This window comes from Phodopus roborovskii, unplaced genomic scaffold, assembly GCF_943737965.1.
Source record: "Phodopus roborovskii unplaced genomic scaffold, PHOROB, whole genome shotgun sequence".
NCBI classification, from domain to species: domain Eukaryota; kingdom Metazoa; phylum Chordata; class Mammalia; order Rodentia; family Cricetidae; genus Phodopus; species Phodopus roborovskii.
This window is the reverse complement of record NW_026125059.1, coordinates 5,831,461-5,882,890: the sequence shown is the minus strand read 5'-3', so window position 1 is coordinate 5,882,890 and position 51,430 is coordinate 5,831,461. Positions and strand designations below refer to the sequence as shown.

The following is a 51,430-nucleotide window of genomic DNA, read 5'->3' as shown; positions in this document are numbered from 1 at the left end:
GTTCTGACACACTCACATATCTGAGGGCCAGAATGGTGTCTGGAATGAACTTGGTGCTCACTGATGAATGAATGAATGGATGGATGGATGGATGAATGAATGAATGAATGAATGAACCAATGAATGAGCAAGCTTTCTAGAGAGCTATGGAATGGCTGGAATGGCACCTGACTTGGGATCTGGAGCCAAGGCTCAGTCAGCCTGCCAAGTGATGACAGACATGCCTCTGACCCCGCTCCCCTCCTTCAGCAGGGCTCAGCTGACAAGTCCTTATCGAAAGACTACCGGATGACAAAAGTTTCTAGATGAGGCCTCACTCAGCAACAGCAGCTCCCTCCACTCCTCCTGCCCAGCTCATGACTCACAGCTGTGCCCAGGGACACACTCACGCAACTGTGAGTGCGAGGATGCTCACCCCAGCGGTTCTACAGACAGATTCCACTGCCCAGCATGAAAACGGAGCCAAGGAACACAGCCTGGGCTGGCCTTCATCACCTCTGAACTCCTCCTCACTTTTACAGACACCATTTGTATACTCTACCCACGAAGAAACTGAGGCTCAAAGAAACTTAAGCAGCCTGCTCGGGGCTACACACAGAGAGAAAGCAGAGAGCCACTTGTGAACCCAGCCACCTAACTGAAGCCCCAGCCATTTCATAGCATCGGTGTCTGTGATAGCACCACCTACTGGGGATGTGTGAAATGACTGTGGGGGCTATAAATGGACTCCAGCAACACTTGTCTCCTCTCCAGCCAGGGACCACCAGACCAGAGCAAGTCACATGCAAGTCACCATCCAAGCTGGCCAGAGTGGCAAATGACTCAGCTCTGAGTATGGCGAGTGTGTATACTTCTCAGGTTGACTCCTCCTTTTGTGGAAAACTATGGGATCCTGGTCAGCCACGATCAATGAGGAGCCAGCTGGAGTCGCAGGGGGCCCGGGGCTGCATGAAGCTGATGAACACTCCACACAGCACACTCTAGTGTCACCACAGTCATCCTTGAGAATGACGACCTCCACAGTCACGCAATGGTCTCTGCGTTCTTGTTCATTCGCTGACTCACTGATGCGTATTTATTAATTTCCTACAGCAGCAACAGCGGGAATAACACCCAATGACCTTTCATTTTAGCTGGAGAGAAAGGAGGGACAGGAGCGAGTAACAAGACCCAACATGGCAGCGGCGCATGCCTTTAATCCCAGCACTCGGGAGGCAGAGGCAGACAGATTACTGTGAAGTCGAGGCCAGTCTGGTCTACAAAGCTACACAGAGAAACCCTGTCTCAAAAAATCAAGAGAGAGAGAGAAACAGAGAGACAGCGAGAGAGAGAGAGCGAGAGAGAGAGGACTAACTTCTCATCTTCTCATCTTTGCACCCAGTCTTGTGCTGGTCCCTTCCGTCTGTCAGTCAGCATTCTCCCACCCCCATCATCAGGGTGAGTGGAGATGCTCAGGAATGACTTCCTGCTGCCAAAAAAGCTCGACACAGACCCCTGCCAGCTCCCTCCCCAGGGACAGAGTCCACATAGTGCACTGTTGGGTCTCCACCTGCTACTCCTGGCCAAAGTAGCCAGACCCCTCCCCAGCCTACTCAGCCCCAGCATGCTCCTAGGGGGCCTTCATCTGTCTGCCCATTCACAAGCATCCAGAGCCCGAAGCTGTGGTGGACCCAGACACCAAAGACCCCTTCCTGCTGTGACTGCTGAAGGACAGGGGTTGGAAATGTAGAACTCTGTGGCCCTCAGTGTCTCTGGCACTGTGGCCTTGATTTTGTTTTGATGGGGTAAAATCCTTTGATTCCGAAATGCCATGTGGGAATTTTCTTGGGAGAGCTGGGCAGGGGAGGGGGGCAGAGAAACAAAAGCCTGATTTTCAGGGCTTCAAAAGCCTTGTTATAAGCAGAAAATTTAATTTCCAGACATTTGGTTCTTTTATTCACATCTTTGAAGAAGGCAGGAGATCAACAGAGGGCAGCCGTCCTGCGCCCCAGGCTCGGTGCATGATGGAGGCATCTGGGCCTCAGACACCCTCGTCTTGGAACGGAGCAGTAAACAAGCCTAACAGATAAAACTGGCCTGCGGCGGAGAAGCCGGCCTGCCTCCCAGGCAGAGTTTTTATAGATAAAACGACAGAACAAGACTCAGAAGACATGCTGTGAACAGAGCCCCGTGTGGAGGCTCAGGAGCGAGATGCCCACAGCAAGGGAAGGTGCAGGAATTCAGAGGCGTCTTCGCATCTGCCTTCTCGATGCCACCCGAAGCCTCTGGGGTTTCTGGTTTGGGTTCCTTGTTTGCTTGAGCAGGGTCATCAACTCATCACATTCCTCCTGTCTGGTCCTTCTTGATGAGTTTCGTGTTACACATTTCACCGTCGCCATGATGAGTCCATCATCAAAAGAGAACTTTGTCAGGCAAGGTTAGGAGGTGATGGTGTGCAGAAAGGTCAGCGGGCTTGAAGAACATCTTTAATCGTGGGGAACCGGGTATTGTGTTTTGGGCTTCAAATACGCTGGACAAGTATACCTCCACTAAGCCCTGCCCCGCAACGGGGGATTCTAGGCAGGTCCTCTGACAAAGCCCATGCCAGCCAGGGTGATGTCCCTAATGGGGAGGCCTTCCTGGCAGCTCTGATGACCAGATCCAGACCCTTCTATCCCTGAGGGTCCCCGGCCCTCAGCAGACACTTCCTGATGAGGAGACACACCTAAGGAGGACCTGCTTGCTTCTCCTCTCTCAGGGCTCCCGGATCACGCTGTGGCAGGTCCCACTGCCTCATGGACCCATGCTGGCTGGCATAAGCAGGGCTCTGCATCACTGAGGGGGGCGTGGCATCCTCCGGAAGTCCAGCCGCATCAGTTCATTTGCCTGTGTCTTGGGTCTTGAACTGGTTTCTCCCTCTGCTTCCCCTAAGCCCCCCACCATGCTTAGTTTCATTTCTAACTACAAGTCTGTGTGTGGGTAAGAGCACAAACATGCATGCAGGAGCCCGAGCAGGCCAGAAGAGGGCAGCAGATTCCCTGGAGTTGGAGTTACAGGCAGTTGGAAGCAGCCTGATGTGGGTGCTGGGAACCAAACTCCTGTCCTCCAAAAGGCAAGCATACGCGCTTAACCACTGAGACATCTCTTCAGCTCTCCATGTGCTTGAGTTTCTCTTCCCAGAGTCCATCCATCCTCGTAGGACAAGCTTTTGTCGAATACCACTGTGTGGCAGGCTCTTTCCAAGAGTCTGGGAGGGTATGGACTGGGAACAAATATCCTGACACGGAGAACTCTCATCCAGTGTCACAGAACCGAGGTTCAGAGGGACAAGGCCTCCAGCAGTCAGGAAAAGCAGTGGGGATAATCACACGAGTGGGCGTAAGTATGGTCTAGATCAAGGAAATGGCATGTTCGAAGGTCCTGGGGCAGAACAGATGTGTGTGTCTACATAGCACCACAGGGTGGCAGCGACTGGCACACCAAGATGGGGAATTAAGAGCCTGACTGGTGGAGAAGTTGCAGGCCCAGGAGCCCCAGATTCTGAGGCAGTCCCACCTCCTGACCACATTCCTTCGAACTCCCTCATGCTCAACTGCGGGCGGGACCTGTAACTCACTCCTGGCCAGTGGCCTAGTGACGTTTCTGTGGCTACACCATGCTGTAGCTTTCCTCTGCTCTGATGGAGTCAGCCACTTTCTGTGGCTGTGCTGGTGACCCAAATGACCAGGAGCTCAGGTAGCCTCTCACCCACAGTCAGCAAGTGACACTGAACCTGGGTACCCATCTCCCTTGGCTGAAGCCTTAGTAAGGACCTAGTCCTGGCCGTGCCCTGAGAACCCCACAGAAGGGCCATGGAGCCATACCAAAGCCCACCCCAGACCCTGCTGGGTCTGTGACAATTTCCTTACATAGCTGTAGATATGAGTGAGGACTCTAGAAGTGTGTGAAAGACCCAGGAGCTCAGGGTTACCCACGAACCACAAGGACACTGTGGAAATTGGACTGAGAAAATCGGAGGCAGTGAAAGCCATGGGAGCTTCAGGGTGAGGATGGCATTGTCATAGGCCCGGTGTCAGAGGCAGTCACGATTGGGGCTGGGAGCTGTATTTATGAGGGAAGATTTGCCACTGTGATTGGTTTAATGAACAAGCTGACTGGCCAATAGCTGAACAGGATAAAGTTAGGCGAGAGAGCCGAGCTGAGCATGATGGGATGAGGAAGGGAGGGTCAGAGGAGTCGCCAGTGAGATGGAGAACAAGTTGGACATGCACAATGGGGAGGAGGTAAAAGCCATGAGCCTTGGGGCAGCACATGGATTAATGGAAACCGGTTAAGTTGTAAGAGCTAGTTATTAACACGCCTGAGCTACTGGCTGAGCATTTACAATCAATATAAGCCTCTGTGTGCTGATTTGGAAGCAGCTCCCAGGATGGGAAAAACTCCTCCTACAGCGGAGCTCTGAGGTTCACTGATGGATCACATGGGGTGGGGTGGCAGGGAAGGGTTATGGTTTGCAGCTTGAGGGTACCACCATTTACTGAAGTAGGGGCTAAGGAGAGGGGAGGCCTAGGAGTCAGCGGGGACATCGTCCAGAGTCATGTTCAACAGTGCCAGGTGTGGTGGCTCACGTCTGCAATCCCAGCCCTTTCAGAGGCTGAGGCAAGCAGATGGCCTACAACTGTGCAGCCAAGGCAGCCAAGCACACAGACTGAGAGCCAATCTCAAAACAACAACAGAAAGTGTCCCATTCAGCAGGTTCAGGGGTTCCAGCCTGAAAGGTTGAGGTCTGTGTTTGTGGGGCCCCCAGGCAGCCACGTCTTCACCGTCAGACCCAGGTGCCCTCAGAGAGCCGTAGGGAAGGAGGCTGTGGTACCGGCACGGTCTCAGGAGTTCCTTGGCAGTTACCAGGAATCTATTGAAGCCACCTCCCCAGTGCACCCTCCTCAGAGCTTCCCTGGCCATACCCCAACTTGTCGCCTTAAGGTCACAAGAGGCCAGAGCTCTAGGCATTGAAGGGAAGGAACGGGGCTGGACCGCCTCTCTCTTGCTTGGAATGAATTGTCTCTCAGATGTGCTAGGGATCTCCCTTTGCCTTCCGTTGGTCTGATGGTCACGCAGCCATCTCTAGCTGCAAGGGTTCAGGGAAGGGAAGCTTCATGGGTAGCTCAGTTGCCCACAAGCCTGTAACAGGTGACATGAGCACAGAGGGAGAGAAACAGCCGCAGTCCTGGCACACAGAAAAGAAAGGAAAAACAACAAACAACAACAAACAAACAAACAAACGAAAGCCATGGCATTTTAGTTAAGGTTTCTATTGCTGTTATAAAACAGCCCCATAACTGGGGCTGGAGAGATGCCTCAGTGGGTAAGAGCACTGGCTGTTCTTCCTGAGGTCCTGAATTCAATTCCTAGAAAGCACATGATGCCTCACAACCATCTGTAATGAGATCTGGCACCCTCTTCTGGCCTTCAGGCATATATGCAGACAGAACACTGTACACCAAATGAATGAATGAATGAATAAAGTAAAAAAAAAAAAAGAAGAAGAAAATATTTAATAATAATAATAAAACACCATGACCAAAAGCAACTTGTGTTTGGGAAGGTTTATTTTCTTTACCTTACCTTACCTTACCTTTACCTTACCTTGTTCACCACTGAAGCAAGTTCTGGCAGGAACTCAAACAGGGCAGGAACCAGGAGGCAGGAGCTGATGCAGAGGCCATGGAGAGGAGCTGCTTACTGGCTTGCTCTTCCTGGCTTGCTCAGCCTGCTTTCTTATAGAACCCAGGACCACCAGGCCAGGGGTGGCCCCACTGACTGTGAACTGGACCCTACCATATCAATCACTAATCAAATTGATAGTACACAGATTTGCCTGTAGGCCAGTCCCACAAAGACATTTTCTCAATCAAGAATCCCTCTTCCCAAATGACTTTAGCTTGTGTTGACAAAAAAAAAAAAAAAAAAAAAAAAAAAAAAAAGTGGGGGGGGGCAGTACACACAGAGACCTAGATGGCCTTTTCCAGCTCCTTGTCTGGTTTCCCAGCTACTTACTAAGTCAAAGGGAGAAAATCGGGTGATAAAATCTATCCCACGGCCCAAGAGATAGCTCAGTGGGTGAAGTGCTGGGCACGCAAGCATGAGACCCTGACTTTGAATCCCCAGAGCCCATATGAAAGCATTGTAGTAGCATAGGGTCTATATCTCAGCACCCCTTCAGCAGTAAGAGTGCTCTAGCAATATCCCGGAGACAGGATAATCCCCAGAGGCTGTCCAACCAGCTGCCTGACACAGTAGTACATCAGTGTGTGTGTGAAATCCTGTGTCCAATGAGACGGAAGGCAACAAATGACATCTAAGGTTTTCTTCTGACCTGCATGAGTGTGTGATCACACTTATACACATGAACACACACACACACACACACACACACACACACGAAATTAGTAATAAAACAAAATAAATTCTATGCCCAAACACAGCACCTTACCATCCTGCCCATCATTTATGGTGCCTGGATGAGTAAAAGATGTCTCTTCTGGCATTCACAATCTTGAATATGGCGATATTTTGTTTATGATCTAATAAAGCTTGCCTGAAGATAATGCAAAACCAGCCACAGCCATAGAGGCCAAGTACACGACTTTAATCCCAGCAGCCACACCGGTTAGCTGTAGAAGCTATGTGCTGGTAGTGCACACCTTTAATCCCGGCACTAGAGAGGACTGCAAGGCAGGAGCTCAATGCAGTCTCAGTGAGCCTAGGAGCAGTGCAGTTGGGAGATAAAATCTGAGGACGGGATCGCCCCTTCAGTCTGAGCATTGGTAGAGGAGAGAACTGGCTGGCTGCTTTGCTTCTCTGGTCTTCAGCCTTAACCCCTGGGCTTTCTGTCTCTGGGCTTTCATTATTCATGCTAACTTGAGTGATGGTCTCTGGTTGACTGTTACTCCATCACTGTAGTCATGTTAACTTGAATAATGGTCTCTGGTTGACTGTTACTCCATCACTGTATTCGTGCTAACTTGAGTGATGGTCTCTGGTTGACTGTTACTCCATCACTGTAGTCATGTTAACTTGAATAATGGTCTCTGGTTGACTATTAGTCCATCACTATAGTCATGTTAACTTGAGTGATGGTCTCTGGTTGACTGTTAGTCCATCACTGTATTCGTGCTAACTTGAGTGATGGTCTCTGGTTGACTGTTACTCCATCACTGTAGTCATGTTAACTTGAGTGATGGTCTCTGGTTGACTGTTAGTCCATCACTGGGCTCAGCATTTGAATCATGGTTGCATTTGGCTGCAGAAGAGACATCCCCATGGCAACTGACCAAACAAAAACATGATAGGTTTGAGTTGGGGTTTGTGTTTGTTTGTTTGTTTGTTTGTTTTTCTCACGATGCAGGAATTCTACTGGTAGGAAGTCCAAAAAAATTAATGCAAGTTCTCAAACAATATTTCTAGTGCCCCCTCTTCACAAGTTGCCTGCTCTGCTGTTCCTGGCCTGTGGTTTTGTGGTACAGCTGCTCCAGTTCCAGGCACCGCATTGACCTTCCAGGAAGAATGAATGGAAGAAGGAAAGGCAAGAAGCACCTGCCAGCTGAGTCTGTCCTGAATTTTTAGGAAAATAATAGCTTTCCCTGATGTCATCATTTCTCTTCCTTGAATTTCCTCAGGAAGCCCAGGATCCACATAGCTGCAAGGGAGTCTAGTGAGAAGGAAAGAGAGGCGAATGGGAAGCCAGTTGCTGTATCCACACATTCCAGGGTTAGACCAGCACATCTTCCAGTATCCCCAGGAGATAGAGTGAGCATGTGTCATAGATCTGGGCCCTACGAGCTGTGGTCTGAGAGCCAGATAAGGTGTTCGTTTTACTTTGGATAAGACATTTTACTGAAATACAGTGTCACTTACACATTATCTATGGTGACCTGGTTTGCTGTGGCAGCAAGTGATGTGAAGGAGACCCCCATGGTCCACGCAAGGCCTGACCCTCTAGAGCGTGCTCACCCTTGCTGAGTCCCTGCTCCTTGGAATGCATTGGTGAAGCAGCAGCAGAGACGCACCATGCTGCCTGAGTAGCTTCGTCAGACCAACCTGCTTTACCCCATTCTCTATAGAGTATGCAGGCTCATCCTGAGGTCATGCATGGAAACTGAAGATGACAGCATGGGAATGCTATTTCATAGCTAGGGTGGATCTCCATTATAGCCTCACAGGCAGTGTGCCCTAAGGATGGAGCTTCTGAATCCTCCCAGGACAGAAGCCAGGCCTATTAGTGCATGCTACACAGGAGGCTGAGGCAGGACAATGACAAGGCTAGCCTGGGCAACTAAATAAGACTGTCTCAAATACAAACTAGAAAGAGGGTGGAGGCATTCTGGGAGCCACACTGACCCTCCTTCAAGTGTCCCTTTATCTCTGTAACTCCAATTCCAGGGGACCCAACACCTTTTTTTGGTCTCTTGAGGGCACTACACACAAGTAACACATACGCACACAAGAGCGTGCACACACACACACACACACACACACACACACACACACACTACTCGTACATATAAAAATAAAACAAAATAAATTTAAGACATAAAATAGAGGCATCCATCCTCCACAACACAGGGCAGTATAGCCCCAGGTTATGAAATGTCTGCTTGTTGGGCACTTTTAGCGTAGGGTTGGGGAGACAGGCAGAGTAGAGTTCTCCAGGCCATGTGTTCTGCCTGGCTCCCGAACAGCCAGCCTAGAGTCATGGGGACTGCATACACACCAGGGCTGATGGGCCCCAAGTGACACTGGGTAGTCAGCGTGAGGGCAATAAGCTAAGTACCCAGTTTCCAGGGAGCTCAGGAGATTCTGAGGCCGTGAGCATCCTAGCCAGGTCTCTGCCTGGGTTTGGCTTAGGCTATACATTTTCTACCGAGGATCAGACATTGAAGCCGGAGATGGGGAACCCACAGCTGGCTGCTTCCAAATCTGGGGCCCATCGGATCCACTTTCAACTACAGAGACCAAACTGCCTCCAGGGAGACAATAAGAACAGACAAGCTTTTGTTCTGACTAAACTGTTTTTTAATGGTTCCTTCCAGGCCAGCCCTGTGAAAGTCTCAACAAGGCAGCCATTGAACCTCCCTGGAAGTGCCCAGCCGGACAGAGCCAAGGCACTGGGGAGGGCTGGGCCTTTGCTCCGCCATGGTGGTCTGACCACAAGGGAGGCTGGCTCTTTTATTTGTTCTCCGAGATGAAAACAGGGGAATGAGGGTGTCAGGCAGGCAGGACTGACCGGCGATTCCCGTAATTAATGCCTTCAAAGTGTCAGGAGATCTCTCACAGGCACATGGCATGTCCACTAGCATCTCTGTGTGTACTGATCCATGACATGGGAGGTCTTCCAGGAGGGACACGGGTTTCCGGGGGGCTCAGTAGTGAGTCCACTAAAGGGGCAGGGTGCAGCACCCACCCAACATTCCAAAGACACCAAGGGAGTCACAGTTCAGAACCTTTGCTTTTCATCTGGAGGCCACTGCACCGCCTGGGTTCAAGCAGAGTCCAGAAGAGAGGAAGCAGATAGACAAATGCAAACAGTGGTTTAGTAACCTAGGGTTGATTTGTTCGCTACAGTCAAGGGCCCAGGCTGTGAAGCACTCCCACAGTGCAGTCCTGGGTACTCCTCGTCAAACGCCCTGAGATGAAAGCTTGGACCACCCCGTTCCTGTTTCCCAGTCCCGGAACTGGCCCTTTATGTCTTAAGCATCTCCAGGATTCAGGGGTGTCCTCAATGTGGGTCAGCTCAGCTGAACACTGCGTCTCAGTGGCCATGTGTGGGATGTACTCACAGGCAGCCAACCTGGCCAGTCCAGGGGGAACCTACAGCATTGCTGTGTAGTCTACACCGGTGCTGGGCACAAGTATGACTCGCTTGTGTTACAGATGAATAAGCTCCTACTCAAGTGCCCAAGATGAGTCCCAAGGCCACCCGAGTGAGGTGCGGAGGCCAGCTGCCTCCCAGCCATCCCCTGTCCTCTCTGATCTTCTCCCTGGACCACTTGGAACCTTTAGATGAAGTTGCCCATCGTGCTGGGGCACAGAGACCCCCCCCCCCTGCTTCGCTCTTCCTTCTCCTTTCTCTCCCTCAATTTTTAATTAAACAAAGATGAGATTCCTTTCCAGTGGCCACATGGAGTGCAGTCTCCTGGCAACCTGAATTAGTGTGTCCTGCCTGCCCCCGTGGCTACGCAGGGCAGGACTCGATTTAAGATGCTTGGGGTGACTCTGGAGCAAGTGAAGCTTCCACCAAATGCTTCTCATATTTTCCCTGTCGCTGGAAAGGGCTCCTGCTCGGGGTCACCCTTCTTTTCCTTCATGGTCAGCGCTGAGAGAGCAGCTCTCTTTATTCATTTGCTTGGTGTTGTGTTTTGTTTTTCGAGGGAGGGTTTCTCTGTGTAGCCCTGGATGTTCTGTACAGACCAGGCTGGTCTTGAACTCAGAAATCCTCCTGCTTCTGCCTCCTGAGTGCTGTGATTAAAGGCGTGCACCACCATGCCTGGCTTGCAACGCAGCTCTTAATAGCCAGAGTTTCAAAGGTTTGAAGTCTGTGTACGGACTCATTTTCCTGTTTATTTATTCCTTTCTTTACTTGTTTTATGTGTGTGTTTGCCAGCATGTATGTACACCACATGCATGCAGTGCCCATAGGGGCCAGAAGAGGGCGTCAGGTCCCCTGGAACTAGAGTTACAGTTCTGGGAATTGAACTGGAGTCCTCTGCAAGAAACAGCACTCTTAGACACCCTGCCCCCATTTTTCCTCATGTCGTCTTCCCTCCCCCTCCCCCTTTTTCTTACAGCGTTACATACCGTAGACAAGAAAAATGTTATTTTTTTTCCTTCTCATGAAAGAAAAAGGGCTGGGTGGTGGCGGCCCACACCTTTAATCCCAGCAGTCGGGAGGCAGAGGCAGGAGAATCGAGGTCAGCCTGGTCTACAGAGTGAGTTCCAGGACAGCCAGGGCTACACCGAGAAACCCTGTCTCAAACAAAACATAAACGAAATGGAGGTATGGGCTTGGAAGTCATGGTTGGTGGTCAGTTTCCAGCACTGGGGACTCTTTAGGTCCCCAAGAGCCTCTGGGCGATGGCAAAGAGTCCTAAGCCGAAAGTCCATAAAAAGACCCAGCCTTGACCATGGGAAGGCCCTGGACAGAGTCCACAGAAGCAGAATTCAGACCCCCTGGAAGGAGGCGGCACTGGAGGAAGCTGTGGCATGGGCGGGTCAAGGCTTCACAGCAATGCAGAACTCAGAGAGGGGCTTGCCTCCAAAGCCCACCCCACGTCCACCCCATGCACGAAAGGACTGGCCTGGCCTGGCCTGGTCTGCCAGGAGCAAGCTGCTAAGAAGTCAGACAGAAATGTCTGCCTGAGTTGCTGCTGGGGTGACTGGGGAGGTAAAGGGCAGGGAAATTTTGGTCGTGATTCCCTGAGAACTTTCTGTGGGCTTCCTGCCTCTCCCAGCTGGCAAGACACATTTGTAAACACTGAAGGCCAAGATTCAGACAGATTAGGGTTCATGTTGGACACACATCACTGGCTGGCCATGTGACTTTGAGTGAGGCCCTTTAACTCTTTCTTAACTGTCCTCCTGGCTTGGAAATCCCAGCTGGTGGTGGTGCAAACCTCGGGGTGGGGGACTGCAGTGGGAGTCCATGGAGGAGGGGGTGTTCAAATGTCATCTATGTTTTAAAATGGGGAAAAATTAAAGGTGTCAGGAAGACAGCACAGTCAGGGAAGTGTTTGCAAACAAGCCTGAGTCTGAGTCCCAGCACCTAGGAAGAAAAGGAAAAAGAAAAGAAAGGAAAGGAAAAGGCCAGGGCAGTGGCTCACACCTGTGATCTCAGAGCTGGGGGACCAGATGCAAGCATCCGTGCAGCGGTGGCGGTGGCTGGCGCAAGCCTTTAATGTCAGCACTTGGGAGGCCAGCCTGGTCTACATAGTAAGTTCCAGGACAGCCAGGGCTACACAGAGAAATCCTGTGTCGGAAAAGAAAGGAAGGAAGGAAAGAAGGGAGGAAAGAAGGAGGGAGGGAGGGAGGGAGGGGAAGAAGGAGGAAAGAAATAAGATGGAGAAGATCGAAAAAGACATCTGATAACAATTTCTGACCTCACACATGTGCACTTCACCTCACATAAACATATGAACGTGTACACACACACACACACACACACACACACACACAGAGGGGGAAGGGCAGGGGCAGGGGTGGAGCCAGGCCTGTTGGTACATGCCTGCTGAGGAGGCGGAGGCAAGATCACAGGTACAGATTCTATTTCCCAAGGACTGCGAAGTTTAAGGTGTTTGCACCTGCCACTCTGGCTGTGCTGGGAGCAGTCATGCATGTTTCCTTTAAGATGGCTGCGGTGGTACATGCTTGCAGTCCCAATGCTTGGGAGGCCGAGACGGGGGACTCCTTGAGATTAAGGCTAGCATGGACTGTACAGTGAGACCTTGTCTCAAAACTCAAAGCAAAGCACTTTCTTACATTAAAGGGTGAGGGTTTCTTGTAGACACAGATAAGTTTATAAGAAAAGGCAGCATGGAAATGCTTTGGTAGCATCCATGGCTTCAGACATCCAGGTGGCTCTCACATAGCTCCGTGCCGGTCCCCATATATAGGACGTGGGAGGGACAACTGTCTCTGCATGCTCAGTTCCTTGACCCCACATAGCAGTGACAGCTTCTTCAGCCCCTGTGCCAGGCCAGGCCACCCTCCTCCCTGTGGTCAGAGGGAACATGAATTTCCTTCCATTTGCTTGGGCTCTCAGAATAGAAGGGCCAGGCTTTCTGACACAAAGAGAGTATTCTCGTCCGTCCGTCCGTCCGTCCGTCTTTGTGGTTCCGCACTCTCCTCTGAGCTGAGCCCAGGCCCACCATTCTCCTGCCTCCTGTGCTGGGCTGGCTCCATTGGACCTCTCTCTCCTTCTCAGTTCGGGGTCTCACCCTGCCAGCAGCTTCCTGGGGGAGCTTTGTCCCCACAGTATCAACTGGTCACGCCCACAAGTCACATGTCTATCCTGGGGCAAGGGACAGCCTTCTTCCCTCCTCAGGTCCCCAGTGGGACCTCCCAGCTCTGACTGGGGAGCAGTGGGATGGAGGGGGTTGAGCCGACCCTGCTAGCGTAAAGTAATCAAAGGGAGAGACTGAAGTGGTGCCCGAAGGTGGAGGCTGCAGGCCACAAACAGAGGCAGATGAGCATGGCCAGACCACACGGAAGAAGTGGACAGGAATGCCCTGGTAGACTCCTCCACTCAGGGGCTTGGTGCGCCCACACCTGTGAAATTCTTGCCCTGCCTCCATCCAACCAGGGAGGACGGGAGAGTGTCACCTCCCACAGCATCCTTTCCATCTCAGAAGGCCAGCCCTGTCACCCAGCTGCCTTCACAAACCTCACCAGCTTCACCCTGAACACTGGTGACGATGACAAATCCCCAGTGACACCCAGGAATGGCCGGGTGGGGAAATCCCTGGCCGGCCAAGGACTTCTTAAAACCATTTGCACACGAATTGCATTCCATTTGGAATTTAGGCAGGAGCCTCATTCCCCAAGCTGTTTGTACCTCCTCCATAATCTTTAGTGGGGTGATGAGGCCCCTCGCTAATGGCTGGCTGTTGCCGCCATGGAGCATTTAGAAAGCTCCAGGTAGCAGAATGTCCTCTACCATCCCTGGGGCCGGGTGGCGGGCTCTGCTGATGGGGATACATTTAGAAGTTGAACTGGGGTTGCTCACAGAACTTGCCTGGCATGTGTGAGGCCGTGTGATGCCCAGCACCACAGCAAGACACAAAACAGATAAATAATCAGTAGTCCCCAAAGCCTGTATCGGCACAGGAGCCTCTAACAAGTGATGTGATCTCACGGTACCTCAGTTTCTGTCTGTGCCTCAGGTTCCACACCTGTAAAATGGGTTGTAGACAGACACAGGTTCACGAGTAGTTAGGGAAGCACTTCAGACATGCCTAGGACTTAGTTCCTAGTGTATCATTTGACCAGTGAGTCTGCCTTTCTAAATGGAAGTCCAAGTTTTAACGCGACAGTCAAGTATGTTCGCGCTGCAAGCATTCGTGACTGTAAAGGCTCAGGGGCCTCACCAAGGGAGTCTGCAGCTAGGACAGAAGAGCTCAGTTAGAGTGATGTCCGATGGTTGCCACGATGTCCGGGAAGTTGGGAGTTTCCCACAGACGGGAGGTGACTAAACAGTGTGTGTGTTCTGCTCAGTTTTCCTTTAAAAGCCAACATCAGGGGGGCTGGGCAGATGGATTCGCTGGTAAACGCTTGTTACACAGGTATGAAACGATGAGTTTTAAAAAGCAAAGCAAGCAAACATCAGGGCATGGAGGAGCATGCCTGTGGTGCCAGATGGAGGAGGCAGAGACAGGAGATCCCCGGGGTTCACTGGCAGCCAGGCCAGCCTAACTGGTGAGCCTCGGGTCCCAGACATAGCTTTTGTGTTTGGCATCTGAGGAAGGAACAGTGCCTGAGAACGACTCTGGCCTCCACAGGAACGTGCTACACACGCGTGTGTGCGCGTGTGCGCACACTCACACATGAGCATGTGCACACACATGTGCAAACACACACTAGCACACACAGGCATGTGCACACACACGTGCACACGCACACACGTGCGCGCACACACAGGCATGTGCACATGCACACAGGTATGTGCCCGCACGTGTACACACACACACACACACACACACACACGTGCACATACACACACAAGCACACATCATCATCAGGAAAGACAAGCAAATCAAACGAAGTATTTCCAAACTGCTCATGCTTTTGAGGAAGGGGCTTGCTCCTTCCATTCATGGCTCATCATTTATTTATTTATATTTCAGTATTTATATGACCTTCTCGATCAGGAAATAATATAGGCAGACTTTGCCTGTGGGAATCCAGCCAGGGCTGTGCATAGGGAGGGGGCAGGGTGAACTGTGGAATCCCTTCTGTGGGGCTCAGAGGTCGCATTCCACTGCAGTGACCTGGAAGGAGCTGTCCCATGCTTCTCAGAAGGAATCTTGGAGCATCCTGTGGCTTTCAGTGCGTGACCCGAGGGCTGAGGCAATGATTCCTGAGTCAGAGGTGTAGGGGGCTCAGATGCTGTGTCAGCCCCCCTGAACTACCACAGAGACGGCTGCATCGAGGTAGGAGATGAAACAATGGAGGGATAGAGGCTGGGGTGGTCCCCGACCTCTGGAGCAGCCAGTCCCCTCCAGAGCCTTCTTCCAGCTCAGGGTCCATGAGACGACTTTGGTCTCGCACACAGTAAGAGTTGACATAACCCGCAGCAGGTGGCAGGCACTGTGCGCCCACCCCCACCCCACCCCACCCTACCCCATCCCCACCCCACCCCACCCCACCCCCCAGCAAGACTGGGATGTTGGTGCTTGCTTCCTGCAGCTGAAGCAACCTGGCAGCCAATATGGCGGTGCGTTCTGGGGTTCTACAGGTGGAGGTGGGGGGATCAGAACCTCCAGGCCAGGGCTACATATTTAGGCCCTGTCTCAAGAGAAAAGGGGAGGGAGGAGGAAGGGAGAGACGGGCGGGCGGGCGGGCGGAGGGAGGGAGGGAGGGAGGGAGGGAGGGAGGGAGGGAGGGAGGAAAAGCACTGTGTGTGTGTGTGGGGGGGGGGTTGGGGTATGGCTCAGTGGCGGAGCCCTCGCCTAATCGCCAGCACCCCTAACAACAACATCCACAACAGATCTCCAGGACCTGTTTTTACACCATATTTACTAATTCAAAAAACTCCCTGACCTGAATAAACAAACCAAAAGGAATTTCCTGAAACTTGGGGCACAGAAACCAAAATTTTCTGGGGCTCGCGGTATCATGAATAAAACCCTGAGTAAGGCTGATTCCTAGCCGTGTTAAAATAAAATAAAGTCACAATCCTGAAGACATTTAAACAATGTAAGCTGAATAACACAAGTCAGAAATGGTAGAACTTACACATCTGAACATTTCTGGCGTGTCTTCCAATATTCACAAATTGTTTAAGTTGCACTTAAACTCCCAATGGATAAAAATAATCGCAAAGCCAACCAATGAATGAAGTGACAGCCATATAAGAACATCTGCGTTGCAGAAGCTGTCATAGGATCGTGGTGATCTGGTGATCTGGTGAGAAATGGCCCCGTGGCAGCTATGTTTGGACATTCGATTCCCAGCGGGTGACACTGGTCCCCTGTTGGAGGTTACGGAAGTTAGAAGGCAGAGCCATGCAGGAGGGAGTATGCCACTGGGGTGGGCTTTGGGGGTCTGTAGTTTCACCCCACTTCTCTCTCCCTCCCTCTCTCTCTCTCTCCCTCCCTCTCTCTCTCTCTCCCTCCCTCTCTCTCTCTCTCTCTCGGATGGAAATGTGATTGGCTGGCTTCCTGCTTCTGCTGTATGCTATATCTTCCCTCTCATTAATGAACTCTAGCCCATAAACCATAAGCCAAAATACCACCCCCCAACTTTTTAAAAGTTATTTTTGATAATGATGCTTTATCACAGCAACAGAAAAGGAGCTAACACGGAGATTCATTTTATTGTGCAACACACAACACACAACACATTTCCACTATGCAACTTCTAAACTCCCTGCTCAGCCATCTAGGTCCCAAGTGTCTTCAGGGACCCCGGGCAGCATCTAGCATCTCCCAGGACTTCAGATTTGAACTCTTATTCCAGAATGAATGGATGGAAGGATGGACGCCTGGGAATGAGAGCTTTGTATATACTTCTTTTTATTCGTGTTTTTTTTTTTTTTTTTTTTTTTTGGGGTTGGGTGGGTGGGTGGGTGGGTGATGGGGTTGTCCTTCCATGTATATGTTTCTCTTACTGGCTGATGAATAAAACACTGTTTGGTTAGTGGTAAGGAAGGAAGGATAGGCAGGGCTACCAGAGGAGGAGGATTCTGGGAAAGGTAGGCAGAGTGAGCCCACTGAACAGAGTCACGATGCTGCTGGAGGAGTAACTCCATGCTGGAAATTACTGGGTAAGCCACAGCCTCGTGCCAATACATAGATTGACAGAATGGGTTAATAACTAAGACAGAGCTAGCCAATAAGAAGCACTAGTCACTGACCAACAGTTTTGTAATTAATATAGCTTCTGTGTGATCATTTGGGGCTTAAGGGCTGCAGGACCTGCCAGGCCAGAAAGTTCATGCTTACGGCTGGGGCTTTTGTTTTTGTCTTGTTTGTATGTATGTTTGTTTGTTTGTTTGAAGCCACATCTTAGCATGTAGCTGAGGATGGCCTGAAACTCACCATGTATCTCAAACTTCCATTCAACTCTCTAGCCTCCTGCCTCAGTGGCCCTAAGGGCTGCAGCTACCAGTATGTACCACTGTGCCTGCCTTGTACATGCAATGTGTCCGTATGAGTGTGTGTGTGTGTGTGAGAGAGAGAGAGAGAGAGCACATGTGTATGTGCATGTGTGCGTGTGTATGAAAGTGTGCGTGAATGTGTGTGGAGGTCAGAGGACATCCTTGAGTGCTGTTTCTCAGCCCACGTACCTTGTTGTAGAGATCAAATCCCTCACTAGCTTGGAGTCTGTGGACTAGGGTAGACCGTCCGGCCACTGAATCCCGGGTTCATCTGTCTCCCTCTCAGCACATAGCACAATGCTTTTGAGTTTTGCTTGAGTCCTGAGGTTGGCACCAGGCTCGTGTTTGAAGGGCAAGCATTTCATCAGCCGAGCTGTCTGCCTTGCCCTGTCTGTGCACACACTCCCAAATGCTGAGAGTCTACCCTATACTTCTGAGGTAGAAACCTAGGAAGCGTGCTCTTTCGATGAGAAGGGAGAGAGGGCCTGCTTACCCTAGAGACAACGACAAAACACTTTTTTTTTTTTTTTTAAAAAAAAAAGTTGCTGGTTGGTGGTGGTGCACACCTTTAATCCCAGCATTCAGGAGGCAGGGGCAGAAGGATCACAGGTTCAAGGCCAGCCTGGTCTATAGAGCTAGTTCCAAGACAGCCAGGGCTACACAGAGAAACCTTGTCTCAGAAAAAACAAAAAATTTCAGGGTCATCTGACACCTTCGCAAACTTTGAAAACTGAAGAAGCCTTGGAAGACAAAGTGGTGACAGGTGATGGGAGAGGGACAGATCACACAGGTCAAAGGAGGCAGGTGCAGTAACATGTCAGACCATCAGTGATGGGTTGGGACAGGAGAGGTTGAGCCACACGGCTTTTTATATCTTGGAAACTGCATGATCAAAAGGAAAAACGCTGGTCTTGTCTGCGGAACAGGTCTCAAGGTGTGGTCATGGCCCGGCACATGCCGATGTCTGTTCATTAGCTTCGACTATAAACGGCATAGGAAATGGAAAACGAACCCCACATAGCAGCATGAGGCCTCGCCACCCTCAGAAGGGAGCAAGATCCATGGCGCCTCCCACAGAGGCTGTGGGGCTCAACCGTGGGAGGGGAGCCCGTGCCTGGAGCAGTGCGCCTGGGAAAGTCCCTAGACACCTACCAGGAGACCCTTCCGTGCCGGATCTGAGGCCTCTCATTTCTCAGAGGTGAGCTCTCCTCTTGGCAGAGACCACTAGCCTGCTTTTCATATCAGGTTTGCCTGGAGCTCCTGTCTTCATCTGCAGCCTGGTGACCTCTCCCCAGATACACTCCAGCTCAGGTGTCACCTCCCTCGAGAACTCCTTCCTCACTTCTGAGAGGAACTCTCTGGAGGAAACGCTCTTTCTGGGTTGCCCGGATACATCTCAATCCTGATGTTCCCTGTAACTGATCATCGCCTGGCCACCAAGAGAGACAGGGACCTCTGGGGGAGCAGAACTGTCCTCCGTGTCCCCAGAACCAAGCCCAGTGCTCTCCACAAATGCTCACTAAGTGGCCAAAGCGTGACAAGCACACTTGTGGGAAAACAGAATGTGTGCCCGGAAGACTCAGAGACCAGGGTCAAGGTGTATCTCTGGCCGAGAGACACAGGGACACAAGCTGGACAGCGTGGCAGACACTGTAGGGATCAGAGCAGTGGGGACCAGGATGTAGGGAAGGCTACTGTGAGGCTGTCTTCTAAAAAGCACCATCTGGATGTGTGGGCCAAACACAGCTACAGTTTGGTATAGGCCTGGGAGACGCCTATGTCAAAGATGGGTTTATTAGCTGTTTTTCTTGTTGATATAAATAAAAACAGGTTTGTTTTGGCTCATGGCTTGAGTGCACAGCCCATCATGGTGGAGAAATCATGGAAAAAGGAGCATGACACCCACAGTCAGGAAGCAGCTGGTCACATGACACCCACAGTCAGGACGCTGAGAGATGAACACTGGGACTCAGCCCACTGTCTCCTTTCTCTGTAGTCCAGGGTCCCTGCACTTGGGAAAATGGCCCAATCTCAGGATGGGTCTCCATTTCAGTTACCTAATCTAGATAATCCTTTCCAAGCATGCTCGGAGGCTCCTCTCCGACGACAGTCAAAATCCTAGCAAGCTGACAGTCGATCGAAGCCATCATGGCACAGTGGCCAGATGACAAGCTGTTTGTTGGAAAGCGGTTGGGGCAGGAGGGCTCTGAGCTCATAGATGAGCTTTGTGATTTGATGGCTCTATTAGTGGTGTAAGTGAGGAGGGGAGCCCCAGTTGGAGGAAGTAGGTCACATCCTATGAACCTCTTCCCCCGCCATGGCAACTGCATCAGGCAGACACCTGCTCTGGGGTTTCTTTCATCATCTTCAGGAGACTCTTTCTCAGCTGAGTGCCGGGCATAAGTGCCTGCCTGACGGCCGTCTTTTGGCCCCTGAGAAAGGAGAGGACGGCTGAACATCTGGAGACAGGCTTCCCTCTAGCTGCTACCTGGGACACAGTCACATGCACCAATATTTGCTTTTCCCGTTGACCTGTTTCAATGCGTTGTCCATCATGTATACTTTCTTGGGACACAGAGGCAAAACATTTAATAGTCATTGTCAGACTTAGTGCCAACCCCACTCTGGGAAACCTATCCTCAGGCCACTTCCTGTGTGGGTATCAAACAAGGCACTTCCCACACGTGGTGCGGCCTCTTGCACTGAGAAGCTGCAGGAGACCATCCTGTCACCCACAGAAAGGTTGCATGACACCTTGCTCATGCCTTCCTGCTTTGCTCTTGGCATTCTGAGGTGCTGTTGGCAAACATCCTGCCTGATGGCCCAGGCTCCCAGGGAAGGCCTTAGCAAGCCGTGGAGGCTACCTCAGCCCACTTCCCCACACATGTCCAACTCTTGGCCCTGGGTTCTTTCTGTTCATCTTCTCTTTCTCTGTATTTAAACTTGTCTCGTGTTTCCCTGAGAGGGAGAAGTATGGACTTGCCAGCTCAGGCTTGCTTGAGGTGTGGAACTTGGAGTTAGACCTCCCAGCACATGCACATGCTAAAAGTTTCAGCATCACAGCTGTGTGACCTGGGAAGATTCCTGACCCTCTCTGAAACCGAGCTTCCTTTTCATTGCATGGGGATACGGATTCCTACTAAATACCACACACACACCAACACCAACCTGGCCCACGGGAGCCGAGTCCTTATATTAAACAGAGCCTCCTGTCTCCAACACCTAGCCCAAGCCCATTGCCCACACCCTCACAGTGACTTGGACAACCCAACTTGGCACCAGCCCTGGCCATCTCCTCTGGGAAGTTATCTGCAAACTCTTAAATGACGATGTAGCCGTTCCAGGATGCCCACCCCAGTGTCTGTTCAGCCTGCCTCTTCTGGGAGGTTCAAAGGCAGGCCCAGTCATGACTCCCCTGTGTTCAGCAGGTTTCAACTTGCTAGAGTTGAAAGCTGGAGAAAGGAGTGACTTAGGGGGACGGGGAAGGGGGACTGTCACAAACAGCCTGGCCCTTGGCTTTGGGACTAAGTGGTATGTGGGACTGTACCGGTCAGTTCTGGATCCCTGGACTCTAGGCTTTTAAAATGAAACCAAGGGACTGGGAGCAGAGTATGCTTGCCTAGCATGCAGGAGGTCCTGGGTTCAATTCCCAGCACTGGGGTCAAGACAGTCTTAAAACAGAAATGAAGCCTCGTCCCATGCAGGGATGTCCAGTGAGGAAGGCTTCTTAAACCTGAACCCTCCCCCTCACCACCCCATTTTATCCAAGAAATTTTCCTAATGACCTCAGGTATATAAAAGGTAAACAAATCAGATGCTCGTGATAATAAATCATAAGTAAGTTTTTCTGGGGACTTCAGAGTCAGCTCAGCAGTTGAAAGCGTGTACTGCTCTTCCAGAAGACCCAAGTTCAGTCCCTAGCATCCTTGACGTGGTTCACAACCTCCTGCATCCACAGCTCCAGGGGCATCAATGCCTCTGGCCTCCTCGAAGACACACACATAATTGAAAAATAACAAATATAAGTCTTTTCTAAAAAGAAATTACTTGCTGGGTGGTGTTGGCACACGCATTTAATCCCAGATCTCTGTGAGTGCGAGGCCAGCCTGGTCTACAGAGCGAGTTCCAGGACAGGCTCCAAAGCTACATAGAGAAAACCTGCCTCAAAAACAAAACAAATTACTAGATTTTTAGAATTCTTGATATCATGAAATTTTACTATTCATTAAAGACTAAATAAAGTAATATGCATATTTATGACTATTTGTTTTTACCTAAAGAATTAAACTGTGGCCAAATATTTAATAGTGAAGGATGCAGAACATCTTCAAGGTTTCTCAGAAATGGCCAATATTTTTATTTATAGTCAAAATATATACACACATAGCATAAAACGACAGGGAACTCCTGCCTGGCTAGACTGAGGCCATGTCCCTTTTGGGGGTGGCTACTGCTAAGCCCGTATCCCCTTGGGAGTGCCTTTATTGCTCTGCGGCCTTACCTCACCGAGTCTGACCACATCCCCAGTAGCTGGATGCTCTCTCTCACTTGCCTTACTTTACAGTTATGGGTCCTGGGGAAACTGACCAAGAGTTAGGCACAAACTGGATCTGGCGGTGGAGAGGTTGAGCCCTCTTGGACCAGCTGCTCCCCAGTCCAGCTCCGCAAGGGAAGAAGAAGACAAAGCAAGGTGTCTGTACCAGCTGCCATAACCTGCTCTCACTTGACCACTGCTGGCGCTGGGCATGTCACACCATGCCTCCGTCATCAGCAGTTAGTGGACAGATGTGTACAGTTTCTGTGAACCATCTGACTGAGTTCCCACAACACAAGGGGTACTCTTGCTTCTAGACACTGGCCATGAAGCAGCAAAATGATTCACAGCTCTCTGCTCCCAATGCCCCCAGTGCAGTAGCTGAGATCCAACCTGATACAAGTCATGCCAGATGCGGATGGGGAGAAAAATAACAGGACAGGACAGGCTTTGTGGTGACACTCAGGAAACTGAGGAAGGAGAATGAGGAAGTTTGAGGCCAGCCTTGGCTGCACGGCAAGACCCTGACCATGAATAAGTGGTTAGCTAGGTAGACAGACAGACAGACAGACAGATGATAGATAGATAGATAGATAGATAGATAGATAGATAGATAGATAGATAGATAATAGAATGGATGGAATAGATAGAAAATTGAGAATTGGTGATATAGATGTGGAAGACAGATGATAAACAGAAATAGATGATCAATAGATAATTGATGAAATGATCATCAATATATGATTGATAGAAATAGATGACCAATCGATGATTGATAATAGGTAGACTGATGATGGACAAATGTCAGTTGATAGAAATAGATGATCAATAGATAGATAGATGTGGTGATATATTATTTATGATTTATTAAAGCTTGCCAGCCTCAAGATATAGCGATCAGGCAGTGGTGATACACACCTTTAATCCCAGTAGTTATAGAAGCTGAACAGTGGTGGCACACACCTTTAATCCCAAGCACTCAGGATTAAGAGGTAGACAGGTCTCTATTAGTTCAAGGCCACACTGAGTTACACAAAATTGAGCCAGTGCTAAAGAGAAACAGCTCACACAAAGATGATCTCAGCACTTGGGATCACACACCTTTAATCCCAGGACTCATGAGAGGTATTTAAGACAGGAACAGGGTCTCAGAGCTGTTATTCATTCTCCAGCCACTCTGAGGAGAGCATAGAAGTCTGGGATTTCAGTCTGAGACTTGGTGAAGAGCTCCTGTGTGGATCAGCCCTTTCAGCCCGAGCTAGAGGTAAGAGCTAGTGGCTTGGCCACTTTGCTTTTCTGATCTTCAGCTTGAAGCTTGGACCCCAATATCTGGGTCTCCTATTTATCATCATGTTACAGATGGATGGATGGATGGATATTTAGATATTTTAGATAGATAGATAGATAGATAGATAGATAGATAGATAGATAGATAGATCGATCAATAGATGATACACAGACAGATAAGAGATAGAACAATCAAAGGGAGGGGGGACAGGCCAGGAGCCGAAAGGGTGTGCTTTCTGGTTTCTCTGAACCGTGTTCTTTTCCTGAGTGGAGGGGCAATGAGAAAAGCCTCAAATGGAATGCATGTGTGACACTGTGGCACTCCGGTGTCACTACATTGCAGCAAAGGTGAAATGGATTTGGAACCAGCACCGGGAAGTCATAGCCACCCGGGGGCCCCAGGGTTGGGGGTGGATCCCTCTCCAGGCAGCACAGATGGTGAACAGGGACCAGCATCCAGCAGACAGACGCTGCTCACAGCAGCCCGGGTTGGCATAGCATTAAACCAGAGTCACTCATGCCGGCACTTCCCGTGAGCAGAGTGTGAGAACCTTCAGCCTGGGATGGAGCTTCCTCCGTCCAGGGTGCAGATGCTGGGGCCCTTGGGGCCCTTGGCCGGACACAGGGCAGGAGGCTCACCCTGACAGGCGCCACCCACACCAGTTGCACGTGATGCAGCGGGCTGTAGAGTCACAGATTGTGGACAAGGAGGGAGAGAGAAAACAAACACGGGTGCCAATCATCTCCCGCCCCGAGTTGCAGGATGCAGGAGCCCGTGGGAGACTACAGCTGCAGGCTGCTGGACCAGCCTGCTCCTCTTGACTGCTGCCTCCAGGGAGCCTGGTGGTGACTTCATTAGCATCCAGCTCTTTGCTCTGGAGGGAGTCCTCTGTGCAATGTCCAAATTGGAGCTAGCCAAGGACATCTACAAAGAGAGCTGGGAAGGAACTGAAAAGCAAAGTGAGCCAGCCGGCCAGTGGTTCATCTAAGCAGGTGATGTGACAAGGTCAAAGAAGACTACCAGGGAGTCCTCCTCCAGTCCCAGGGAGTGAGTCCTCCTCCAGTCCCAGGGAGTGAGTCCTCCTCCAGTCCCAGGGAGTGAGTCCTCCTCCAGTCCCAGGGAGTGAGTCCTCCTCCAGTCCCAGGGAGTGAGTCCTCCTCCAGTCTGGTACCTCACTGTCCCCTTCATGGGCTGATCAGATAAGAAGGTTCCCAGAAAGGGTATGGCTGACCCATGGTCTGTGGCCCTGAGGACTAAGGCCTCATGAGCTTCCGGTGAGCATGGCTTGGAAGGAGAGAGCACAGGACAGAAACAGGGAGTTGATGTGAACCTCTTCCAACAACAATGACCTGGCATCCCATCACAGACCCCTCTCCACTTACTGTGCCCTGAGACCCAAGATATCTCAGTTGCCAAAGCCAAGTTGCCAAAGCTGTCTTGTGGCCAGCAGCTTGTTTGGCCAGTTCCTAGAGCAAGGCTTCCCAATGGAAAAGAACATCCCAACTCTCTTAGTAAGACCTCTGACCCAGAGTCTGGCTCTTCCTGCTTCCCTGGCACCATAGCTGCCATAAGCACAATAATGTGGTCAGTAAGTACCCAAAGGCCACTTGGGGCTGGGGTGGGGCCGGGGTGGGGCTGGGCGGGGCTGGGGCGGGGCTGGGGCGGGGCTGGGGCGGGGCTGGGGCGGGATGTCGTTCCAACACAAAATTCTGTTCCCAGGCAAAATGTTGCCAATGGAGCTCGTGTGTGTGTGTGTGTGTGTGTGTGTGTGTGTGCGCGCGCGCGTGCGTGTGTGTGTGTGTGTGTGTGTTTGTACACGCATGTCTCCCTAGAGGATGGATAAGCACTGCAGCTCTGGAGACTGGCTTGGATTCAGGCCTCAACTCCCCCCTCCTTTCTTACTACAGACTCTTAACCTCCTGAGTTTCAGTTGCCTGGTGGGTGAAATGAAACCCTGACCTCAGATGTCCTTCCAGGGACTCACTGATGAGCTGACATGGGGCACGTGTCCTGTGAGGGACTCCAGCTGACCACAGTTTGGGAGCAGCCACCATGCTGCAGAGGATCTATGTCCCAGCAACGCCCTGGCTAGTATCTGTCAACCCCCACAGGTACAGTGGGAGAGAGTTATGCAGGGACTCTGCAACCGCCATTACTTGGAATTCTCACAGCAAACCTACAACCCAGGGTTCTCCTCAGTGCGTCAGTCAGACGCAGGTAGCAGCAGGATGGTCATAGGGGTCATAGGTCAGCCTGGCAGGGGTGAAGCAAGGGATGCGGTCGGTCATGGTATTTTCTTCCAGAAGAAATGTTGGTGTGGGCAGTCCAGCTGAGGCAGATGATGCAGTCCTCAGGTTTCTCCCACATTCTTGCTCCATTGTGCAGCCCAGCTATCCTCTGTCACAGAGAAACATTGTCCCTACCGTTGGGTTGCTACATAGAAAGCAGCTTTAGGCCTGCGGCAGCCTCCTTGACTCTTGTGAGATAAACCTGCTAATGGGGGATGTCCTTCTGTATGTGTGTTTCTCTTATTGATTGATGAATAAAATACTGTTTGGCCAGTAGCCAATAGAGGCAAGAAGATAGGTGGGACTTGGAGATGAGGAGAATTCTGGGAAAGGTAGGCAGAGGGGGGACGCCATGTAGAGACCGGGAAGATAGGATGTGTCAGGCATTCTCTGGTAAGATAAGGCCATGTAGAAATACATAGATTAGTAGAAATGGGTAATTAAGACAAAGCTATCCAATAAGAAGCCCTAGCCATCGGCCAACAGTTTATAAATTAATATATGTCTCTGTGTACTTATTTGGGGCTGAGGCTGCTGTGGACAAGTAACAGCCAGCAACAACCTGCCCTTGGTCATATGGACTCTTGATTGTCAACTTGAAGGGATATACAGTCACCTAGGAGACACAGACCTCTGGGAGTATCTGTGAGGACATTCCATCTACACATGGATGAAGCTGTGATTGAAACATGGTACGTACATGTATGAAAATGTCATAATGAAATCCATATAATATATACTACTGAAAACAGCTTAAAAGGTCAATCATGGCAACTCACATCTTTAACCCCAGCACTCCTCAGGCAGAGTTGAGGGCAGCCTGGTTTACTATTGAGTTCTAGCCCAACCGAGGCTGCATAGTGAGACACTGTCTCAAACAAAAAATAAAAACAAAAAATCATTAGAAGGAGGAGGAAAACAAGGGACGGGGAGTGGGGTGTGGGGGGGAAACAAAAAGACAGTATTGCGGATGACCTGTCTTCACCTGTCCCCCAGACAGTGCCCATTGCCACTCTTGCAGCCACCCTTCACTGGCATCAGACTCCAGCTGCGTGGGCTCAGCCGTGAGGACCAGTGGCTCTCCAGGGATCCTGCGAGCTTTCAGTACCAAACTATGACCGCTGAGACATCCAGCCTCGTAGACGACAGTTAGCAGGTCCTCACGGTTCCCATGGTGGATAACCGCCAGGGTCAGACTACCCAACCCCTATCATGTAGGCCAATCTCTCTCTCTCTCTCTCTCTCTCTCTCTCTCTCTCTCTCTCTCTCTCTCTCTCTGTGTGTGTGTGTGTGTGTGTGTGTGTGTGTGTGTGTGTGTGTGTCTGTGTCTGTGTCTGTGTCTGTCTCACACACACATACTGGTTCTCTCTCACATACATTGTTTCTCTCTCTCTCTCTCTCTCTCTCTCACACACACACACACACACCTCTAGAGAACACTGCCTAGCACAATTAATTCCATAGAAGGGAATGAGCCAAGGATCCATGTCTACAGTGCAAGCAGAGAGAAATGGCTCAGTGGTTAAGAGCACATACATATTATTCATGTAGAGGACCTAAGTTCGATTCCCAGAACCCACATCAGGCAGCTCACAACTGTCTGTAATTCCAGGTTCAGTGAGCCAACACCCCTCCTTTGGCATACACACACATGCATACATACATACATGTAAATAAATAATAAATATTTTAAAATAAAAATTTAAAAACATATGCTACTTAATGAACTTAATCATACCCTTTAAAAAGTATAAAAAGCAAAAAGTGAAAATAAAAGTCAATGTTTGCCAGGCAGGGTGGTACACAGCTTAATGAAAGAGAGAAGAAAAAGAGATCACCCCTCACCCACAAGTCATATTCCTCATTGTTTTCCTCTTGCTGTGCTTTGTTTTGTTGTTGCTATTGGTGGTGGTGGTGGTTAATTGGTTGAATTTTTTTTCCTTCAAGTTTGCTTTACATAAGTCTTTAGTATATCTAGGGTTGGTTTTTGAGTCTGATCCATGATAGTACTGTAATTTTTGTTTGTTTTGCTTTTTTTTTTTTTTAAACAAAGCCTTGCATATCCCAGGCTGACCCAGAACTCCTGGTCCTCCTGCCTCCACCTTAAGAGAGCTAGGATTACAGACCTGTGTGCAATATAAAACATAATTTTTAAATTATATATATTTGTGTATGCGTACAGGTACACAAATGACACAATGCTCGTGTGCAAGTCAGAGGGCAACTTTCCTCCCCAAGATTTATTTATGTATTAGGTATACAGTGTTCTGTCTGCACGTCTGCCTGCAGGCCAGAGGAGGGCGCTAGATCTCATTACAGATGGTTGTGAGCCACCATGTGGTTGCTAAGAACTGAACTCAGGACCCCTGGAAGAGCAGCCAGTGCTCTTAACCTCTGAGCTGTTCTGAGCTGTCTCTCCAGTCCCCAGAGGGCAACTTTTGGGAGTCAGTTCTCTTCTACAATGTGGGTCCCAGGGATCAAACTCAGGCCCTTAGGCTTGGCATCGAGTTCCCTCACCTACTACTGAGCCATCTTACCAGCCCCCAGCGGAATCATTTTGATCACAATAGTATCCCAAGACTGTGTTTTGTTGTTATCCTCAAGCTCACCAGGGGCAAGTTCCCTCTCTGTGATAGCATCATCGTCAGCCTCATGGTAAGTAGCATGTGTCAAAGGCCTCTTGACATGTAGAGAGCACTCTTCCCAACGTGTTCTATGCTGTCTAGGCTATCCCTCATACTTTGTCTTGCTAAAGACTTGTAGAACTAATTTGACAACTCCCATTTGGAATGCAATCTCCTCTAGCAGTGGTAACACACACCTATAATCCCATGACTCGGCAGGCAGTTTGAGCCAGCCTGAGCTACAAAGCAAGTTCTAGATTAGCCTGAACGTCATAGTAAGTCTTTGTTTCAAAACAAAACAAAAACAAGCCCACAAAACATGCAAAATCCAAAGCCATTTACTGTTATGTAATCAGACCTCTGTTGACTTGTACATGTTCTCGAATTGGTAATGCTCCCTTCACAATGCTCTTCGAGTCTCTCTCTGTGATGTTCTGGTCAGTATTTTCTTAGACATCTTATCAGACCACTCTGGAGGGGACCAACCTTGGAGGCCCAGCAACCCGACAGTCTACTTCCAGGAAAGGAAGGAACATCAACCATCTGGGTCATGGCAGAAGACCCCGTGTGTGTGTGCCATACAGCAGACTTGCTGCATCAAGAGCTGCAGGTCTGAGAGGCAGGAAAAACCATGGAACGCAGAAGAACGAAGAAGGGCCTCGTCCTGGAGGTTACCCCCAAGAATGAGCAACATGGGTCAAGCCAGTGCCAGGACAGGGCGTTCCAGGAAAGGGTTAAATGGACCAGATGTGGGCTCTGCTCACATCTTTTCTAGGTTCACTCCTGTGAATTTGATCATAAAAATCTGTCTTTGTTTGTTTGTTTTTTGGTAAGTGTTCATCATCCTTCGTGGTCCTAGATTTTATGAACTAGACAGTCAGTTTGGGTCCCTGGAATTTGGGGTCCCACACATTCACAGCCCATGGTTTCAGAGATTTAGAATGAGGTTCAGGAAGTACTCTGTGACAGTTAGTGTCATTGTGGGGTGTTCACCAGGGAAGACTGCTCCAACATGGGCTTTAGCCATGTTTAACCAATAGAAAGTCTTTATTAGCAAGCCAGCGAGTACCCCGGGTGTAAGGATCCCAGTGTAGCAAGCCCTTCTCAGGGTGAGCTTTTAAGCACACACACACACACACACACACACACACACACACACAAATGTTCTGGGTTGACACACTTCAGTTAGCAAGAACAGTTAGCCAGAAACAGAACTACCAAAGTCAGGGTTAGTACAGTCAGAGACTTTCCCAGAACTATGGACTTGATGGATTGGGCCTTTGTGTTAGTTTTGGTAGGTGGTGCTCTTCATATGCTCAGTTTTACAGCATGAATAGTGCTTCCACCATGGAGTCAGCTGTGCTAAGGTCTCAGGGACTACTAAGCTCTGGGGACCTGTCAACTTGACAAGATCTAGGATCATCTGGGAGACACACACACCTCTGGCCATGCCTATTGGGGATTATACCTCTGAGCATGTCTATGGGGAGTTATCTTTTTGAAACATCTGTTTATTCATCCACTTATTTATTTTATGTGCATGTGTGTTTTGACTGCATGTATGTATGTGCACCATTTTGGGTGCCTGGTGCCCACAGGGGCAGGAAGAGGACACTGGATCTTCCAGAACTGGAGTTACAAGTGGCTGTGAGCTGCCATGTGGGTGCTGGGAATCAAACCCAGTCCTCTGGAAGAGAAGCCAGTGCTCTTAACCACAGAGCATGGGCGGAGCCATCTCTCCAGCTCCAGTGGGTAATTGTTTTAATTGAGGCTTTAATTGAGGAAGATCCTTTTCAACTGGACTGGGCCACTCTCTGGGCAGGGGTTCCTGGGTTGGACAAAGTGAGTTAACCACACATTCATCCCTGACACCTGATTGCAGGTGTCACATGATGCAGGTGTCACGTGACCAGCTTCCTCCAGGGTTCCTCCAGTCATCTATAGAGTTTCTGTCACTGACTCCAACTACCCTTTCTCCCTTAAGTTGCCTCTGTGGGGTGTTTTGTTGTAGCAACCAAAAAAGAAACTAAGACACCTTCCCAACAGAGTCTGGTAAATGCTCAGGGGGCCACAGGATGAAAAGGAATCAGCCCAGGAAAAGCTGCGGCTAGCCTTTGCCAGCCACCCTGGCCGGCCGCAGCTTGCTTGGAGCAGAATGTGTTTTTCTGGTTCTGTCTCCCGGCATGGGGCCGGGAAGCCGCCTTTGATGTGCAGGTGTTGTAAGCAGCTGTGGCAGGCTCACAGCACTTGGCTACTCACCCCAGAACGAGGCAGGATGCCTGCAGGGCAGAGGCGGAAGCAGCTGAGGGCAGAATACTCCTCCCTCCCCCTCACCTTTGTCTGTCTAGGTGGGAACCCCTGCCAGGCATCTTGAGTCTTGAGTCTCTCTCCGAGGAACTGCAGGTTCAGATGGCTTTGTTCATCTGCGGGCTCCACCCACCTCAGGACCTTTCCCTGTCTGTCCCAGGGAGAGAGGCAGTCTGTCTCTGTCTCTGTCTCTGTCTGTGTGTGTGTGTGTGTGTGTGTGTGTGTGTGTATACTAAGTGATGAATGTTTATCTCCAATGAACCAAACCCAGGGATCAGGAGTGAGTGTAGCCCTGGAGAGACTAGCCTCCCTCCTTCCTCCAGGATTTTTATGCTGGCTGGCTCCTCTCTGAGGGTGATAGAGACAGGGCTCTCATCTGGAAGTAAAATAAAAAAAAAACAAAAAAAACAAAAAAAACCCACCACCCAGGCCAAAGGGCTAATTCTGCCAAGAAGAACCCTGTTTATAAAGTTCGGATCCACTCTGAGCCAGATCCCTGGAAGTTCCTATGGATCTGATATGAACCTGGCATCAGGATCTCCCTCTTGGTTTGAAACTCCACCTACCTACTGGTGGCCCAAACTTGCACATACACTTCAGCATCTATGAGCCTGAAAAAGAGGATGACTTTCCCTTCTGGGATTCTGACGCATTTTAAGTGTACCTTTCTCTTTCTCCAACTTAACTGCGGGTTCACCTGTCTACACTCAATCCCTGCTTCTCCCCGGACTGTGAGCTCCCTGAGGGTCGAGACCTTGCAATCCCATTCCTCAGTAAGTGGCACAGCTTAACACAGGAGGCCACAGGAAGCAAGCACTGTGATAACAATGACCAAAGGCCCTAACACAAGACTTGTGCACAGCGACACATGCACGTGGGCGGTTGTCACTGGACAAGAAGAGTCTATTGTTTCTGCTCAGAAACTAGTTTGAAACTAACAAAACCAGCTCGTGGAGCCAGTAGTCAGCCGGCTCTGGGGTCCGATCCCAGCATCCCGTCAAGGGGCCGTTCCCAAGGCCTCGGAAATCTGCCTTCTGTTCTAGAAAGCTCAGAGAGAACAGAGCAAGAAATGGCTAACCCAGTCTGCAAGGAGAGCAAGCCATATCCACTCTCTAAATCCTTAGGAAGGAAACCACTTTCAGATAAATACCTTATTTTGTATTTTAAATGAGTCGTTTTTCAAAAATTATTTCTATTTCTCTATGTGCATGTACCACAGAGGCCAGAAGCCATGAGGTCCCATGGAACTGGAGTTACAGGCAGTTTTGAGTCAGCTGGTGGGTTCTAAGAGCTGAAACTTGGCCTTGGTGCATCAAGGTTCTTAACTGCCTAGCTTTGTCTCCAGCCCCAGCAACAACTTTTTGAATAAAAGCAAGTCCCAAACATTATTCGGACGATAGTAAAACCTTTAATCCCAGCTCTCGGGAGGCAGAGGCAGGAAGCCAGGCTTCCATCAAAGCAGGCAAGACCCCTTTCACCCATACCATACCCCCATGTCCGGGGCCGTCCCCGTGAAAAGTCACAGCTATTATTTCCCCAAAATGACTCCCACAAAGGGGTTCGCAGATGCCATTGCCCCCTGAGTGATCCGGCCAAGGAAACCTCGGGCCCACGGGTGGTCGCCGCCAGCCAGATCTGCAGCGGGAGCTCCACACCCTCCCAGGCTCCGCAAAGGCCCGCGCGCCTGCGCACTCTGCCCCGGCGCTGCGTGGTGCGGCGCGCATGCGCGTGGCCAGCGCGCGGGAAGAGTCATCATCATCATCATGGCGTTCGCGCCCGCGGGGCCCGAGGCCTCGCTCTTCGACGCCGTGGAGCGGCACAGGGCTTCCCTGTTGGCCGCGGTGCGGAGAGGCGCGGGGCAGAGCCCCGCCGGGGCCAGCCGGCCGGCCTCTAGGTACAGAGGCGGCGGGCGGGGGGAGGCGAAGGCGGGCGGTGTGAGGAGAGCGCCCGCCACGCCCGGCCCTCAGCCCTCCTTACATTTAAAACAAAACAAAGAGGACAAACCCAACCCGCCGACCACTTCCGGGACACACCAGCTGTGTTCTAGAATGTTCCAGGAGCATCCCCCACCCCCACCCCAGTGCATGGGTTTCTCAGTGTCCTTTCTAGTCAGGGAGTCTGACATTATATTTGGCCTTACGTTTTATTTATTTATTTATTTGTTTGTTTATTTATTTATTTATTTATTTATAGAGATAATTATGAAAGCCAGGCATGGTGGCGCACGCCTTTGATCCCAGCACTGGGGAGGCAGAGGCAGGAGGATCGCTGTGAGTGTGAGGCCAGCCTGGGCTACAGAGTGAATTCCGGGACAGCCAGGCCTGGTGTACAAAGAGACCCTGTCTCGAATATGAAAGCGAAACAAATTATGAAATTATAAGTTTTTTTGTTGTTGTTTTTGTTTTTTGGTGAGGAATAAGAAGAAAGAGGAAAATGTAAAACTCTCCAAACTAGGGGGTTTCTCAGATACAGCGACCTTTTAAGTGATTTATGATAAGACTTTTTTTTTTTGACCTGTAGGGAACCGAGGAATGTATTTTAAGTGATTTATTTAAAATTAACTACTTTCCTACCACCCAAGGTGGAATTAACTACAGAAAAATGCATTTATATGATTCACAGTTTTCCTTTCTCGTTTTTTTCTTGTTTATCACCCACCAGTTTGTATCTTAAACACATTATTTTTAAGCCCAAACCAGCTATCCAAAACCCCACAAGCAAACACATTTTACAAAAGGATTTAGTTTCTGAGAGAATTTAGGAGGAAAGAGGAAGGAGATGGTAGGAGTCCCTGTTGACAACAAAGATGTGGATTGATCTCATTATATCTTAAATTTCTTATATTTTTCCCCAAACTATTGCAAGCTTTGAAAAAGTAACAAGTCATTAGTCTTTACTATATTAAGACATACTAAGTGTTTTAATATCTATTTTCTGATTTTTTTTTTTTCAGTGAAAACATTGAAGACTCTGAGGACATTATAACTCAACATTTTGCCCACCTTCTATGTTTAACTTGGTTTCCCTTCCTAGACAATATGCCAAAGTTATTTAAATCGACATTTTTTTTTAAGCTGATGGTTTGTGAAATTAACAACCAGCAGACAGAAAACTAGATTCAGTCCTTTTATTTTACGGTGAAGTGGCCTGTTTCAGTGGCCAAGTCAGTCATTTAGTACAGAACTCACAGTTTATTCCTTTCCTGGTAGCGATTAATTTTTTTCCTTTTGAATCACTAAAATTTAAAAATGGTTAATTTTTAAGGTATGAGATCAGTTAGGGCAGTATGCTACAAGCAGCTGTTTGTGTGCGTGTGTGGGTGCATTCGTGCATGTGTGTGTGTCAAAGACTGTGCACATCATCCTTAGTTAAAACATTTAACAGCAGTATTTCAAGCCAGGTCTATATTGAAATTCAGTGTCACTGAAGTAAGTTAATGTGAGCAAATAAAAATGCATTTGTAAGCTACATTAGCTCATCATTAATGCAAAAGGGTCATTTGAGAGATGAGTTTTACAGGCAAATCTAAGCTCTCTGAGAGTAACCACTGTAAGCACAATTGTCTGAGTTTAGTAAAAGAAATGGATGGTTATGGGCATATATTCCCAAGGGTTAATAAAAAAAAAAAGAAAGAAAAAGAAAAAGAAAAGAACATCGGTGGTCAACACCTGTAATTCTGGCACTCAGGAGATGAAGGCAAGGTTGTGGGTCTGATGACATCCTGGACTACATAGTGAGTTCCAGGATAGCCTCGGCTACCTTGTGAGACCTTGTCTCCAAAACCAAAACAAAACAACAAAAATGTACTGAAATAAAGAATTTGTGCCAGGAGGTGGTGGCACACACCTTTAGTCTCAGCACTTGGGTGACAGAGGCAGACAGATCTCTGTGAGTTTGAGGCTGGCCTACAAATCAAGTTCCAAGGCAGCCAGGGTTACACAGAGAAACCCTGTCTTGGGGAAAACAAAAGTTGTATTGATCTGGGAAATGTTACTTGCTATAAAATTAAATCACAGTGTGTTTATTGTTTCAGTTCTGAGGTTCTTACATCTATAGAAAACATTATCCAAGACATAGTCAAAAGCTTGGCAAGAAATGAAGTGCCTGCCTTCACAATAGACGACAGATCGCGCTGGGAAAACATGATGTGGGCATCTGCAATTTATTTCTACATTTTAAAAAGTGTGTGTGTGTGTGTGTGTGTGTGTACGTGAGTGTGCATACAGGTGCCCATGGAAGCCAGAAGGAGATGTCAGATGCCCTGGAGCTGGAGTTATAGACACTTTGAGCCACCTAATATGGGTGCTGTGTAAGAGCAGCAAGCACTCTTAACTGCCCAGCCATCTCTCCAGCCCCTGAAGCTTTGTTATTTATTTATTTATTTATTTATTTATTTATTTATTTATTTGAGAGAAGGTCTCACTATAATGCCCAGCTGGCCCGGAACTCACAGTGTAGACCAGGCTAACGTCAAATTCAGAGATCTGCCTGCTTCTGACTCCCTAGAACTTGTATTAAATATATGTGCTAGGCCGGGTGAGGAGTGGTGGTGCACATCTTTAATCCCAGCACTCAGGAGGCAGAGGCAGGTAGATCTCTGTGAGTTCAAGACCAGTCTGGTCTACAGAGCGAGTTTTAGGACAGCCAAGGCTACACAGAGAGACCCTGTCTTGAAAAAATAAATAAATAAATACAGAAAAAGAGTGTATGTGCCACCATGCCTGGTCCCTGCAGTTCCATCTTAAAATGCACTCTCTGTTATTATTTCAGTTTGCTTTAGAGTTACAGTCATATGTCATTCTCTTCCTCCCCTTTACCTGTCCCATGAGAATTAGCAGGTTTATGAAATCCATGCCCCACAGAAGGGCTGTGTGAACTGGAGTCAGTGTGAAAGATAAGGCCAAGACAAGGGCTAGCTAGAACCCCACTGAGGGAGGGGATGGCTCAAAGTCTGATTGTCCTTGCTCAAAAGAGCAAGTGTAGAGACACACTTCTCAGCACTGGGAAACACCCTGGTGTGGTTGTCTTCCACTCCTCAAGAGCAAGCCTTGCTCAGGCAGCTGCAGTCAGGGTTGACATGCTCAGTCCTGGTCTGGCAGTCTTATCCAAGTTCTCCAGCCTCGTGACAAAGGCATAGCCTTTTACTCTATACAGCTTTTTCTACCAAAACACAGTCAGACTTTGCCAGAGTTACAGAGGAATGGGACTGGAGGAGATCCTTTGTAAGTATTATTTTAAGATGATATAATTAGCATAAATGTATACTTGGGCAATGTGTTTTGAAAGATGGATTTCACATAGCTTCAAAGCAGCTACTATATGGTGTATTTTCCTAGTGCACTCTGCTATTGTTAACAAACTGATGTCAATAGTTCACACAATGTCACTTTGTGGGTAAATTGAAATAAAATATTTCAAAAATTAGTATTAACTGAGAAGGAATAATGACAAAGTAAGCAAAATACATAATAGCAAAATATATGTAAGTATTCCATACACACTGTCTTCCCCCAAAAGATCGATACACACACACCACACCGACCTTCGCTAGTCACCTTAACTACCTGCAGCAATTTGAACCTTCAAGTGTTCCTAAGCTCTAGTGTTCACGTAGAGAGGAAATACGGGAGATGGCTGAGTGGCTGAGGTGCTTGCTGGACAGCAGAAGCAGCCATGTTAGGCTGCCCAGCACCTTCATAAAAGCAACTCCAGCATATGCCTATAATCCCAGGGCTGGAGATGTGGAGCTGGGTGGACTCCTGGTGCTCACAGACCAGCCAGCCTACGGTGATCCCTGAGCACCAGGACAATGAGACAAAGATTGTCTCCTAGAACAAGGAAGGTGGTACCTGACTCCAGAACAATTCTCAAGGTCGACCTCTGGCCTCCATACCCATGTACATGATATGCAAAGTTCATACTAAGTGTATGTCCAAGAATTAAGTCTTCCTCATTTTGTTCATTTGTTTTGAAGGTTTGAAGATTCTGTCGGCCTTCAGATGATACCTCAGTGTAGCACAAGAAAAATCAGAAGTGATTCACCAAAATCAATTAAAAAATTTGGTAAGTTAACCTTTCATGGCATTGAGTAATCAACAGTAAATGAGTTAATTATTTCTAGAGCTTAGCTGTTCATAATTGGATATCTTTGAGTATTCTTTAATAGATAACTTGTCCTTAAAATAAATTTCTAGGCTGAAGGGTGGTGGTGCATGCCTTTAATCCCAGCACTTGGAAGGCAGAGGCAGGCAGATCTCTGATTTCAAAGCCAGCCTGGTCTACAGAGTGAGTTCCAGGACAGCTAGGGCTATTACACAGAAAAACCCTGCCTCAAACAAACCAAAATAAATAAATAAATTTCTAGACTTGTGATGTCAGTAACACTGGGAGCTCACTGCAACCCAAAGTAGGCACGCTCTAGGTTCACGCTCAGGGGAAATTACTCTGTTTCGTTAGCCAGAAAGTCCTTATTTTATAATTATCCTTTACCTAACCCTTCTCTTTTGGAAAGATAATGTTTAAAGCATTGTAGACAAACAGTGGGGACAGTTATAATTTTTGATAATATCTTTCAAATTAGTGAAAGAGAGGTAAATTGTTTCTTATGTCTTATTTTCCAGCTCTGATTCTGAAAATATTGTCCATGATTTATAAACTAGTACAGACCAACACTTATGCAACCAAGAGGTAAACATACTGTTCTGACAAATTCATTCTCAAAAAATGCAAAGTGAGACTTAGTTAAATTAACTGTTTTAAAATTTAATGTGTATGGGTGTTTTGTCTACATGTGTGCCTATTCACCACACGCCTGGTGTGTGAAGAAGCCAGAAGATGGTGTCAGTTCCCTTGGAGCTGGAGTTACAGATATTTGTTAGCAGCCATACAGGTACCGGGAATTGAACCCAGGTCCTCTGGAAGAGCGGCCAGTGCTCTTACTGCTGAGCCATCCCTCTAGCCTCCGTTAACTTTTAAAATGTGCTTTGAAAAGACATGAAGCCTGGGTCCTGGGCAATAAGTAGATCTCCTTGTATGTTGTGTCTCTTGTGGTAAGTGTCCTCCACGTAGTACTCTGTGCTTGTCACAGTCCAAGGACATGGGGCTCATTCACAATGTGGCCTCACGTTTCCATAGAGACATATACTACACTGACAGCCAGCTCTTTGGGAATCAGACTTCAGTGGACAATATTGTAGATGACATTTCCTGCATGCTGAAAGTACCCAGGAGGAGCCTGCATGTGGTGAGCCACTCCAAGTACAAAACCCTGTCACAACGAAAGGGTAGCTGCCCTTGGTTCCAGAGCAGAGGCCGAGGCAGGCAGGTCAGCCAGGTCACACAGCAAGATCTCCTCTGGGGGAAAGTGTACCTGCCCTCTTTCTTGTCATTTGATATTTTCTCAACATAACCCTAGTCTGTTTCCAGTAAGTTCCTTGGACCTTTTCAGATAGTTTTATTTCCTAAATACCCTTGCATGCTTTCTGCTCCATCTCTACCCAGATCCTGATCTAAGCTAAAATACAAATAATATCTTAAGAGGTGAGCATGAGGAGAGGCTTGTAGCAACAAGTATATTGATGGGGATGGTTTCAAATACGTTATTCTTTCCAGTTATCAACATCCAAGGGGTTGATTGCTGGCAACTTGAGATACATGGAGGAAGATGGTACCCGAGTGCAGTGTGCCTGTAGTGCCACGGTGAGCCACCTTCCTTCCTCCTCAGCTGCTCAGTGCCCCACACCCCTCCATTTGAAGTGGGTCTCATTCCTTGCTTTACTGAACAGTTGATTCTTATAGTGTGAATATGAGTATGATGTGTGTGTGCTCACAGGTGCGTGTGTGCCACAGCACACGTGTGGAGGTCAGAGGACCACTTTCAAAAACTGCTCCCTCTTCCACTGTGGGTTCCTGGGATCAAACTCAGGTCATCAGGCCTGTGTGGCAAGTACTTTTACCCACTGATCCATCTTACTGGCCCCGGAGATTTTAAGATAAAATTGATGGGCGAACACATGTGTACTTCATGGGGTTCTATACCAAGCACACAGCTTTCAAACATGCTAATTGTCATACTGAAATAAACAGAGACATATTCACTTTTAAAGTGTGCTGATATTTTCAAATAGTGTGTGACATGGCCTTTTTGTCATGGCTATTTACGTAATCCGTGTGGTTCTGAAATTAACACATTTCCTCCCCAAACCCTTGGCGGTGTGGGTGGGCTGATGCCCCCATCAGGACAGGGTAGTGCTGAGGTCCTGCACTGGGACATTTCCCTTCATCCTGTCTGTGTAAGCCAGCTGTGCAAAGCTTCCACAACCTTCCCTGCTGGGGAAGCCAAGTGTGTTTATGTCCCTAGGGGCTGGTCTGTTCCTCACTGAGTAACAGTCCCTAGACTACTCATCAAAGAAAAATGAAAGCATACAATTGTTGGAATGGGTTATAAAGTGTAGTTACACTTACTTTCTATTTAACTTACAAACTGCCTGGTTTTGTTTTTTTCTTTTTAACTTAGGCTACTGCTGTGCCTTCTAACATCCAAGGGATCCGGAGTATCCTTCAGTGAGAAATCTGTTTAAACTGGAATGTTCTCTCAAAGAGCTTCGCCTTCCTGTTGTGTAACAAACAAGTTAGACGGTAGAGACAAGTAGCCACAGGCCCCTCGCTAGGGCTCTCAGGAGCTCACTGTGAAGTAGAGCCAGGCACCTGTATACCTGGGTAAATATAGACACTGGGAGGTAAAATGAAAACTTTTCCCCTGTAGCTGCCTTTGAGTCGAGGTATGCAGTACTGTAACATAGCCGTGACTGAACTCAGATGCTGTGCCTGTAGTTTCTCAGCCTTAGCCCCACAGATCTGATCACAGATGCGAAGTTCCTGTTGATAGTAGAGAAGGATGCAACCTTTCAACGGCTCCTGGACGACAACTTCTGCAGCAGAATGTCCCCATGTATCATGGTCACGGTAGGATATTTGCCTCACTTTATCACTGTGGTGCCTGGAGAAAGAGTTCCAACATCTGTGTACCGTGTGTCCCTCCCTGTCCAATAGAATGCATCATCTAGTCACCGCGCAGAAGTGTCCCTAAACCCAGCTCATGTCCAGATGAGGGTCTCTATTCTTAAACACCAGCAAACACCCCAAATAGGCTTTGTTTTCTTGCTCTTCTGTGTCCCCCCCCCCCATTCCTGGTGCATTTTCTCCAGGGCTGTGGGCAGCTGACCGTGCTTGACGTCCTTCACATGAGTTTGTATCCCATGCGCCTCGCGGGTCATGCTAAAGGAGCTCTCCCTTTTCAAACACACATGTGCAGGGGCGGTGAAGAACACAGGTGGTGCTGTGACACCTGTGGAACTACAGGTGGCTCAGCAAAAGGCCAGCCACAGCTAGCCCAGAAATGCCGCAGCCAGGGAGGATGAAGCCACATGTGTACCTCTCAAAGTTCTGCAGCCTGGGGCCAAGACCTGTGTGTTAGCTGATTCTCTGTCTGCTAATAAGCACAGCCCACTTCCTAGCTGCTAAGCAGCTTTCTTCTCATTGAGTGTTCACCAGGGAGGGAAGAGCCAGACAGAGACAGGAGAGAGCCTTTCAGGGGTCCCTTACGTAAGGGCTTTTATCCCATTCAGGGGTACCCACCTGTCTGTTCTCTATGCTGAAGCCCCAGCTCCTGAGCCCTCACACTGAAGGGTAGTGCTCTGACAGGAATTTATGAGACACAGAAGCATTGGTCCACTGAAGGTAGATAGCTTCCTGTGGTATGGAAATGTGAGGAAAAATGCCAGGAACTGGCATGCAGAGGGGGCTGCTGAGTGAGAGGGTGGATCAGGGTCCCTCTTCTAGGCTCTCTCCCCAGCATGCCTTTATACAGCTGTAGAAAACCTGCTCCTTGGAGAAGAAAGCTGTTTGCAGTGCTGTGCTTTGTTTTAGTGGCCAGGAGTGCAGCCTTAGCATAGCCGGGAGAGAGTCCCGTGAGGAGGTTAGGGCAGCTGGGGGAGCCTGGTGGGCCTGGCAAGTCCCACAGCAAAAAGATAGGCTCTCAGGGGGGTGATTGTGGCAACCTGTGGGGCAGATGGCTTCTTGTAAGGTGTGGACTTACCTCAGTGTGTGTGGTGGAGGGCGGGACAGAACGAAGGGCACTGGAGGACTGGTGACTCGTGATTGTGGAGGTCTACATGACCTGTGACACCTTCCTGCGGCGCCACCGCTCAGAGCCACGGGACAGACACAGCATTCAGGTCCTCATGAGAGAGGGTCCAGGTGTGGTGTTGGCATGGACTCTTGGGGTGATGGCAGGAAAGCCTAGTGGTGTTGCTTAGGTGAAAGAGGCAAGAGGCAATATAGAAGATGAAGGACAATCTGTATGTCTGGGCCATCGTTCCTGGCATCATGAGGGTCCCAGAGATTGGACTCAGGTCACCAGGCTTTACCTGCTGAGCCCTGTCACTGGCCCTCTCTTTGCCAGTTCAGACAGCACAGTGTGAACACCTTTAAGTGTGTAGGCCTTTATGCTTTCTGTTCCTGAAGAAATGTCTCCGTGGGGTGGGTGGGGACTTCAAACAGGCATTCTGGATGCCAGAGTGTGAACATGTATGGTTCTTCTTGGTGCACACTGCTCATTTCCTTACCATCAGCACTGGACCCCCCCCCCAGAAGTCAGGGTGGGGCTCACATGTCAGTGCTGATGAAACGAGCAGAATGTACCCAGGCCCTCCTCCTGGGGCCACATGCCTGACTCTCTGCTTTCAGGGAAAGGGCATTCCAGATCTGAACACAAGGCTCCTGGTGAAGAAGCTGTGGGACACGTTTCATATTCCTGTTTTCACATTGGTAGATGCTGATCCCCATGGTAATCTCTCCTGGACTATTTGGGACAACAGTCATGACTAAGTCATACTTGTGATTATGTTTTTCTGCTCTTAGAACATCTGCTCAATGTATTGTCTGGGCTAGGGGAGAGCTCAGTGGTATGGGACTTGACTAATCACATTTTAGGTTCAACCTCCAGCATGGTAATCAGTAACGAAATAAATTGAAGATACTATTAATATAGTCAAATTAAGGCTGTAATCATTTAAGGCAATATTTAACATATGAAACTGAGAGCATAATTTTTCACTGGTAATGTCCACAAAACTGAGATTTTAGATGTTAGATGAAGTTTGAGAGTAGAGATTCCATAGCTGTGATCTGAGTCTAATCTTGACGCTCACTCTCAACAGGCATCGAGATCATGTGCATCTATAAGTACGGATCCATGGTGAGTACAGGGAAGTGTGTCTGCCCTTCTCCACCACCCCCTTACAGTCACTGGGTATTTATACCCTAGTAAGCCTAGGCTCTCCAGAGTGTCCCAGGGAAGTGGTGATCTCTTCCAGAGCCCATCAGTGCTGCAGAGGTATGAGCCCAGCCCCTAGCATGAACAGCTACCCACAAGTAACAGAGGGATGAGCTGCATGCAAGAGGCACAGCCATCCTGTCTGATCTGCTCCTGAGGAGCATCAGATAGACCCTAAGTGTCACATGCAGCAACCAGGTTTGACTTTGCCTCTGTGACTCCCGCATGAGAGAAGGGTAGCATCAAGTCCACGCTGGAGCTGATAGTGACCAACTCTCATTCTCGAAACCCTGTATAGCTACAAATCCTGCTCATCCTGCATCTCCAAATTAGCCCAAAGCTTGGCCAAGTTCATAGCAGAGGGCAGCAGAGCAGGGAGGGAGGAAGTGCATGTAGGCCAGAGATTAGTAAGGCCGTGGTCCAGACCACCTCACCCTGCTACCAGAACAGAAAGCCAGGGCCCTGCCCAGCTCACCTGACACGGCTCTGCTCTTTATCCTAGTCCATGTCTTTCGAAGCCCACAGCCTCACTGTCCCAGCTGTCAGATGGCTTGGTCTCCTCCCTTCTGATATTAAAAGGTAAGACATCTCACTGCCGTGTGTATGATTTGCCTGACACCGCTACAAAAGCACTTGCTGACTATAGTTATGACGGACATTTCTTGAGGTTTCTGTTATATAGTTAATGAAGTCTGGGCATGCCTTCAATCCCAGCACTTGGGAGACCAGCCTCGTCTCTATAGTGAGTTCCAGGACAGCCAGGACTACCACATAAAGAGGCTCTGTCTCAAAAAACAAGAGACAAAAACTGAATGAATTTAGTTAATGCATGGAGAGGCATGGCAACATATTGAAATCCTGTGCTCAGGGGACTGAGCCGGAGGCCAGCCTGAACTTCCGAGTGAGGCTCTGCCTCACAAACATGGATAATAAGTGTGAGGCCTGGGATGGAATTAAATTTCTTTCCTGATCTTGAATGTTCTAACTTCATAGAGTGATCACATCTTAATATCAGAGTTTGGGAACTTCCAGCACTTAAAGGCAAGGGTCATTTGAGGCAGGACAGTCCTAGGTGGCTGGTGATTTTCTATCCACAGCTATGACCTCTCCCCAGAAACCTCAATGTCCTCTGGTCCGTTGTCATCTGGTTTGTGCCTACAACACAATGTGATCGTTTTTGTTGTTGTTACCAATGAATACAGTTCTCTCCTGTGACCTCAGGGTAACAGCTCCAGCTCCTGAATTTCAGCTCTCCTTGTGCCAGCATGTGCTCAGGCCATCCCTCACAGCTGTTCTGCCCAGACTGTAGGTGACAGGCAGGTCAGAGAGCCCTGGTGACTACGCCTTTACCTGAATCTTTGCGTAGTCTCTCTCTCTGCGTCTGTGTCTGTGTGTCTGTGTGTCTGTGTGTCTGTGTTTGTGTGTCTCTCCCTGCCTTCATAGCGTCCTTTATTTGTTCTCCCTGGAGAGTGAGCCACTTGGCCCTCACTATGGGGGGTGGGGGGGATACTGCTTTTCAAATAGTTGTAAAAATATTTAATTATGTGCAGGTCCTGGGGGGTTTGAACATGTGGGTGCAGGTACTCACAAAGGACTGAAGTCTTGGAATCCCTGAACTGGAGTGACAGGCAGTTGTGAGCTATTCAGTGCAGATGCTGTAATTAAACTTGGGTCATCTGCAAGAGCAGTATACACTCTTAAGGGCTGAGCCATCCCTCCAGCCCCTCAAATACCCTCTTGCTCTTCTCCTTTCCCTGTGAGAGGAACTTGAGTGTGTGTGTGATTTCCTGAGGCAGTGGGCTGTAAATGCTTATTTCCCAAACATGAGGAACATGAAGCTATGAACTTGGTAGGAAGGAAACATTCCCCCTGGAGTTTTGAATGCTTCCAGAGAAGGAAGCAGAATTTAAACCAAGCAGTTATTTGTTATGGCCACCATCCCTTACAGTGACCTCTTTGCACAAACACAGATTTGGGACAAGGAGCCTGATGGCTTTTAAGACAGAGGTCTTGGAGGAACTCCAGGGCCCTCAGAGACTCTCCAGATAGATGCATGATCAAAGGAAAGAGGCTACAAGGAACACACTAGACCCCTTCAGTCAGCCAGCCAGGAACAGCCGCTGGCACAGGCTTGGATTTACGGGGACACTGAGGAAAGCCAAATGAGAGTTTACCTGGAAGCCTTGGACTTGTGACTTCAGAAGCATGTTTCAGACCAAACTAGATAAGTGTGCATCCAAGGAAGAAAATAAGAGATCCGTATCCTCACGGCTTAGTAGACAGTCACTTCCTGATTTTTACTTGTCAGCCACTGGGCACTCCTGCTGGAGCACACAGCTGCAGGAGCAGAAAGCTGGGCTTGTCTACACTAGCTCTGCTCAGTGGACCTGACGCCAGTGCTTTGTTTAACAACCCGTGTCTGTCTGTCTGTCTGTTGTCATCTCACAAAGGTGAGGAGGGGGAGAAAAGACAGAATCTGTTTCTGTGACAACACAAACTTCTACCTTGAACTTGGAAAACTTCCTGACCCAGATGCTAAGATTGAGGAGGAGCACTGGGCTGGTTTTCTCGCTTGTTTTTCTTAGCTTGTCGACATAACAACATAAGTACAGGCATAAATACAGGAACAGTCTGTTTTTACTGATCACTCCAATTTTTTCCAGGTTAAATATACCTAAGGGTAGTTTGATTCCACTGACAAAGCGTGACCAGATGAAACTGGACAGTATCCTGAGGAGGCCTTACATTACCTACCAGCCCTTCTGGAGAAAGGAGGTAGATGGTGTGTTTATAACGTGTAAATGCAGACGCTGTGAGGGTTCCTTTCATTGTAGTGGCAGCTCTCCTACTCCCCCAACCCCCGCTGCAGGTCATCCCCGCTGGCAGGGGCCGTTCCTACCCCAACATGGCCCCTTCTGCTTTCACACATACCCACATGACATGTTACCCCTAGAGCCCACTCGTACGAAAGATGTGCAGCATTTCTCTTCTCCTCCATGATCTGTTCCTGTTCTCCCTCCCTCCCCTCCTCTATTGGAGCCTCCCTCCCCCACATAGGACCTCTTCTAAGTTCATGCCGGCCTATATATATTTCCGTCTAGAGTCGGCACGTGGTTATGTCATGTTAACAGTCAGGGTGTCACAGTTTATGGGATAAAAAAGAAAGAACTCGTAAAAGTCTCAGAACAATAGCTCAGTAGTCATGAGGCCTGACCCGACAATCCTGACCAGTAGACACCCTAGATGCTCTAGCAGGCTTGTGGTTCCTGACGGACACTGGTAACACTGTGGTACCTTCTGGCAGCTGGAAATGATGGCAGACTCTAAGATGAAGGCGGAGATCCAAGCTTTGACCTTCCTATCGGCAGACTACCTTTCCAGAGTGTACTTACCCAACAAGCTGAGGTTTGGAGGATGGATTTAAGATCACAGTCGGGTGGTGTGTACGTACCAGGGCTTTCACCAGCTTGTTTGAACTGCAAACACTGGATGAAGGAGTACATTAATATGTTTGTCAGAACAAACTCCATAATGCTCTTTACAATGTTTGATCTTCTGTAAAGACAGACTCTTATTCTATGTTCTAGAGTGATTATAAAGTAACTTATTTAATTTTCAAATTTTACTAGTAAAACTGTTACATATGAAAGTCTGTAAAAATATTTACTTCTATTGGGAGGTGGTGATGCATGTCTTTAATCCCAGCACTGGGGAGGCAAAGGCAGGTGGCTGTCTGAGTTCAAGGCTAGCCTGGTCTACAGAGTGAGTTCCAGGACATCCAGAAGTGTTCATAGAGAAACCCTGTCGCAAAATCCTTACACACACACACACACACACACACACACACACACACACACCTCTTCCTGCAACATAGCTAGTGTAGATATTAAGTGTCTCACTAGCATCAAAAACAGCAATCAAAACTCAAGAGGTTGTAAAGGAATTGCATGGTATTTTTTTTCTTTTTCTTTTGCTTCATGATATAGGGACCTTGCCCCATTAATATACCTGTGAAATTAGTAAAGTTTATTACAAACAAGTCTTCGAATTGATGTGTGTCCCATGCCTTGCTCTACTCATTTCCAGTGTGTTTCTCTACCTTTAACACTGTGTCTGAACCTGCTTTCCAGCCACACAGTGCTGCCTAAGCCAGAATCCAGCATCTGGATTGCTCTTTGTTCTCTGAGTGCTAAGACTGACAGTTGAGGCCTCTCCTACCGTAGCTTGTGCTCTCACTCCCCAGCTCTACCTGAATATGGCCAGAGGTAATGTTTATGGCCTCAGTGCATCCCTAGTGCACAGAAGCCTCGCCTGTCTGCACGTGGGCGCACTTCCAGAAGGATGTAAGCGCTGCTTGGTGTATAAGGCTCAGCAGCAGCTGATGTAATAGGCCCAATTCTGCAAGTGTGTGGGTGCTGCCACTGTGTACACATGACCTCTTCATTCCCCCAGTAACGACTCTGTAGTTTACAGGTGAAAACTCCAAAGCCACAATAGCAGTAAGAGACAATAATACCAACCACCTGGTGAACCAAAAAACAATATGCAGGGGCCTCAGGGAAACGGAGAGGCAGCCCTTGTTCAGAGTTAAGAATTCCAAGATAGTTGGGGCTGGAGAGATTGCTCAGTGGTTAAGAGCACTGGCTGCTCTTCCAGAGGATTTGGGCTCAATTCCCAGCACCCACATGGAAGCTCACAACTGTCTGTAACTCCCAACTCCAGGGAATCCAACATCCTCCCACAGAAAATACATGCAGGCAAAGCACCAATGCACATAAAATAAAAATAAGGAAAGCATAAAAAAGAAAAAAGAAAACATCAACAACAAAACAATTCCAAATATCAGCAACAGAGAATTAATTCAACCTAGCTGGGTCCCATGTGACTGCACTGGTCACAAAGATATGACACTGGCTGGCCCTCCCTGCCCAAGAACTTGTAGTAAAGATTAAGTGAGGTGATATGACAATGAAAGAAGACACTCAATATGTATCACACGGTGTGCGTATTTCTAGGGGCTTCACAAATGCTGACTCACCTCATCCTATACATTAAGTCCCTTTACTCATGACCCCATTTTATAGATGGGGAAATGAAAATGAAGGCACAGGGAATTAAGTAATTGACTATTCTGTGTCCACAGACTAATAAACAGTGGAGCCTAGCTGTCACCTTGGGTCTAGAGACTGCTGGGGATATAGACTGTGCTTCTCATGTGTCCTACATGCACACTGCCAGGGGAAGGTCTAAGCCATGTGCTAAATCAAGGCCCTGATATCATACCTGTGGCATTAAGATGGCTCCTGAACACACAGGATACCAAAAGTTTTGTTTTGAGAACATTTTAATATGCTGTTGATTTGACTTCCTTGTGAGACATACCAAGTATTATTTAAAGCTTTTGTAAATTACTAATGTTTTCTTTAAATTTATATACAATATCAACATGCAATAATGTCATTGAATTTTGACAAGCTAAAAAAGAAAATACAAGTTAGGCTATATTGTCAGAATGGGAGGGAAACACAAGACTTCAGTAGTCATGGAAATTTGGAAATAAATTTAAAGGTAGCTTGCAGATTCATTCAATTCATCTAACTAAATTTTCTAAAGCTGATGACTGGAAATCTTCTTAAAATAGTTTTCTATTTGGGAAATGAAAATGGAAGGCCGGCCACACTGCAATTGGCTATGCTGCCCACCTTGACTGGATGCAGATGGGAAACTGGGGCTAAAGTTTTGGGAACCATCTAGAATTCTAACTCACAAGATTGGCTTTTAGAAAGGGTTACTGCACAACAGCTCTTTCAAATGGCAGCTGGCAGCAGAGATGCCCTCGAGGTGCCATGGTCTCCTGGGCCCATGTGGGAGAGCACAGGGCTGGAGTCTGTTTGTGGTTAGGGTGAGCAGGAATGAGCACCACCACAAAGTGTGTTCTGAGTCTCTGTGTCCCTAAGGGCACACAATGACCCTCATTAAAAAGGAGGAGGAGGAGAAGCTGTAACATCCTTTTTTTTTTTTTTTTTCTGGGAAATTTAACTGTCCTTATTGGTGATGCTAAGTGATTTCAGAAGCCAAGGTTTCATAGGGGTGGGAGACACGCAGTGTACATTATACAAAGATAGGGCAAATCCTCTAGGATGTCCCTCATGGCTTCTTTCGGGCCTCCTGGTTGGCTGTCAGAGTGAGGCCAGTGTGTGTGAGGTGCTGCTGGAGAGAACAGACCCTCTGAAAACCCTGCCACCAGTGTACATCAACACTGATGCTGGGCTGCCTGCAGGAGGCAGTGTGGAGCAACCCTGACAATCCCGAGAGGCACAGCCCAGAACTACAGCCCCCTAAGACAGGCCAGGCCTGCCCTCTGCTGGCTGAAGCTTGCTGCGCATGCAAATCCTTTCACTCTTGAGTGGGGATTTCCTTAAAATTATTTCCAAGTTACTTTTAAAAGGACTAGATGGAAATGTGTGAGACCCATAAAAAGATGGTGTGGGAAGCCAGGAGGACCTCTGGTAAGCACTTCTGAGGCCTCATGAGCTAATATGCTCTGGGCACCTCCACTCCCAAGAGTCTGCTCTTGGCCGCCAAACTGCTTGCAAACTTTAAGCCAGCCTATGAGAACTTTCCAATAAAAATGTCAAAATTAAGTATCATTTAAGTTGAAAAATTAGCTGAAACTAAACTTATAAGCACATCCAGTTTCTTGGACATGGGCTATAAACCGCAATCTGTCCTGAGTTTTCTCTGGAACTTTACCAATGTGGGTGATAGTCACAACCAAAATTTCAGTATTTCAATTTTTATGTTTTTTTTTTTTTTGCTTTGATTTGTTTTCTTTTGTTTTTCCTAGACAGGGCGTCCCTGTGTAACCATGGCTGTCCTGAAACTCACTCTGTATACAAGGCTGGCCTCAAACTCAGAGATCCACCTGCCCTGCCTCCCAAGTGCTGGGAATAGAGGTATGTGCCACCACACCTGGCTTTCTGTGAGTTTTTAGCCATAGCGAGTACATAGATGATTGCTCTCTCTTTGGTGTGTAGGCTTGAGGAAGAGGCAATACTGTCTCTCATGTGCAGTCCGGCTTTAAGGTTGCCTTCACTCACTGCATCTGTAGCAGGGAACAGGTTCTAATCTCATCTCTGTCTCGCAGCCATGATGAGGGAGGGCAATGATGTTGACAAGAATCCATAGGACCCTTCTGAAGATGGACTGGGAGCATTCACCTAAAGTATGTGTCTGCATAACACAGTTTAGAAAGAGCTGCTGTGTTTAGGTAAACCACTGCTGTTATATTCCCCCAAATAGCAGGGTTCTTGGCTGTATCTCAGAATTTAAAAGAATAATTTCCTGAGTTCCACCCAAGACCTACTAAATCAAGAGTTCTGAGAGTGGAATCAAAGCATAGAAGTTTAAGTTCCCAGTAATTCTAACAACCTGGTTGGACTCCTCAGTGGGGTCTTGGGTCCAAGCACATGGGCTGCAAAGGTTAAAGGTGTGGGTTCGCAGGCCCTCCCTAGGCCTTTGGATCTGCATTTTACAAAATCGCATGGATCTAAAGCTCTGTGAGAAGGTCATGGAGCAAGCAGACCCAGGACACACAGAAGCCTCACAGTGCTAAGCAGCTGCATGGTGAGCGGCAGGCTTTGAAGACACGGGAGCCAGATCCGTGCTTCCTAGTCAGAGATGAAACAGGGATGCTGTGGTGAAACACCATGACCAAAGCAACTTGGAGAGGAAAGGTTTTTTTTTGTTGTTGGTTTTTTTTTTTTTTTTTTTTTTTTTTTTGTTTTGTTTTGTTTTGTTTTTTTGACTTAGGCTTCCACATTACTGTCCAGCAGGAGGAGCTGGTGCAGAGGCATGGAGGATGCTGCTCACTGTCTTACTCCCCATGGCTTTCTCAGCCTGCTCTCTTATAGAACCCAGGGCCACCTGCAATAGGCTGGGCCCTCCCAGTCAATAACTAATTAAGAAAACACCCTACAGGCTGGAGTACAGACTGGTGGATCTCATGCAGGGTGTTCTCAATTGAGGTCCCTCCTCTCAGAGGACTTCAGCTTGTGTCAAGTTGACGTGAACTACCCAGCACACCCCATAAGCCTATTGCGCAGCACTGCAGGGACCATGGAGGAAGTCACTGTAAAGCCTCCCTGGCCACTTTCAGCCATCTCATAGACATTGTATTGTGCTTGCTAGTTAACCAATTCTTAGAGCTCAGGAAGACTGGGGAGACAGAGGAGTCTAGATCACCTCTGCCTCACACATCCTGCGTCTGGAGTGGTTCTGGGAAATTCATAGTAACAGTCTCCAGTGAAATACAAACTAGAGGAGCCCACTATTTTAACTCAATTCTCTCACTGGACCCCAACAGGAACAGACGAGACGGCAAACCAAAATGTAGTCGCCCATGTAAAATTCCATGAAACCAAACTGAAACTTTCTATTTGACTTTTCAGTGGGAAAAAGTAAATCTATAGTCACCCAAAGTCTCCTAGACAGGCCAGTTTCGATTGCATTATGCTGAAGTCCCTTAAACATGGAAATGAAGTACTAACCTGGAAACCAGTATCTGTTCCTTGGAATTTGCTAACTTCCCCTCATAAGGCCCTGAGATAACAAAAATTCACACTGCCCCTCCTTTCCTGTGAGTCAGCAGGTGGTGAATAGAGTCCTTAGGAAATAAAGAGATAGCTGCAACTCCGGTTTGCCCAGACAAAATTAATTAGCATACCTTGAGTGAGGCCCTAAGGTCTGTTGACCCTAATAGCAGACCATCCAGCCTCCAAGGGTCACGTACTCAATGGACAGAGGGTCCCACCCCCTCCCTAAGCTTGTGGGGTTGCCTTTAAAAACACCTGTGCCCGGGGGAGGGGGCTTCTCTCTAGCCTGCATGCTGAGAGAGCCATTTGCACAAATGTTTCCTGTTCATTAAAGCCTCTTGCGTGTTGCAGCAACTGGACTGGACATTGAGTTCTTGGGGGTACCGACTGAGATTAGGAGACTCCTCGTTCTGAGGGTCTTATATAAACGTTAGTTTTTACTCTATGGTCCGGTGACCCTGTTCCTGCCTTAACATAAAAAAAAAAAAAAAAAAAAAAAAAAAAAAAAGTTTGTTTTGGAGACCGAACCTTACTATGAAGTTCTGAGTGGGCTGGAACTCACGGAGATCTGCCTGCCTCTGCCCTGCCTCCTGAGGGCTGGAATTGAAGGCGTGCCAGCTGTTGCCCAACAAGAAAAGTAATTTTGGAGCAACCAATCACGTTTTGCTTAACTCCTCAACCTGGAGTCTAGCTAATTGTGTTGTCATTTTCATTTAACGTTCTATATGGAATATTACACAAAGCAAGTCTTTTGCTGGAGTTTCAGGCTGGCTTAATATAGACCAGTTTCTGGGGCTCAGTAGTTGAGAGCACACGGTTCGGTTCCCAGCACTCACAGGTGGCTCAACTGTCTGTAACTCCCGTCTCAGGGGATCCTACACCCTGTTCTAGCCTCTGAAGCACATGGTGCACATACATGCAGAGAAACACCCATGCACTGAAATAAATCTTAGGCAAACAGCCCAGAGAGTAGGCCTCGTTCTCCTCCTCGTGCCTAGGGATGCCCCAGTGGGCAAGCAGGTAGGCAGTCTCTCAGAGAGTAGCCTTCCTTGGACAGGAGTTGATGACCTCTGTGTTGTTTTTAACTTAATTCTGACTGCACGCGCTTCT

The 51,430-nt window shown here is 48.5% G+C and overlaps 1 protein-coding gene across 1 annotated transcript; it reads left to right on the top strand.

Moving 5' to 3' along the window:
• Window positions 1-34,324: 34,324 nt before the first annotated feature.
• Window positions 34,325-45,349, top strand: Spo11 (SPO11 initiator of meiotic double stranded breaks). The gene is made up of 12 exons (XM_051185448.1): window positions 34,325-34,538; window positions 36,366-36,454; window positions 37,012-37,078; window positions 37,526-37,634; window positions 38,003-38,089; window positions 38,907-38,943; window positions 39,246-39,355; window positions 41,138-41,237; window positions 41,611-41,648; window positions 42,229-42,305; window positions 44,390-44,501; window positions 45,031-45,349. The coding sequence occupies exons 1-12, from the start codon at window positions 34,534-34,536 to the stop codon at window positions 45,148-45,150; spliced, it is 951 nt and encodes a 316-aa protein (XP_051041405.1). The 5' UTR covers window positions 34,325-34,533; the 3' UTR covers window positions 45,151-45,349.
• Window positions 45,350-51,430: the final 6,081 nt, after the last annotated feature.

What these genes read in the sequence shown, in the direction of transcription:
- Spo11 (XM_051185448.1), top strand. An exon ending in AACACTTATGCAACCAAGAG is followed by an intron (nt 37,079 to 37,525) that starts GTAAACATACTG and finishes ACGTTTCCATAG; the next exon opens with AGACATATACTACACTGACA. An exon ending in TCTATAAGTACGGATCCATG is followed by an intron (nt 41,649 to 42,228) that starts GTGAGTACAGGG and finishes TCTTTATCCTAG; the next exon opens with TCCATGTCTTTCGAAGCCCA.